The sequence below is a fragment of the Helianthus annuus genome, chromosome 2 (genome assembly GCF_002127325.2).
Source record: "Helianthus annuus cultivar XRQ/B chromosome 2, HanXRQr2.0-SUNRISE, whole genome shotgun sequence".
Taxonomy (NCBI): Eukaryota; Viridiplantae; Streptophyta; class Magnoliopsida; order Asterales; family Asteraceae; genus Helianthus; species Helianthus annuus.
In genome coordinates, this window is record NC_035434.2 from 25080028 (window position 1) to 25152116 (window position 72089).

The window sequence follows — 72089 nt, forward strand, 5'->3', positions numbered from 1 at the left end:
TTTCCCGACCTTCTTCATTGCCACCTTGGAAACCAACCTTCGCCAGATACCCCCCACAACAATAGGTCGAATTCTTTTATCGGGTTTCAATAAAGGGGTAAGGGGGACTAGGCAACAAACTTAGCCAGCACCTTAGGGCAGGATCCTCCAAGCCATAAGTTGACAACTTAAGTAATGGTCGTTAGCAAACCCGAGGAAGTCGTTGAGCTCTCGCCCGCGATAGCATCTAACAAGTGTTGGGCCCGCATCCCGTCCCTACCACAAGATGTCCCTTTGGGAAATGATCGGATATATTTACGCACACACTCCTCATCAACAACAAGAGTGGGTTGGGCGTGAGGGTTGGGAGGCAAGGAAGGGGGCGGCACCACTGGGTGTTTAACAATAAGAGCTTTCAAGGTCGAATCACTTATAGGGGCGACTCCACTAGAGCTTAGGACCGTAACCGCAGCCTTAAAATGTCCATCCCTGACTTTCCGAAGACATTGCTTAATATTAGGGTCCCTATCTTTGTCTCCCTCCCTCCTATTTAAATTTCGGTTTTGCTTCAGTGTTATGAAATCGTATATCCAACCTATATGAGCGGGTTAAGTATGCATGTCACGCGTTGATTGAATAAACTATTGTTTTAAAAAATCACACATAGCCTTCGATTAGTCGTCGAGTAATCGCTAGTCGGAAGTTCACTGAGTAGTTTTCATCTAATTGGCCATTTAGTCGCTACACAGTCAATGGTGGTCAAATTCGATTCTAATCGGTCAAATATCGGTGGCAATCTAGCTATTACAGCCAAATATAGACCAGATTCCGGTCAAAATATGTCAATTCCGAAAATTAATGCTATTTACTCCAAAATATTGGTCGAAGTAGATGTTAAAACACGTTTACTTAATTAATTACATATAAAAATGTATGAATATACGTATAAAACTGAAAATTAAAATTTCAATCTAATAAATCCCAATTAATCCTGATTAATTGCTAGTAGGTACCCCAACGGTCGATTAACACCAAACGATTCTTACAACATTAATAAAACATGTAACACATAGTTTGAGTTCAATAAAAGTGATGATGTTAATTGTACGGAAATATAGTAACTGTTTGGTGAAAAATTCATTTATTAACAAACAAACAATAACAAACAACTTTGTTATTTTATTAAACGAATAAATATGAACACATGTTCTGTTGGTTCATTTACGTCCAGATGCGTTTGTTTACATATTCATGAAATTTATATACTAATTATTCACAATTAGTGATTGCAGGGCCGTCTCCAAGAATCGTCAAAATAATTTTGGCCCTGAGCGAGTGAAAAAAAACGGGCCCCTACAATATAAAGTCAAAACTTCTTTTAGAAAGAAAAGATAAATATATTTGAATCAATACATATGTATATACCAGAGAACACAAAAATAAATGAAAATTGGGCCGCTAAATATACATTTTTTTAAAAGTGTGCGTGTGTGTGTATATATATATATAAAGTCAGAAATATATGAAAACTAGTGGGATCAAACCCGCACGTTGCGCATGATAAAAACTTTGTCTGTTTTGTTGCATTCGCTATAAAAACAGAAATAAAAAAATCCAAAAAAATATAGTCATAATATTTTCCCGTGTTTTCTTCGTTAGTTTTAAATTATAAATTATAAAATAAAAGAAAAGAAAGGTTTTGAATAGTTGTTTAGTTGTAATTATTTTAAATAATAAAAAGATTTAAGAAAATAAATAATAATATAAGATTTCAGTTTTAAAATGAAAAACAAAATTTAGAATTGAAAGACAATGGAAAAATGATTAAAAAACAGGAAAAATTAAATGGGAAAGAAAATAAAAGATAGAAGAAATAAATTAGGCTGAAAAGCCTTGAGAGGGAAAAAAAATGAAAAACTAAATGGAAAAAATGATAGATAATAGCAATAAATTAGGCTAAAAAGCTTTGGAGGGGGGAATCGAACTTCAGCCATCATCACGCAACTATTTTAACTTGGAAACAGAGACCACCCGAGCAAGTTTCCAACTTTTTTATTAAGTTGAAACAAAGTATAGATATACACAATTAATATATATCACTTTAAAAAAAAATCAGGCCCCAAGAGGGTTTGGGCCCTGAGCGGTGGCCCACCCCGCACCCCCTCTGGGCCGGCCCTGAGATTGTCCTATCATGCATTAACTCATCACCAGTATCGTAGAACCAAGCCTTGGGCAAGTGACTAATAAATGAAGGAGAAGACCATATTTATCCCCTTTGTTCATTTTCTTAACTAACGAACATAAACAAAATTATCATTGTTTGTGTTTATTTGTTTGTTTGGTTAAAATTAAACGAACGAACAACCATAGTTCATAATAGGGTCCTGTATACAGCCCATATATACGTGAGTAAATATTTCAAAATGGACCATTTAGGCCTTTACCAATATAAATAAGTGGTCCGTTTAAATGTATTCGCCATTATCCATTGTCGATCAGTTATAAAAATTGGGTCTTTGGGGACTGGGTCTGGTCCAATGATTCGGTATTGACCTTGCTTTAGGCCCAACGGTTGAAAAGTGGCTACATGTAGTCTACATCTCTCTTTTTTCTAAAATTTAATTAGAGAAAAAAGTTGATCATGTTATATATAACTTGAGTGTTTAACGGTATATCTTACCAGCTAAATACAATTAGTTTTGTCACAAATGTAAATTGCAGTTTTACGTACTAACTGCTAATGTAATCACGTTGTGCATCCTTAAGTGCATCCCTGTAGTAAGACCATACGGTGAGGAGAGGGTTGAAGAATGAGCGTTATTCGACATGAGTGTGTCACATCAGCGTGCGCAAAATAGAGGCGTGGTGGAAAAAAAGGGGTTGCGGGAGGGGGCGTGGAAGAGAGGCGTTATTCGACACGTGGCATGTATTTTTTATTATTGTTTTTACTTAATAACTATATATAATCTATTAATTATTATAAAAATTGCATTATTACTAATATAATAATTATCAATAATAAAAACAATTACAACATTTAAATAAAAAATATTGCATTACTAAAAAACCGATTACATAATTTAAACTTAGAAAATGAAACATAAAAACATAATCCAAAATAACCGAAACAAGGTACGATATTTATCCATGATATCCTTTTTTAGTTTCATGTATGTTTCCCGCTCTTCGCTTTCAAGGTGATCGATCTTCATATCGAGTATTTTCATATCCGATCTCTTTTGCTTTTCTTCGCAAAGGCTAAAAGCCTTTATTTTGAGTGTCTCCTAAGAAGGTTGTTGAACACGTGGATTTGTGCTTGGATGCCGGCCAAAGCGGTGGTTTTCTCATCACTCGTAGTGGATGATTTTTGGGCCGACTTTTTTTACTTATCTCTTCCAGGTGGCCGTTTGGCTTCAAAATCATTGTCGCTTAAGTTGATCTCAAAGTCGGTACGAGCACCCGAACGACTGGTGGAGGAACAACTTTTGGACCTTTTGGAGGACGAGTGTTCTGCCAAAGGTACCCGTGCCCATTTTGGCGAGTTTTTCGCAATGCGCCAACAATGAATAAATTTAAAGGTGACCCATTTTTTGCCTTCCGAATACAAGGACATCGCATGCGTCAACAAGTCGGTGTCCGTTTCGCCACTTTTTGGGTTGTTCTTTAGATTATTGTAGTGGCCGTTGAAAGCGGTCATGACAGTGTTTATTTCATGCCACTTAGACGATAGACTATCATTTTTCCGATAGAAATCTCGTCCCAAAGTTTTGTGATAAAAGTCATTAATTCGGTTCCAAAAATCGTCACTATGTTAGTTTATACCTATCACAAAAAAAAAAAACTACTAAAAATATATATTATAGTTACAAAATGTATTTTTTACAATAAATATAATAAAAATATACCCATAACCGAATTCTCCGAAATCGAAAGCCAAGCTTTCATCAATACCAACTCACCTTTGCTTGTCCACGGATGTACACGACGATCCTCTTTTGCTTTTTCCTTTTCGGCCTAGGTTTTCTTTTTATGGTTTCGTTTTTTTTTCGCGTAGAGGATTCGGGTGGTGTAGGTTGAGTTTCCGGTACGGATTCAGGTGTAAGTGGAGTTTGGGATAAAGGAGGGAGCGGTTGTTATGGAAACATAAAAGGTAGGTTCGATAGAAGTTGACCATACACTAATATGCAAGTCTAATAACAGCACACCACGTCAACGCCCATTGATCATTAACGCCGTTGGGAAAGCTCAAGCCCCGTCCACAACGCCATTAACAACGCGGGGGTCGGTGTGGTGTGTGGGTCGTGGAAGGGCATAAACGCCGCACTTCCATGCCCACACCGTGTGGTCTAAGACTGGAGGGTATGGTTGGAGCCCCTTACACGCTCCATTGTGACATCGCCAAGTCACCAATACCCCTCCCCCTCTAACTTCGAGGGTATGGGATAAAACCCCCTTCTCATTAACAGCGCCCCTCCTTCACACACATATATGTCGCTATTGCTTGCCATTGCATTCACATCCACTCAATGGGCAATGGCACCCCCTAATGGCGCCTGTGGTATGGGAGGATGGACGTTATTGTGTCTTTTTTGCTGAGGTGGCAGGGGCATAGCGCCCCATACTTCACAACCTAAAGATATATTTCACATCAATTAAATTGATGGTTATAGATGAACTAGCTTGAAGCCCTGCCGCAACTGGTAAATAGCATTAAGCATAGTCATTGTGTTTCAAATTAAATTCGGTAAACCATAAACGATAATTAAAAACGTTGATTTTTTACAACAGTAGTAGAGAATTTACAACCGTTTTAAACCATTGATATATCTAAGGCTATTCTTTTTTCTTTTTTTTTTCCCAATATCATTAGGCTTAGCATAACGCGCTATAAGTGCGTCAATCGCAAGTTACAGCTCGGCCTGTTCTTTGCAAATTTTGCTAACTCTCTTAGTTGTCAAAACTACCTATTTTACTACTGTCATAAAATGAAAAGATGAACCATGCCAATATTCTGAGCTTTAATAAGGGGCTGTTTGTTTTTTTCCAAGAAGAGCTTCCTGACCTTTTATGTCTGCGTCGCGCAGACCACGCGCAGACCTAGAGATGTCTGCAAATGTGGTCCGCAGACTGCAGACATTTTACATCTGAAAAAACAAACAACACCAAAGCCTCTATAGTGCTTTCCTGATTTTCTTATCTACATTCTACGACCTCGTTAAGACTATTATAACACCTCAAATAAAACAACAAATTAGCATTTGCATCATCTATGACCTTCAACTCACAATAAATCTTCACAATCTCATGATCCACTTGCACCTGTTGCACAATTCACCAGCATCACAAGGCTCTTGCTCGATTATACACATACGATTTCGCCGCATATATATAGATCACAAATGACCCCGCACTAATCCCAGTAAGAAGGTAGTAAAAATAATCAACACGACCGCGATTCAAGTTATCAGATATCCACCCATCATCACCATCTCCGCCTGTCGCTTTCTCAACAATCGCGATAAGAAAACTGCTCAGAAAGCTACCGATTCCCATAACACTAAGATAAAGCGCTAAACCGACACTCTTGAGGTCACTTGGCATTTGATCATAAAAGAATTCTTGCATACCCACCATTGTAAACACCTCAGAATCACCAGCCAACAAATATTGAGGCAATAACCACCATATCTTCATTGGGATCGTTGCATTCGGATTGTCCACTAACCCATACTCGCAAGCCGTTTTGAGTCTTTTTGACTCAACAACCGCTGCAACGACCATTGAAACAATCGATATGAAGATCCCGGTTCCAATTCTTTGAAGCATAGTTATGCCGGAAGGTATGTTTGTAACAGTTCGGGTAACAGGAACTAAAATGGTGCCGTAAATCGGAATGAGGATGACAACTGAGAGACTGAGGAAGGATTGTAGTGAGGCAGCGGGAAGTTCGAAGGTTGACCCGATTGACCGGTCCATGGTGGCTCCTTGTTTGGTGAATAATGTGGATGTTTGAGATAATACGGTTGCGTAAGTTAAACAGCTGAACCATATTGGAACTAGTCTAAGAACTGCCTTCGCTTCTTCCACCTCATCGATGCTGCAAACGGATTCATCTTCGTTCGATTCATTGCAGGATATCAAAGCTTTGTTGAGAAATCTGTTATTAACACATTTTCAACATGAAAGAATATGTTACAAATTATAATAAAACATCAATAATTATCTATATAAATTAATAATTTAACAAAAAAAAAAACTCAAAAGATAAATGTTAGATTAAATAATAACAATAACTAGGATAGATGATAAACTCGGTTAACATAGACGTTGTTGTTGTTGTTGTTGTTGTTGTTGTTGTTGTTAGATTAAATAATAACAATAACTAGGATAGATGATAAACTCGTTTAACATAGACGTTAATGATTTACAATCGTTTTAATAAAAGATTCACCTAAATTGATGAGGATGTTGATGTTCTTGAAGAGATACACTTGAAAAACTAGTTCGCCAATTTTGCGCTGCTTTAACAAACACATTACCGATTCGGATAAAAGCGCTTCTCTCCTGAGGTTGCTCTCGAAACCGATAACTCATGGTTCCAGACAAGAACATGATCAACGCAAAACCCATGATGATACAAGGAATCCCAAAGCCAAGACCCCAACTGAGGTTTTCTTGAATGTAACTAAGAAAAATGATCCCAACTGTAGGACCTGCACACAATCCAAAATACCACCAGTTGAAGAATGAGCTTTTGGATTTGAGTTCTTCTGGATCATCTGCATCAAACTGGTCGGCCCCGAAAGCCTGCACACAGGGCTTGTGTCCGCCTTGGGCAAATGCCACAAGATATAAAGAAATGAAAAATATGATAACTTGGAGCTGAGGTGAACATGATGAGCCGCCATCAATGGAGTTTGTACAGTCGGATGGAATCAGTGTTGAAAAAGCCAGCAATGCAAGTGCCTGTTAAATATATATATGTGATCATTTGCTTAATCTGTTGATCAGAGCGCGTTCTTTTCATAACCAATATGTTGAGAACCGCAAATATTGCGCAAACCCACAAGTAACCCCAACCTCTACCACCCGCCAGAGCTAGCCCAAAATCAGGGGCATAATTCATTTCCAGTTCCAAAGAATTCCGCGAACCAAATGGTCCTAAATGTATTAAATTCTATCTAGTCAGTTTATATAATGAATACTAACATACTTGCAATTATCAACATTCTATTGGTTATAAAAAAAAAAGCTCTAATCCAATCGATGATGATTCATTCAAATTTAAAAGTGAATATGAAAAGATGATTACATACCAGAACATAGAGCAAAGAAGCAATAATAATAGTTAGGTATCGACCGAGGAAAGCATCGGCAATGAAAGCACCGACAAGGGGAAGAAGCGACGCCGTTCCAGACCAAGTGTTGACATTCTCGGCAGCCGTAGCCGTTGACTGACCCAAAGGTCCGGTCAAGTATATGATCAAGTTTGATTCCACTCCATAGTAAGCAAATCTCTCTGCCACTTCCACACCTGAACTTACACATTAAAAACTTATACTAAAATAATTATTAGTCTGTTTTTTTTCTAACATTACCGACCGATGATGAAATATGCGGATCGCCAGCAACCGGATTTGGATCGGAGGACTGGACGACCTTTGTAGTCAACGGTACCGTTGACGATGTTGTTGAGCAGCGGAGATTGAACTCCGGCGGAGTGTGTTCTGGTGCCGGTGTCATCCATGTTAACGTCACGATGGTAGTCCGGTCACCTGTGCAGGGATGTAGACATGCATTGGTATTTGGTATGCCTCTTCATCCGTAATCTATTTCAACATTATCCTTATCTTTTAAATGTGTAACTTAAACATCTTTCGGGTTATATTGTCGTTTTTAACTGCGTTTCGGGTTATATTGTAAAAAACCTTTTTTTTTAACAGCGAAATCAATTTATTTCAACTCACAAGCAGTCGATACTAACAAGTAGCTAGCAATCGACCCATTACATACACCAAACATAAACTGACTACAATGTCCAACTATATAAAGTTGAGTTTACACCAAGATTCCCACTCTATTCCATCTATCTTTGACCTATTTTTAACCCAAATGAAAGACTAGTACCTTTTTTTTTTTTGAAAGGAGAACTTCACTAAAACACACGGCAACCCGAAGACCGGGCCCCAAAACAAGCTACATAATTACAAATTGAAGTGGCTTAATGTCCTCAATTATGGCTTCTAATTGAAGTGGCCTGGCTGAAAATATGAGTTTGTTACGAGCCTTCCAGATTCCCCAACAAGCCGTGTAAACTATTGCTTGTACCACTTTGCTTTTAACCTGATTAAGTCTTGCATGTTTATGATAATCAAGCAGGTCTCGTACTATGAAAGCCCAAATACTCGGGATGCCACACCACAACGCCACCCATTGCCAAACTCTAGTTTCTACGAAACATGAGGTAAACAGGTGTTCCATCGTCTCATCTCCATCATTACAAAACTTACAATTAATAGAGTTAACCTGTATGTTTCGTCTGGATAAGGCCGTGAGTGTCGAGAGACGATCCATTTCCGCGCGCCAGGCAAAAATGTTGATTTTTGATGGCACCCATTTGTTCCAATCCAAGACAAAGCTGCTTGGAATACTTGGGGAATTTAACAACCTTTTTGCTGCCCTGACCGAGTATTCTCCGTTTTTGTCATCACTCCATATCCATCTATCCTTGGCCTCCTCTATATGTGCTTGCTTCAACAGGTTCAAACATCCACCAGTTCAGTTGGTTCATCCCCATCCTCTGGATCATGCATCCATCTCAAATGCCATGTTACTTCCCCGTTATTCCTCGAATAACAGTCATAGACCGAACAGTCTTTGACCGTCTCCAACGAATACAAACCCGGAAATAAATCTCTTAGAGGCGCACATCCAATCCAACAATCTAACCAGAACCCAATGTCTTTGCCTTTTCCCAAAGTTGCTTCAATTTTGGATGCAAGAGAGATGTTAAACTCAGCAAAATCAGCATCTAGATTTGCAATTGTGGCCCAAGTCCCTGGACAGGTGGTTTTGTAGGGGATATAACTCCAGCTTCTTTTATTTAAATGAATTGAGGCAATGACCCGGTACCACAAGCTAACCTGTTCAGATTTTGATTTCCACTACCATTTCGAGAGTAGAGCCAGGATTGTATTCCTTAGGGAACCAAGCCCCAGGCCTCCCGATTCTTTAGGAGCCAATACCCGCTTCCAAGCTACCCAATTTATTTATTTTTTTTATTTTCAGCGTTCCCACCCCAAAAAAAAAATCCGTCTAATGGCCTCTAGCTGTTTGATAACCTTTTTTGGTGCCTTATAAAGTGAAAATTAGTGTGTTGGCAAACTGTCAAGAAACGATTTTATCAAAGTGACCCGCCCCCCTAAGGACAAAGTCGCTGATTTCCAAAGGGCAAGGCGGGCCTCAAAGGTGTCAATAACTGGTTTCCACCCATTTACCCTATTCATGTTTCCACCCACATTCATTCCAAGGTATTGTAATGGAAAAAAACCTGATTTGCACCCAAGTTTTGCGGCCATTCCTTCCAATTCCTCTTGATTTATGCCACACCCATATAGGCTCGATTTGTGAAAATTTATCTTTAGTCCAGAAGCAAGGTAAAAGCATCTAAATAATCTAAGGATATTCATCAAGCTAGATTGGGACCATTGACCAATAAGTAGCGCATCATCGGCGTATAACAGATGAGATAATCGAGGGTCGTTGTTAGGAAGATGTATTCCGTCAACAAGACCCACAGAATTAGCTTTATTAATCATGACCGATACCGCCTCCATTGCTATTACGAATAAGAATGGCGAGAGAGGATCACCTTGCATGATCCCCTTTGTGCATTGGAACTCCCACGTAGGTGAGTCGTTTACAAGAACCGAAGCTCTTGATGATGCTAGCATACCTTTTACCCATTTCCTCCAGGTTTGATTGAAGTTCATTTGTGTAACACCTCGAAATTTTTCCGTCAAATAAAATAACGACACATGTCACGTACGACAAAAGTATTATAAACCCGGATTTAGTTAAAGATGTATGGCAGGATTTTTGAACATGTCGACATGTTAATTTATACCTCTGAACGACTTCATTATAAATCCCAAGACCCTAACATGATTGATAAACATCTAGTATACCTTTAATCCGGTGATTACTAATAATAATGGATGTCCAAATTTGCAAGAATGGATCCTATGAAAATAATGCTCAATAAAACCTTCGTTTTTTAATACTATCATTGTTCAACCCAATAATATTGCAAGATAGGTAGACACAACTGATCAAGCATGGGTAAAAAGGCCTCATACTGACATTTTCCTGGCTCAAAATAATGCTATGCAAGTTGCCTGTTCAATGCATGAAAGGTTAATTTTTTTGCTTTCTGGCAAAGGCTTACGGACCATAAAGGACCTGCCTTACAGTCCGTAAGGGGTGTCCAGCAACAGCAGCTTGGCTGTTGGCTGTTATAAACGTTTAACCGACTTAGTAAGATATTTTCAGCAACATGGGCGACCCCTAACAGTTCCTAGGCACTAAGAAACACTTGTAAATGATCTGGGATCAATGATAGACCTAGTTGTCATGATCTCAAAGGATTAAGAACACTATATAAAGCCACATTGTTGCAACATTGTGTTCATTCCTTCCTTCTGCATTTGTGGAGCTTTCTGGATCAAAAGTGTCTTCCCTAAGCCTTCCTAATCGTGCATTAGACTTCTGTAAGTATGCTTGACCATTCTTAGTTGAGTTTTTACTTAGTTTTAGCTTAAAAGTCAAACCGTCGTAATTAACGGTTGACTTAACGATTAATCGTTAATGGTCCAGTGATTAATCGAATCAAAGGTAGTTATAAGTTAGTAATTATGTGGGCATTAAACCCTAAAAAGGGCACCCTCTGATTCCCACTCTATCTAGATCAAATGTCGGGTCAAAGATGTTTAGAAAAAGTCAACAAAAGTTTAATTTTCGAATTAGCATATAATTAACAATGTAGAAGGCTTGTAACCTATTTTATCACTCATATAACTTGATAATAAGTATAATAACTGGTCTAAGCTTGTTTGATCCGACAATTTCCTATTTAGACCCGGTTCAGAACAGAAAGTCGCAAAACTTTGACTTTTGCTTTGACTTCAGTTCTGACCCGTTTTAGTAGAGTTTAGAAATGCCTTAGGACTTCCTTAGGACCAGGTTACATGATGGTATGACCCTCTATGACTGGTTCGTTGTTTGTCCGAGTCATTTGCACATTTCCGTTATATGCTTAAAAGTTGACCATAATGCCCTTTTATCCATAAAACGAGAATTTTGGGAATGTGTGAGAGAGCAAAAACCTTTGTTACTGATTTATAAGCATGTCCCTAAAGTTTCATAACAGTTAGAGGTCTAGAATAGGAGTTATGCTAAATAGCGCACTTAAGAAACTTTTGTTAATTAAACGGCGCACTTAGCATAAAGCCTATCTAAACCCAAATTTCGACACCAAACCTTTTACACACTGATGTAATATAATATTTTGAGATTTTTAATTATTTTTAACCTGCTCATAACCTAAGGTTATGACCTTGATTCGGTAAATACCAGTTATACCCTTTTCGGACATAAAATGAGTTCTACATAGTATTTTGACGCCAATCCAATTGCTACTGTATTTAAATAATAAATAAAGTATTTTGAACTTTATAACCTGATCAGAAAACTCAGATTTCCTGTTTCACCCGGAAATCGCTTTATAATCTTTAAAATGACTAAAATACCCCTACGGGGCGTATATTGTGATTAAACTCGTTTTGGGCATAATGGAAGGTATTCTACTGATATCACAACATATTTAGAGCATATTGACTTAGGAAACCTGTTTGGGACTCTTACGGTTACCCGTTACGCCATTTACGCGTTTGGTTCGGTTTATGTAACTAGTTTACATAAATTAGCCGAAACGGGTCAAACCTTGTCGTTTTTATCTCAAAATCCAGAATGTGGTTGGATTACCCATATTATACAAGTCTTCAAACTTGTCAGGTCTAAATCACATTCTATTCCGGTCTTCGTTTATTCGTGCGTTCGAACCGTATCTTTCGTTAAAACTAACCGGTCTAAGTTTAGGCTTAATTAAAGACCCGTTAGGATTCTAATAGGTTATTATAAACCTTCGTTCCAGAATAGGAGACCCGGTAAAAGCTACTTGCAATTGCTGTTTGTGAAATATACTTTGCAAAGGTAAATACTTTTAACTTATTTCCCTATACGGGCTTGGGGTACGGTATATAAAATACCGCTTGGTCCAGCATTGAATCTTTAATCGAATAGAGGTTAAATCATTGATATGCTTTGTTTTAAAATGTTTTGTTTGCTTAAAGCCTTTGGGGGTTAATGACCATGTCCAGGATATCCTTGGCATCATCTTACGAGATGGCCACGACTTGAGCACGGGGTGTAGGCGTACACCGTGTGTGCATAAATGAATAAATAAATAATGTGGTGTGTCTATTGATCTTTAACCCGGTCTACGGATCGGGCTACTGAACGCATAAGAAACATGTAATTCGTTTACAAGTATTATATTAAAATAATTATCCCAGGTTATAAAAGTTTGTGCCACGTGCATTCAAATCAATTTTATTAAACCTTTTTCAAAAAGTGTCGGTTGAATGTATTTACCAGTGTAAACTGACGTATTTTCCCAAAAAGGTTAAGTGCAGGTACTATGCGAACTAGGCTGGCTTTCTCCTAGCGTCCACAATAAGTCTCGCAAGCTTGGATGTCAACTGTTGAACAATATTTCCTATTTATTTTTGATCCCCCTGTGGATTATTTTTCAACTGTTTGTGATACTTTGTAGCAACTCTCACTAAAAGTCCTATTTATTATTTTAATTAGTCTAATTGGAAACCCAAATTAAGAAACCCAAGTGATTCTGCAGAAACCCTAAGATTTTCAGAACAATCAGAATTAGGATCAGGGCCCCTAAAACTCAGAGGGGGTATTTCCTACTTGATGATTATCCACATAACTCGTTGTAGAAATCTAATTGGTCAAAACTGTTGACTCATCAAGGCTAGTCCCGTGGAGGGCAAGCCAAAGAATTTTAGGTGTCCCTTACGGACCGTAAGGGATAAGGCATACGGTCCGTAAGCAGGAGCAAATTCGTGTATAAATAGCAGGCCTTGGGACTTGCCTGAGGAAATTACAACGACGCTCAAACTTCAAATTGACGTCGAGTTATAGCTAGAACAGTTCAATAACACACACTATCACTAAGTGCTGCTACGATTCAGGGTATTAATTCGATCGCTATTACGATACAACGTCCGATCGATTGAAACTATCCAACGTATGATTAAGTGCTGCTCAAATTGAGCTGATACTTTATTGATTCGTCGTGATTTCGACTTGAATATTTGAGTGTTGTTCGAATTCGGACTATGCTCTGTTATTCGTTGTGAATCCGCTGAATTGTTAAGTATTGCACTTTGTTAATCGTTGTGAGGGTTTAATCTCGTGAATTGTCGTAAATGTTGTATTGGTTACTTACCTAATTTCGTGTGCATTAGATTATTAGGCTTATCAGTAGGCTAAACTCTATCCCATACCCTCACAATCAAAGAAGATAGGCAAACCAAGCAAAGCAAAAGCAAAGGTGAGTTCACGAACTTTCTACAAGGCACGGCCATCCTCCAGAGGTAGGATGCCCCTCCACTAATCTTCGCACACATGCCTGTAGGGCCGTGATGTAGTATCCTTCGCACACATGTTTGGGAGACCGCGATACGGGCTAGTAAGCCAGTGAACCAACTGTGAATTCACTCAACTTTGTTGTTGACTCGTTGTTACATGCCTTGCAGGTCGTTAGGTCCCTAGCTTAAAGGAGCTTGCACTGGGAGGCGTGGTCGTTGTGGGGAAAACTTATATTAAACTTATGTTTTGCTTTCGCTGTAAACTCAAACTATGTTTTGACACCAATTATATTGTGGTTGGTTTTATTTACTTAAATACGTTGTTCAATATGATTGGTGGCAATGATCCTGGGCATGTCACGCCTCCAAGACGGGGTGGGGCTTTGGAGGGGTGTGACAGAGTGGTATCAGAGCCATTGGTTATAGTGAACTTGGTTTTAAAAAGGGAAAAGTTTTTTTTTGATAAAACCGGACTATAACCTGTACAGTAATCCGCAACGATGCTTCGCTCCAAGTGCAAGACTCAATACTTTCCTGCATTCTGTAATATTCCTTTTAAGTGTTACAGCTAAGGTTAAGTCTTCCCTAAGTATTTCATGTATCCAACTTTAAGAAATATCTATCTGACGAATAGCTGATAATACCTCTTCAAGACATATAAGTGAATGAAAAATTTAAGGATTAGTTGAAAAACCACTTTAGATAGAAGACAGAAAGGTTAAGTTTTTCAAGCATAAAAGATTAGTACTAGTATCCTTACTTACTCGAGTAAATCTCGAGGAAGAGATTTCTATAAGGAGGGGAGAATGTAGCAACTCTCACTAAAAGTCCTATTTATTATGTTAATTAGCTATTAAGGAAACCCTAACTGAGAAACCCAAGTGATTCTGCAGAAACTCTAAGATTTCCAGAACAATCAGAATTAGGATCAGGGCCCCTAAAACTCAGGGGGGGTATTTCCTACTTGATGATTATCCACATAACTCGTTGTAGAAATCTAATTGGTCAAAACTATTGACTCAGCTAGGCTAGTCCCGAGGTGTCCCTTACGGACCGTAAGGGATATGGCATACGGTCCGTAAGCAGGAGCAAATTCGTGTATAAATAGCAGGCCTTGGGACTTGCCTGAGGAAATTACAACGACGCTCAAACTTCAAATTGACGTCGAGTTATAGCTAGAACAGTTCAATAACACACACAATCACTAAGTGCTGCTACGATTCAGGGTATTAATTCGATCGCTATTACGATACAACGTCTGATCGATTGAAACTATCCAACGTATGATTAAGTGCTGCTCAAATTGAGCTGATACTTTATTGATTCGTCGTGATTCGACTTGAATATTTGAGTGCTGTTCGAATTCGGACTATGCTCTGTTATTCGTTGTGAATCCGCTGAATTGTTAAGTATTGCACTTTGTTAATCGTTGTGAGGGTTTAATCTCGTGAATTGTCGTAAATGCTATATTGGTTACTTACCTAATTTCGTGTGCATTAGATTATTAGGCTTATCAGTAGGCTAAACTCTATCCCATACCCTCACAATCAAAGAAGATAGGCAAACCAAGCAAAGCAAAAGCAAAGGTGAGTTCACGAACTTTCTACAAGGCACGGCCATCCTCCAGAGGTAGGATGCCCCTCCACTAATCTTCGCACACATGCCTGTAGGGCCGCGGTTTAGTATCCTTCGCACACATGTCTGGGAGACCGCGATACGGGCTAGTAAGCCATTGAACCAACCGTGAATACACTCAACTTTGTTGTTGACTCGTTGTTACATGCCTTGCAGGTCGTTAGGTCCCTAGCTTAAAGGAGCTTGCACTGGGAGGCGTGGTCGCTGTGGGGAAAACTTATATTAAACTTATGTTTTGCTTCCGCTGTAAACTCAAACTATGTTTTGACACCAATTGTATTGTGGTTGGTTTTATTTACTTAAATACGTTGTTCAATATGATTGGTGGCTATGATCCTGGGCATGTCACGCCTCCAAGGCGGGGTGGGGCTTTGGAGGGGTGTGACATACTTGATATTACAAATTATATTCGATTGAAATATATCTATCTTTTGCTTCTGCTGTGCATTTAAATATTGTGTTGTTTGACTGTAATGTTACCAACTACGTCACGATACTCCCCCACCGGGCCCACCGGTGAAACGTGTGAATATCGGGGTGTGACAGGTTGGTATCAGAGCCAGGTTGAGTAAATTAAACACTAGCCTTTTGTGTTTAATCTCAATGACACAATTGCACATAATCGAGTCTATACAAGAACTTAGGACGATCTCAAATTGTTGCTTTAGTTTGTCCTTTGTTGTTGTTATTTATTTAAATTGGGAAATTAGGAAATATGCTACCGATGATCAGAAAAGGAGGAAGAGGCAAAGGGCCATTCACTACCCACAACGATCACGAGGCCGGACCTTCTTACCTGCGAGCTCCTTCCACTACAATGAGTGTCGATCCTCAGAGGAACAGGAGGAACCTTTTTGAGCCCGCAAGACGGTCTACCTCTCACAGTTCAACACCCTCTTACCGTCATTCCTTTGGGCTGCACTCGGAAAACGAGCCCGATAACCCACAGCCTTCGTATATACCTCTCCAGCGATCCCTTTCGCACCATTCCTTCGGCGACCCCACTCCTGTATTTCAGGGCCGGTTCAACCCGGCAAACTTTGTCCAAGAACCAGTAGGTTTTAACCCTCTAGGACCAGAGGACCATTTCTCGGAAGACAATGCAATGGACATGGACGAGGACACGGATCCCGTCGAGCCTGCAAGAGGTACCCCAAACCATCCTATCGAGATCTCTGATGGATCATCCTTCCATGGAACACCCTATCAGGGTCCAGACAGTTACCAAGCAAGATTCAACCAGTGTGAATGGTACTTTACACCCTCTCGCCATTCGTCGCCTCATGAGCAGCAACAGCAGCAGCAGCAGGATCCCTCCGAGGATTCGCGTTTCGTGGCAGTCACGCCACCGCCTCCACCGCCACCAGTTCATCAAGCACCTCCAGATCCACCAAGGCGTAGGAGAACAGGCGCGCGGATGTCCACACGAGGAGGGGACTTTCACTTTAGCACCCCCTCGCCACTCAAGTGGAAGTCATTATCCGCCACTGCCTGAAGACCCATAAATGGGTGGACCTTCTAACCCAGCTGCAGAGGTGAATTCTGCACCAGTTGCACCACCACCGCCACCATTTGGTTATGATAACCTGATACCTACATACGCCGGTTCCACGGCATATAACCCGTTTGAGCTGCCGGCTCACACTCACTACAACTATATTGGTGCCGACCCATACATAGAAGCGGCGGCAAACTACCACGCCCTTCATCCTGAAGTACCTTATGAAACTCCTTGGGGAATGGGATACTCAACTCATGGGTATCCAGTACCTGCTAGACCTCCGGCTCAGCACCTATCGCAGCAGCCACGTTTTTCCCCACCGGAACATGAAGAAATCCTCCACTATTTAAACAGGGTAGAACGAGATTTTGAAGAAGAACGTAAGAACAACCGTGGATTCCTCAAAGGTTTGGCAAACGTGTTAAAAGGAAAGAAGAAGCGAGATCATTAATCTCTATATGTATTATTGTATTTCCTATTTCAATCAAGTCCCTGCGTGGACAATTATGTGTGTATTTAGTCCCTGCGTGGACTTGTCTTTTAGTCCCTGCGTGGACTTGCCTTTTAAGTCCCTGCGAGGACATCTATCCTAGTATTTGGTCCCTGCGAGGACTTGTTTTCTGTTTAACCTCTGCGTAGGTACTTTGTCTGTTTAAAAAGTCTCGTTTAGGGCAGTGTGTAATCCTTTTTAATATATGTATTGGAATGCTAAGTTTATAAATTTCATTTTTGTCATTATATGCATAAATATATGAAATAAATAAATCAAAAATCATTCCTTTTAAAATTGATCTGCCTATTCAAATATTAATAAAGAATCTTAACGGTGTAACCTAGCCTTCGTGTCATTATAAGACCTGGCCAAGATGGTAAGACCTAGTTAAAAGATTCAAATTCCTGTTAACCTCTGTAAACATGTTAACACTCCTGGCAGACGTGATTCGTTAAAATCACACGCGTCATTCTTATGCAAGGATCCTTCAAGAGATACCCAAACCTAACTTAATGATCTATAAATCATGGGTTAAATCATCAATTAAGATTGATCACATATCAAAGCATCCATTAGTGATGTAGTGCCTACGGGCCATATTCATTGTCATATAAGACAAAAGACAGTAGTAGTCTATGACTCCCTGTCAAGAAAAGGTAAGAGAACTATGTTCAACCTTCATGCCTTGATTCTCTGAAATCATAGCTTATAATTTAAAACGTCCCTGTGACTAGGCTTTTGTGCCACTAACAATATTGTTTATAATTAGGATAAGTTATATTAAAATCCTAAATAAATGTGAGTAACAAATTAACCAAATATGGTCTATGTTTACCATGGTTAATGAATTACCCAAAAAGGCAATTCCATAATAAACTCCCAAATAAATTATTGTCATTATCTTATGTAACAGTTCAAGATACAATGGCTGACTCGGATGAAATAAATAGTCACCCAAAGGAGAATCAGAATGACGCCCGATTTAATATAGCAGGCGCGGAACTCCAAGCATTAATTGACAATGTTGTTACAAAAGCCTTGGATAGGCAGTATAGTGAGTCGAGCGGTACTCGGAGTAGGACCCTATCCGCACCGCATTCTAAGCCCAAGACTCATTCCGAGGCACACAACAAACCTCTCTCCAAGAAAGAAGAACCAAAGAAAGATGATGACGATCGTCACTCTTCAAACCATCATAGTGTCCCGTCTCAAAGAGGCGTGCTAAATCAAGGACCCCGTGATAAGGGTTGCTCCTACAAATACTTTGTCTCATGTAAGCCCCGGGATTTTACGGGGGAGAAAGGAGCAATAGACTGCATGACATGGTTGGATGAGATAGACACAGTGGTTGATATCAGCGGGTGCGCTGAGAAGGATGTAGTAAAATTTGTGTCTCAATCGTTGAAGGGTGAGGCCTTAGCCTGGTGGAGATCGTTGATTCAGGCAACTGGAAAGATTCCACTGTACGGTATGTCATGAGAACAATTTGTTGCCCTCATCCGAAAGAACTACTGCCCTCAGCATGAGGTAGAGAAGATTGAGTCGGATTTTTTGTCGTCGGTTATGAAGAATCTGGACTGCCAAGCTTACTTTACGAGCTTTAACACGATGTCAAGGTTGGTTCCTTATCTGGTGACCCCGGAACCCAAAAGAATAGCTCGTTTCATAGGGGGCTTAGCTCCAGAGATTAAGGCAAGTGTGAAAGCCTCTCGGCCAGCTACATCCAGGTCAGTAGCTGATATATCCTTATCCCTCACGCTGGACGTGGTCAGGCAGAGATCGCTGAGGAACAAAGATGCCGAGAAAAGGAAGCATGATGATGATGACAACTCGCGTCGATCAAATAAGAAGCACCAAGGAAACAATGACCACAGGAAGGGGTTTAGTTCAAAGAAAGATGGGCATCAGTCTGGAGATAAGCCCAAGTGTAAGACTTGTCAGAAATACCATTTTGGGAAGTGCAGACTTGACACAAAATCCCAATCTCAGACAAGGCCTTGTGGGATTTGCAAATCCACGGAACATAAAACCCTAGAGTGCAAGAAACTGAAAGACGCAACATGCTACAGTTGCAATGAAAAAGGACACATCAAGACAAATTGCCCAAAGTATGCAAAGAAAGCTGATGAAGGAAAGAAGACTAATGTTAGGGTCTTCAGAATGGATGCAAAGGAAGCTGTGCAGGACGACAATGTGATCACAGGTACCTTCCTTGTAAATGATGTCTATGCAAGAGTACTATTTGATTCAGGAGCTGATAAATCTTTCGTAGACAATAAGTTTTGCAAATTACTAAATTTACCTGTTAAAACCTTAAGTGTGAAGTATGAGGTGGAATTAGCTGATGGCACTATAGAAACCGCCTCAACCATATTAGATGGATGTTTCATATCCATTAAGAACCACTCTTTTCCGTTATCCCTACTTCCTTTGAAGTTAGCCGGTTTCGACATAGTTTTGGGTATGGACTGGTTATCTCATAACCAGGCCCAGATTATCTGCAATAAAAAGCAAGTGGTGATCAAGACTCCGTCTGGTGAATCACTTACCATTCAGGGAAATACCCGGTACGGACTATCAGAGCATGTATCTATGCTCAAGTCCTCTAAATGTTTGGCGAAGGGATGTGTCATCTACATGGCACAAGTAACTATCGATGAGCCGAAACCCAAGATTGAAGATATCCCTGTTATTTCTAAATACCCTGAAGTATTCCTCGAAGAACTACCTGGTTTACCCCCAGATAGGCAAGTGGAGTTCAGGATTGACATTATTCCTGGGGCAGCACCTGTTGCAAGAGCACCCTACAGATTGGCACCAACAGAGATGAAGGAATTAAGAACACAACTGGATGAATTTCTAGCCAAAGGTTTTATTAGACCTAGTTCATCTCCTTGGGGAGCACCAATCTTATTTGTCAAGAAGAAGGATGGATCGATGCGTCTGTGCATCGATTACCGTGAGCTTAACAAGGTCACTATCAAGAATAGATATCCATTACCCAGGATCGACGATCTGTTCGATCAACTTCAAGGGGCAAGCTACTTCTCTAAGATCGATCTGAGGTCAGGTTATCACCAACTGAAGGTTAGAGATGAAGACGTACACAAGACTGCATTTAGGACTCGTTATGGTCATTACGAGTTCCTAGTGATGCCTTTTGGGCTCACAAATGCACCAGCGGCATTCATGGATCTCATGAACCGTGTCTGCAAGCCATACTTGGACAAATTTGTCATCGTCTTCATTGACGACATCCTCATCTACTCAAAGAACCAAGCTGATCATGAGAAGCATCTTCGCTGTATTCTTTCACTACTTCAACAGGAGAAGCTTTACGCCAAGTTTTCAAAGTGTGAATTCTGGCTTCGAGAAGTCCAATTCCTTGGACATATGGTTAGTGAGCGTGGTATCCAAGTGGATCCCGCTAAGGTGGAAGCTGTCATGAATTGGCAGGAGCCGAAGACGCCCACAGAAATTCGCAGCTTCTTGGGATTGGCAGGTTATTACAGGCGCTTTATTGAAAATTTTTCAAGGATTGTTGCACCCCTAACTTCTTTGACGAGAAAGAATGTTAAGTTTAATTGGGGTCCTAAGCAGCAAGAAGCCTTTGATATCCTTAAGCAGAAGCTAAGCAATGCACCTGTGTTGACATTGCCTGATGGAATAGAAGAGTTTGTGGTATATTGCGATGCATCACACACCGGGATGGGATGTGTGCTTATGCAGAAAGGCAAGGTTATTGCCTATGCTTCACGTCAGTTAAAGGTGCATGAAAAGAATTACACCACCCATGACTTGGAGTTGGGTGCCGTTGTATTCGCACTAAAGCTATGGAGGCACTACTTATATGGCATCAAGTGTGTGACCTATTCTGATCACAAGAGCTCCAGCATTTGTTCAACCAAAAGGATTTGAATATGAGACAGCGACAATGGATGGAAACTTTGAATGATTATGATTGTGAGATAAGATACCATCCTGGCAAGGCGAATGTAGTCGCTGATGCCTTCAGTCGAAAGGAAAGGGTGAAGCCTATTAGAATCAATGCCAAGAGCACTGAGATAAAGAATAGTTTGAATGAAAGATTGTTAGCTGCACAGAAGGAAGCTGTGCTGGAAGCTAACTACCCTAATGAAAAGCTAGGAGTAACTGAAGAAGAATTATCCTATGGCAAGGACGGAATCCTGAGATTAAATGGACGGATATGGGTTCTAGTTTACGGAGGACTTCGAGATGTTATCCTCCAGGAAGCCCACAGTTCCAAATACTCCGTTCATCCTGGAGCTGACAAGATGTACCGGGATTTGAAGGCAAACTTTTGGTGGATAGGCTTGAAGAAGTCTATAGCTACCTATGTAGCAAAATGTTTAACATGTGCGCAAGTCAAAGCTGAACATCAGAAGCCGTCAGGTTTGCTGCAACAGCCTGAACTTCCCGAGTGTAAGTGGGAAATGGTAACGATGGATTTCATCACCAAGTTGCCGAAGACTAGGAAAGGAAATGATACGATATGGGTGATAGTTGATAGGCTGACTAAGTCAGCACATTTCCTACCCATTAAGGAGACTTATAGCTCCGACATGCTAGCCCAGTTGTACGTAGATAAGATTGTATCTCTAATGGCATGCCTGTGTCTATTATCTCTGACAGAGATACTAGATACACGTCACATTTTTGGAAAAGTTTCCAACAATCTTTGGGCACGCGCTAAACTTCAGTACGGCTTACCATCCTCAGACGGACAGGCAGAGTGAGCGTACAATCCAAACCTTGGAAGACATGCTTCGTGCATGTGTGATTGACTTAGGTGGTAGTTGGGATAACCACCTACCATTAATCGAGTTCTCGTATAACAATAGCTACCATACGAGCACTAAAGTTGCTCCTTTCGAAGCCCTGTACGGTAGGAAGTGCAGGACGCCCGTGTGTTGGGCGGAAGTCGGAGATGTTTAACTGACAGGACCAGAAATAATCTTTGAAACGACGGACAAGATTGTCCAGATTCGTGACCGTCTAAAAGCTGCCAGGGATAGACAGAAAAGCTACGCAGATTTAAAGCGTAAACCTTTTAACTTCGAGGTAGGTGACAAGGTACTGCTTAAAGTATCACCCTGGAAGGGAGTGATGCGATTTGGTTAGAAAGGCAAGTTAAGCCTGAGATACATAGGACCCTTCGAGATCACCGAACGTGTCGGATCAGTTGCCTATAAGTTAAACTTACCCGAAGAGCTCAGTGGTATTCACAATGTATTCCACATCTGCAATCTGAAGAAGTGTGTCGCTGATGATTCACTAGTTATACCACACACAGATGTGCACATAGAAGAGAGCTTGAAGTTTGTTGAGAAACCTGTGTCGATCGAGGATCGACAGGTTAAGAAGCTTCGAAGGAAGCATATACCGATTGTAAAGGTTAAATGGGATGCCCGTAGAGGTCCCGAGTACACATGGGAGGTAGAATCCACAATGAAAGAAAAGTACCCTCATTTGTTTCAGTAAATCTCTCGAGGTCGAGAATTCTTTTAAGGGGGTGAGGATGTAACACCTCGAAATTTTTCCGTCAAATAAAATAACGACACGTGTCATGTACGACAAAAGTATTATAAACCCGGATTTAGTTAAAGATGTATGGCATGATTTTTGAACATGTCGACGTGTTAATTTATACCTCTGAACGATTTCATTATAAATCCCAAGACCCTAACATGATTAATAAACATCTAGTATACCTTTAATCCGGTGATTACTAATAATAATGGATGTCCAAATTTGCAAGAATGGATCCTATGAAAATAATGCTCAATAAAACCTTAGTTTGTGAATACTATCATTGTTCAACCCAATAATATTACAAGATAGGTAGACACAACTGATCAAGTATGGGTAAAAAGGCCTCATACTGACATTTTCCTGGCTCAAAATAATGCTATGCAAGTTGCCTGTTCAATGCATGAAAGGTTAATTTTTTTGCTTTCTGGCAAAGGCTTACGGACCGTAAAGGACCTGCCTTACGGTCCGTAAGGGGTGCCCAGCGACAACAGCTTGGCTGTTGGCTGTTATAAACGTTTAACCGACTTAGTAAGATATTTTCAGCAACATGGGTGACCCCTAACAGTTCCTAGGCACTAGGAAACACTTGTAAATGATCTGGGATCAATGATAGACCTAGTTGTCATGATCTCAATGGATTAAGAACACTATATAAAGCCACATTGTTGCAACATTGTGTTCATTCCTTCCTTCTGCATTTGTGGAGCTTTATGGAGCACAAGTGTCTTCCCTAAGCCTTCCTAATCGTGCATTAGACTTCTGTAAGTATGCTTGACCATTCTTAGTTGAGTTTTTACTTAGTTTTAGCTTAAAAGTCAAACCGTCGTAATTAACGGTTGACTTAACGATTAATCATTAATGGTCCAGTGATTAATTGAATAAAAGGTAGTTATAAGTTGGTAATTATGTGGGCATTAAACCCTAAAAAGGGCACCCTTTGATTCCCACTCTATCTAGATCAAATGTCGGGTCAAAGATGTTTAAAAAAAGTCAACAGAAGTTTAATTTTCGAATTAGCATATAATTAACAATGTAGAAGGCTTGTAACCTATTTTATCACTCATATAACTTGATAATAAGTATAATAACTGGTCTAAGCTTGTTTGATCCGACAATTTCCTATTTAGACCCGGTTCGGAACCGAAAGTCGCAAAACTTTGACTTTTGCTTTGACTTCAGTTCTGACCCGTTTTAGTATAGTTTAGAAATGCCTTAGGACTTCCTTAAGAACAGGTTACATGATGGTATGACCCTCTATGACTAGTTCGTTGTTTGTCCGAGTCATTTGCACATTTCCGTTATATGCTTAAAAGTTGACCATAATGCCCTTTTGTCCATAAAACGAGAATTTTGGGAATGTGAGAGAGCAAAAACCTTTGTTACTAATTTATTAGCATGTCCCTAAAGTTTCATAACAGTTAGAGGTCTAGAATAGGAGTTATGCTAAATAGCGCAATTAAGAAACTTTTGTTAATTAAACGGCGCACTTAGCATAAAGCCTATCTAAACCCAAATTTCGACACCAAACCTTTTACACACTAATGTAATATAATATTTTGAGATTTTTAAAGATTTTTAATTATTTTTAACCTGCTCATAACCTAAGGTTATGACCTTGATTCGGTAAATACCGATTATACCCTTTTCGGACATAAAATGAGTTCTACATAGTATTTTGACGCCAATCCAATTGCTACTGATTTTAAATAATAAATAAAGTATTTTGAACTTTATAACTTGATCAGAAAACTCAGATTTCCTGTTTCACCCGGAAATCGGTTTATAATCTTTAAAATGACTAAAATACCCCTACGGGGCGTATATTGTGATTAAACTCGTTTTGGGCATAATGGAAGGTATTCTACTGATATCACAACATATTTAGAGCATATTGACTTAGGAAAACCTGTTTGGGACTCTTACGGTTACCCGTTACGCCATTTACGCGTTCGGTTCGGTTTATGTAACTAGTTTACATAAATTAGCCGAAACGGGTCAAACCTTGTTGTTTTTATCTCAAAATACAGAATGTGGTTGGATTACCCATATTATACAAGTTTTCAAACTTGTCGGGTCTAAATCACATTCTATTCCGGTCTTCGTTTATTCGTGCGTTCGAACCGTATCTTTCGTTAAAACTAACCGGTCTAAGTTTAGGCTTAATTAAAGACCCGTTAGGATTCTAATAGGTTATTATAAACCTTCGTTCCAGAATAGGAGACCCGGTAAAAGCTAATTGCAATTGCTGTTTGTGAAATATACTTTGCAAATGTAAATACTTTTAACTTATTTCCCTATACGGGATTGGGGTACGGTATATAAAATACCGCTTGGTCCAGCATTGAATCTTTAATCGAATAGAGGTTAAATCATTGATATTCTTTGTTTTAAAATGTTTTGTTTGCTTAAAGCCTTTGGGGGGTTAATGACCATGTCCCAGATATCCTTGGCATCATCTTACGAGATGGCCACGACTTGAGCACGAGGTGTAGGCGTACACCCGTCTGTGCATAAATGAATAAATAAATAATGTGGTGTGTCTATTGATCTTTAACCCGGTCTACGGATCGGGCTACTGAACGCATAAGAAACATGTAATTTGTTTACAAGTATTATATTAAAATAATTATCCCAGATTATAAAAGTTTGTGCCACGTGCATTCAAATCAATTTTATTAAACCTTTTTCAAAAAGTGTCGGTTGAATGTATTTACCAGTGTAAACTGACGTATTTTCCCCAAAAGGTTAAGTGCAGGTACTATGCGAACTAGGCTGGCTTTCTCCTAGCGTCCACAATAAGTCTCGTAAGCTTGGATGTCAACTGTTGAACAATATTTCCTATTTATTTTTGATCCCCCTGTGGATTATTTTTCAACTGTTTATGATACTTGATATTACAAATTTTATTCGGTTGAAATATATTTATCTTTTGCTTCCGCTGTGCATTTAAATATTGTGTTGTTTGACTTTAATGTTACCAACTACGTCACGATATTCCCCCACGGCCACCGGTGAAACGTGTGAATATTGGGGTGTGACAATTTGCATCAGAACTGAGTCAAGAAAATCCCAGTTTAGGTTGTCGAACGCTTTTTCAATATAGATTTTCAGAAGAAAAGCTTGGGCCTTTTGTTTTTTCAACCAAGATACGACCTCATTAACTATATTGTAAAAAACCTTAAGTGGTCATTTTTGCCACTTTAGTTTAGACCTTAAATCTTTTGAATTCGTGTTCATGTGGTTTCAAATTTGTTGTCATTTTCATCCAAATTTCAAATCTATTCAGATTTTGTAGTTAACATCCAGTTTTTTTTTGTATTTTTTCTCTTTTTTAATGAATGTCAAAATGATCTTTTAACGTTTTATTATAACAAATTTAAAAAATCTGGCAATTTTGCCCTTCATTGAAAGGGAGGGAAAAAAACAAAAAAGTTGAATGTTAACTAAAAATCTGACCAGATTTTGCTTTTGGATGAAAATAACAACAAAATTGAAACCATAGAGCCCCAGATTTTAAAAGGTTTGAGTTTTGGACTAAAGTATCAAAAGTGACCAAACCTCAAGGACCAGTTTACTAAAAAAACTAAGTGCAATATTATAAAACAATTGTTCATATTAAGTTTTTAACTATTAAAAATTACATTTTACGGATTTTGTTTATTTTCATTAATTCATATTTATGTAGTATATGTATTTAACTAAATATTTTATTTTTAAATTTTACAAATTTAATTTTGATGTATTTGTTCAGTTTGATCACAACATCACTTTTCTAAAAACGCATTTTTAAAAAGTTATAAATCAGTAAACACTTAAAAATATTTTTTGAGTTAAATAAGCAATCTCAGACACCCTCTTAGGCTACTCGGTGTTGTTGTGAAGATGAAGGAGCATAAAACGCCACGCGTCTATCAGGTCAGCAGAGAGGGCTTTGTCCTCCAAACCCCAAAACCATGGGGTGGTTGTGGAGGTGGAAGGGCCGTTTCGGTTTATTATTATAATAACAAAATACCAAATAAATAATAAGTATCTAGAATAAACTCAATAAAACTCGTAGTTTATTCAGTGCTAAAATCCAAATCCAAAACACTTGGATTGAATTTGATACCAGAAGGTCTGAAAAAAATCCGACGGGTTAAAAATTTATATTCGGATTGGATCCTACCGATTGTATCTGGTTTCTAAAAGTCCGGTTTCCCCCGTCTATTGATTTTAGATTATATTTCGAATCGGTTTTGGATCCGGATTTTTTTTACACCTCCCCTTCACCACTAGACTTTAAAATAAACTTGGGCCCTAACTTAAAAGGCCTAATTTACAAAAACTTGGGCCCAAGAGTTTAGATTGCCGTAATTTACGATTATGCCATTCGTACAACAGTTGATATCATTTCAGCGGCTCGTTATTTTCATCGCGAAAACCCTCATCGATCCTGCTGAGGAGAAACGAATCAAGTCACTTTTCTTTGATTTGCAGAGAAACAAAGATCCAAAAGGGATCTAAAATCAATAAAAAAAATGGGTGAAAATAAAGAGATTGAAACTCAATATGATCTGAATGCAAAGTGGGATGCTTGTTTGGATTTGGGTGTTCGTCGGTTCGTTTACTCTTCCGCTGCTGGTGCCTTTGCGGGTCTTCTTTTGTTCCGTGAGTTCTTGTTCTATTCTCAATTAGCTTATTAATTTTTTTTATTTAATTGTTGGTTTAATATGCTATTTTTGCCTTGGATAACAGACAATCGATGTGTTTTGTTAGAATATATGTTAATGTATAAAGGAATTGCAATTGGCTTTGGGTTGATTATTGGAAGTGATTGTCTAGTAATTTTGCAATATTTGTGTAGCAAATGTATGAAATTGAAGCAAAATCAGGAATTGTTAGGATTTAGGATGTGAAATTAGGCATCTTTTATATAAGTTGAAGTTATGTTATTTATTATTATCATTATATTATTATTATTATTATTATTATTTTTATTTTGAGTTTTGATAAGGATTAAGGAATGCGCAGGGTTGTGCATGGTTCGGTTCGGTTTTTGGGCAAAACCAAAACCGATATGTTAGTTTTCGGTTTTTTGGTTTTTACGCCAGTTCGGTTCGGTTTTTTGGTTATTTCGGTTTTTGGAACAAAATTATGTAAGATCAAAAAATAAAAAAAGTATAATTTAAAATATGATAATTTTTCTTATGTGTTTACATTTAAGTTATTACAGTTAACCTTTTTAATTAATATTGTTTACATAAACCTAACCTTCTCATTTAATTTTATGTTTCTCCAAAGTTTTATTAATACATTTTCTTTTATAATAGTTTGAAGATCATTTAATTTATAAATTTCTTGTAGGTAATAAATTAATCATTTCAATTAAATAAACATGTAATGTTTTTATTATAAACACTTAACATTCAAGAAGAAAATTAATAATTTCTACTAGCATTGGGTTAAACGCTTAAACAACTTACACTTAAACATAAAAGTATATGGACTAGGCCTACTATTGTAACTTATCGGTTCGGTTCGGGTTTTTTTGGTTATTGAAAATGGTTATCCAAAACCCAAACCGCAATTTCGGTTATTAAAAATCCGTAAATCGAACCGTCGGTTTTTGTTTCGGTTTGGTTTTTTTCGGTTATGTCGGTTACGGTTCAGTTACTTCGGTTTTCTGCTCACCCCTAATAGGAACTGCGTAAAATCTGTTTTTCTTTGGGATTTGGGGATGGATTTTTGTAAATTAAGTTATATCTGAGTTGTTTTCATCTATATTAGAAAATCAATGTCAGCTTGTAACATAGTTATCAATCGCGAATAGCGTAGTGACGCGGCCATATGCCGCTACAAGGTACTATGCAACCAAATATCGACCAAATAGCGACGTCCGACGACAGATTCCGGCACTGGTGCTGCAACTAATGCCGGAAACAAGGAAGAGGGAAACCAGAGGCTCAAATTGATGGAAAGAAAGAAGCGGTACCTTGTTTTGACGGCGTTCATAGTAGTTTTCCCACTGCTTTTCTGTAATTTCATGGCGGCGGTGGATCTGGACGGCGAAGGTTACAAATGGGATGACGAATTAGATATTTAGGTTTAAATTAGTTTGTGTAGTTTTACAATTTAGCCCTCTGTCTTTCTATAGTTTACATTTATCCTCTAACTTGTATATTTTTACATAAAAAGAGTGAAATTAGTTTGTGTATTTTAACATTTAACCCCGTCTATCTTCACCAGTTTACATTTGGTTCTTAAACTTACAAATCTATACATATAAAGTATAAAATTAACATTATAATATATGCATATAATTATAAATAGCTATATTTTTATTTTTAAAATTTTCTACTACCTTATGGAGTTATCGCTAAACACGAAATAGCGGTCGCTATTTCGTCGCTATCGCTATGTAGCATATAGGTAGTCTGTCGCTATTGACCGCTATTCGCTATCATTAACTATGGCTTGTAACACTATTATCAATTCATATCCACTATTGTAATGTAAACTGGGGCGTTCATCAAGATCACATCCATGTTGAGAACTTGTTTTTCTATATTTATTACAAATGTGTTTAAGCAGCTGCAAACATGCATATGTCTACTAATCAGATCATATTTCTGATGTTAGTTAACAGGATTATCTGGCCAAGTACTAGGATGCCACCCCAAGGTTTCATGCTTGTTATATTATATTGAAAAAATTATAAGTTTTGTCCTTTATCTTTATACCACTTTTCAGGCGGTGTCCTTTTTAACGAACGTTGACAGACGGTGTCCTTTACTAGGTATTTTGTTGCAAGTTTAGTTCTTTACACCCAACCTAGTTAAAAAACCCTGTTAATTGTTGGCAGGCAGTGTCCTTTATTAGGTATTTTGTTACAAGTTTAGTCCTTTACCTAGGTATTTTGTTGCAAGTTTAGTCCTTTACACCCAACACTTAACAGGGTTTTTTTAACTGGGTTGGGTGTAAAGGACTAAACTTGCAACAAAATACCTAGTAAAGGACACCGCCTGTCAACATTCGTTAAAAAGGACACCGCCTGAAAAGTGGTATAAAGATAAAGGACAAAACTTGTAATTTTTCCTATTATATTTCATAAGTGTTTTTTCTTCATATTGTTATCCTAACACCGATTTATGCTAAATTAAATTTTGGTAAACTTATTCGTCAGTGGAGAGGTGGGATTATACTGGGTATGGTTGTTGTTGTTGTTGTATTCGTCAGTGGAGACTCTGATTATTTAAAACTGAAGAAATTACCCACTCAGCTCATCAAACTATGCAAATAAGTGTTCGGGTCAGCTTGTTAAAGCTATTTAACATTGACTAATAATGTAATGGTTTTAAATTTTGTTGCTAGGCTCTCCTGTTACACGGTGGGCATCGATTGCTTTTGGTGCTGGAGTGGGTATTGGATCTGCGTACTCAGATTGCTCTCAGAAATTTGACGGGTCAAGTCAAACTTCTTCCAGTGTTGCTGAGATACCAGTTGCTAAGGTAGGTTTTGTCACTGTCAATAATATACCATCGTACAAGATATTTTTTTTATGTTAATATGGTTTATATTTTTTTATCAATCTGGTATTAGTTTGCATTTGCGTACTTGTACTCAACATTGATTTGAGATTTTTTTTTGTTTCAAAAGATCCGATTAAAAAATAATGTTTGAAATGCTAAATTTTAAAATAGAATAATCTTAGTTGGTAACTATAAAAAAATTGTTAAATAGCTTAAAATTTAGGAAAAATTACAAGTTTTGTCCTTTATCTTTATACCACTTTTCAGGCGATGTCCTTTTTAATGAATGTTGACAGGCGGTGTCCTTTACTAGGTATTTTGTTGCAAGTTTAGTCCTTTACACCCAACCCAGTTAAAAAACCCTGTTAATTGTTGGGTGTAAAGGACTAAACTTGCAACAAAATACCTAGTAAAGGACTAAACTTGCAACAAAATACCTAGTAAAGGACACCACCTGTCAACAATTAACAGGGTTTTTTAACTGGGTTGGGTGTAAAGGACTAAACTTGCAACAAAATACCTAGTAAAGGCCACCGCCTATCAACATTCGTTAAAAAGGACACCGACTGAAAAGTGGTATAAAGATAAAGGACAAAACTTGTAATTTTTCCTAAAATTTAAACATAAACTTTGAAGTACCGTGTATTTAAAGTTCATTTTACATTATTGTTAAACTAAAACTTTAATAGAATCTTAAATACCAAGTTCATTTACAGGCTTGTCATTGTATACTCTACAATGAAATATGCAAAACTAAATAAAGTAATAAACGATTTTTCCGCATGGATGAAGTTGGTTATGATGTGTGCTAATTTAATTAGTTTTGAAGCTGATTTTTCCACTGGCTTAAAAAGCTGATTTTGAAGCAATATTAGTCGTTAGCGACATGAAAAGGTTTATCTTTAACAATGGCTTGCAAAACAATATATCAAACTCAAAGTATTGAGGCTGTATTTTTTTTTTCTGCTTCTAAAATGATCAAGTTGAGATTTTACATTAGAAGGTTGTTCTCTACTTTTAGTTACCTTCCCTAGTACACAAATTTGCAACACTGGATATTGTATTTGAATAATTTCACAACATAGAATCAACCCACATTGTTTTCTGAAATCTGAAAGTTAACACAAATGCTTTATTAATAGGGATATTGGCCTCTAATAATCCTAACTACACGTCATTGGCTATTGGCAGTCCCTCCTTTTTTTTATTCCACATGCCAGTCCCACCTTTCAACTATTTTTCCTCCACCGGTCCTTAGTTAAAAAAATTCTGTTAAGTTTATTTCCAAATTACAAACTGGCGTTTTAGGGCTTTTGATCAGAACGAGGATACGAGTCTATTGATGTAAAACTTACCTCGAAACGGTGCTCCAAACGACTTGATTTTTGATAATTGGAAGTTTAAACACCCGAATTGAAGCACCATTTTCATCGTTTGGAGCACAATTTCAAGGTAAGTTTTGCATCATTCTACTCGTATCCTCGTCCTAATCAAAAGCCCTAAAACGTCAGTTTGTAATTCGGAAAAAAAGTTAACTCCGTCAAGTTTTTTTAACTTTAGACCAGTGGAGGAAAAATAGTTGAAAGGTGGGACTGTCAGGGGGAATAAAAAAAAGGTGAAATTGCCAATGGCCAATGACGTCTAGTAGGGATAATCAGAGGCCAATATCCCTTATTAATATTGTGAACTTAAAAGTTCAAAGCATATAATAAGTTAACAACTGGGATATACAAATAAAATTCAGTCATGACTCATTCTTCATTTTGTATGTTGGATCTAAAACAACACCACCTGTTATTAATGATTGCACGACAATATTAACTGAATTCTGTTATCGTTTTTATTCCATATTGCTCAAGATACTCAATTATACCAAACAAATCAACCCTTTTTTTGAAGCGACCTGTCTCGACCCAGCATGTCACCCGACCCGTCCGTTTTGCTAGGTGTAGTTTAAAATGACATTGTACACATGTAAAATTGTAGTTTCATAAGTGACCAACAACTGATTTGGGTTTTTAAAATGACTGATCTTAAAATATAGCAGTTATCTTTGCGATAAACAATGAAATTGCTTCTACAACGAATCAAGCCATGCACAGTTTATTATCTCTTTTGTATCGGCATGTTGATATTTTCTGCCACTACTTCTAAGATTTGTATAATTTTCAGGACCATTTGACTAAAGTTTTTGCCAAATTTTCAGGACTAAAAAAGGAGTTGAGGATTCATGTAGAAGTGTTGATGTTGAATGCTCCAAGAGTCAACTGAAATGGATTTTGATTGTGTGAATTAGAAGAGTAATAATAGCGGCAATGTCGTCTTGTTACATTTATTTACATACATATGATGTACACTTAAAATGGTTTTGGCTTTTTGAAGTCAACATGTTGTGTTTAATCTGATGTTTGGTATATATGTCTGGTGTCCGAAATATGGCTCTAACCATTCAAACCAGTGAACCGGACCGAGAATGGATTTAAACTGGGTCTTTCTTTCTTGCTTGGTTCTTAGTTCTTTAATTTGAAACTGTAGAGCTTATAAGACCAACAATATGTAGCAAATTAACAGGTTCATGGTCATTTCTTACAATTGTTTTAGGCAGGGTTGTTTAAACTTAAAGAGCGAGTTCGAGACAAGGTAAGGTAGCATCAACTTAGACTTGAATTGGTAAGACTAAATTACGTTTTTGGCCCCAGTGGTTATATCACTTTTACTATATTAGCCCAAAATAAGAAATTTTAACATATCTGCCCCCATGGTCTCTATAACTAACCATTTTGGCCCCTAAGTCTACAGATCATGGGGGCCAAAATGGTTAGACTTAGGGGCCAAAATGGTTAGTAGAGACCATATGGGCATATATGTTAAAAATTCTTATTTTGGGCTAATATAGTAAAAGTGATATAACCACAGAAGCCAAAATTGTAATTCACTCAGTTGGTAATAATAAGTTGAGTTAGCTTGACTTCATATTTCTAATCGAGATAGTTTGTATTCAGCTTAGGGGTGTTCATCGAATCGAGTTTTCAAAAATGCTTTAATCGAATTTTTCGAATATTTTATTTTTTGTTTGAATTTAAATTTGATTAAGAACCAGCCAATTAAATTCCCAATTCGAATCGAATTCGAATAAATTCGTTTTGATTCAAGTGCAGTTAAAAAATGTAATAAATTCGTTTAAGTTATGGGCTTTATAATGAGTTTGATAATGAGCTATTTTAATACTTAGAATAAATTCGGAGATTAATTTATACTATAGCTCAATACAGGTTATACATGTATTGTATATAAAAAAAATAAATGAATTATTATAATTTTAATTCAAATTTCGAATCGAATTGAATTTAAAATTATAAATTTTTATTCAATTTACTGGACTCGAATTCAATCGAATTCGAATTCTTGATTATCGAAATGAATTCTTATAATCGAATTGAATTAAATCAACTATCGAATTTTTCGAATTCGAAACGAATTCTGAACACCCTAAATTCAGCTTGTGTGAGGAGTGTTTGTTATTGTGTTTTTGTAGATAACCTTGTGTTATAACAAAAGAGGTAAAAAATTATAATTTAACTAAAACTTAAAAAGTATTTTTTTACTAAACACCAACTATCATAGTAGCTTCTAACTTTGCTTATTTTGCTTATTATACCTTTTTAGTCCCTTAAGTAAGTAAAATACATTAAATAAAAAAATAACATTAACTCCACAATCCGGTGCGTTTAATTCGTTTAAAAAAAACACATTTATTAAACAAGTCAGTTTTATTGAAATTAAATGATTTGACGTGTTAACTCGTTTAAAGTTTGAAAAACAAAAATTAAAATTGTATAATTTGTAAGTTCAACCCATTTAAAAAATGTATAATGTGGTTTATTACATGTATTCATATTTACAACTTGATTAACCCGTTTACAACTTTATCAACCTGTTTGACTCATTCAAATAACAAATCATATGAGTCAGATTTGGTTTATACGGCTTCAATGTGTGCGGCTTAGAGTCGATATTCCTTAACACGAATAAACTTATGAGTCACGTCTGGATTCATAAAGTTTTACCCGCCAATTCGACACCTTATTTTTTAAGAATTATTCTGCTTGAAAAAAAATACACTAAATAAGTTTGTGGGGACTTTCATCAAGTAAAATTTTTAAATTAAGAAATAAATATAAAAAGATAATCATATCTTTATATTCATACATGATATAACAACACTACCTTTATGATACAATCATGAGGCCATAATTCTCCCAAGAGATCTTTATTTGTATTATTCCTCCTAAATATCTTCCACCATCTCCCACACTACACACACTACAGACACAGATGGGGCTAAACTCTGCCATTTTCATGGCTTCTGCAACATCAAGCTCCACCTCTCTTCTCGGACCTCCATTCACAACCTTCTCTCCAAACCTTCAACAAATCAATGTAAGTCTCAAACTCCTCATTCCTTCTTCTACATCCAGAAATAGGGCCGCCCAGAAAGCTCGTGTGCCTCGGAGCTCGCTCGAAAAAAGTTTGAAAAGTTTCGCTTGGTTTGAAAACAAGCCGAGCCTGTTAGATATTTTAGTGTAATCGAGAATCGAGATTGACTTGGTGATCAAATCGAATAATAATACACATCAAGCAAGTTAGGAGGTGCGGGAGTGCACGCTTGTTTGAGTTATTATAATTCGACGTGTAAGGGCGGAGCCGTACTCTACGGGGTTCCAAGGGGCAACGCTCCTAGGAGCAGGGTCCAAGGGACAGATCCCCTGGCTGGGGTCGCGCTTGCAGTTTAGTGGCAGTTTTAAGACAAAATTGAGATAACTGCCATTAGACGGTTAATCATCCCCAACCCCAAAATTCGTAGACAGTTTTTTTATCACATTTTACTGGTTCAGACGAATTCTCTACACACATACACTCGTTCAATTTTTCGAAAATCAGAGCTGTATCCGATTAAATTATTCGGGAGAACCACCGAAATAATTTGATCTGAGAATGATTACACGCCCCTCTGATCATCCGGTTTTCTGAAAATTCCCCAACAGAGCCTCTGGCCCAGGCCAAACATGGGTCGTCTCGGTTTTGCTCGAATTATTTTATTTTTACTTTTATTTACACACACGACCTTTGTATGTATACTTTATATATAAATATTTTAAATGAAAATGAACTTTTATTTTATTATACATATGTTTATATTGTTTCCTCATCATTGAATGGTAATTTGAACTTGAAATATGTATATTAAACTTCCTTTTAAAAAACCGAGCCGAGCCAGCTCAGTTAAAAACTAAGAGCTGGAGCTCAAATTTCCAGCTCGGTTTCAAATCTAAGCCGAGCCAAACCACCTCGGTTTGAATCTGAGCCGAGCCCGATCTTGCTCAGCTTGGCTTGATTTGGCTCCTGAACAGCCCTATCCGATATCTAATTATACACAAAATGTGAAAATTAATAGAGAATCTATGTTAATTTGAATATTGACGGTAAAACTTCAGTTACTGTACAGAAAATCTGCAACCTGAGAATAAACAGTGACCGTAGATCATCAATTCGGAGAGATAAATGTCGTCGGCTGTGCTGCAGTCAGGTCCAGATTGAAAATGAAACCGATGAGGAGGCGTGTGAGCTCGTGAGTGGCGTTGAGGTTTCAATAGGTGAGGGATCCGATAGTGTTGCTGCTTATCTGCTCACTGCTGTCAAGAACAACAATGGAACTGGTATTCTGCTGTTGTCTGATATTTTCGGATTCGAAGACTCGTGTACTAGAGATTTTGCTTACCGGATCGCCTGCAATGGTTATAAGTAAGTTGATTATCCTGTTCATTTCAGTTATTAGATAGAGTATATATAGTAGTTAGAGTTTGTTACATAGATAGGATCTATTGCATTTGCCGCCAACATATGAGTTGTGATTAGATTAAGTTAGGCTCCTGAATGAACCAAAGGAACATGAACGGGGCATGTTCGTGCTCGCTCGTTTAACTTTAACAGAACAAACGATCATGCGAACAGTTGTATATGAATGGAGTTTTCTTGTTTGTGTTCGTTCGTTAAGAAAATGAACGCGTTTATGTTCATTTATGTTTGTTTGTTTTTTAATAGTATAAACGAACGGTTCACGAACATAACTGAACATCAATCTCTTAGGCCTAAACAACTAGACTAATTTGTAATGGGTGATATATTTTTTTTCTCATATAACTAGACTAAATTGTAACAGGTCTAAATAATTTAAATGAATATATAAACGAACGAACTTAAAACAAATGCAAACTAACGAACGTTCACGAACATAAATGATCAATAAGACACAATACGATAGGAGGTTCATTATCATTTACTTATCGACTAACATCATGATGCTATATGAACTTGTGTCGCAGTGTTCTACTACCCGATCTATTCAATGGAGATCCATGGCGAAAAGGCCGCTCCATGTCCCTGTTCGAGCCATGGCTAGCCACTCACACCCAAACCGCAACAACAAACATTACAGCATCGATAAAATGGATGGTAGAATCATTCGTAGCCGCAGGAATCTCAAACAAGCTTGGGATCGTTGGCTTTTGCTTTGGTGGCGGAAAAGTAATCGAAGTTCTAGCCGAAGACAGTGATGATCGTTTTGGCGTTGGAGTATCTTTCTACGGCACTGGAATCCAACCATCTGTTGCTGCTAAAATCAAGGCACCCGTATTGTACATCACGGGTGATGAGGACCCGTTATGCTCTGTGAAGGTGTTGGAAGATATTGGAAGGGATAATGTGGGTGGATCGAAAGTGGTGGTTTTTAACGGCAGAGGCCATGCGTTTGTTCATCGGCCATCGTCGAGTGAAGAGGATAAAGATGCCGAAGAAGCTTTTACGATCATGAGAAACTGGTTGCATAATGGGTTGGTTGTAGAGAAGTAAATATTGCTTCTTTATGTATATATTTGTAAAGTAGTTTGTCTTCCTGGTCTCATTTTGGTTTTCAACACTTTCTTCAAAGAATTATGTGAAATGAATGGAAAAGTTGTATGTTTCGGTTAAGCAGGTCGAGTTTATATTGAGCCCGGTTCAAGTTTATAACAATTTGGTTCTAGCTATTGCGTATTTCCGAATCTATTTATGTAGGGCTATTTGTGGTATCTAACCTCATCTACAATTCAGTTATATTACGCATTGGGGTGAGCATGAGTTTGTTTGGTTACGGGTCAGTGTGGATTTTGGTAGATAGTTGGTTCACAAACCATTAAATTTCAGACAAAATTACACAAATCGGCCTTTACGTATACCTAAATTTGCACCTTATACCTTTTAGTTTAAAGGCAAATTGGAAATAAATAATCCCACCTAACTCAATTTGGCGATAATAATCCCAAGTCAGTTACTGGCCGATAATAATCCGAATTGGTCAATTTTTTTTTTTTTTGTAAAATAGTTCGCCGTTAAAGTTAAGTTTTTTTTTTTTTCCGAATTACAAACCGATGTTTTAGGGCTTTTGATCAGAACGAGGATACAAGTCGATTGATGTAAAACTTATCTCGAAATACTGCCTCAACCCACGAAAACGGTACTTCAATTCTGGTGTTTAAACTTCCAATTAACAAAAATCAAGTTATTTCAAGCACAATTTCAAGGTAAGTTTTACATCAATCGACTCGTATCCTCGTTCTGATAAAAAACACTAAAACATCGGTTTGTAATTCGGAAAAAAAAACTTAACTCCGTTAAGCTATTTTAATGACGGACTATTTTACAAAAAAAAAAAATTGACCAGTTCGGATTATTATCAGCCAATAACTGACTTGGGATTATTATCGGCCAAATTGAGTTAGGTGGGATTATTTATTTCCAATTCGCCTAGTTTAAAAAGCACTAGAATCAACCTTTTACTTGAGTACCTTTTAGTTTAAAAAGCACTAGAATCAACCTTTTGGCACAAACTACGTTTAATTTTTTTGTTAAGTCACCTCACATGCAACTCAGCTGAGGGTATTTTGGTCTTTTTCCATCCCCTTTTATTATTATTTATTTGTTTTTTAAATAAACCTGAAAACATCACCATCTCCACCACCGTTGAGGCGTTGACCACCAGCTAAACAACCAACACCATCCCTAACCACCATCGTACACACCCCGCACGCACTTCCAATCTGCAACAGGTAGAGGGAGAAGATATACAAATATAAATATGTAGTAGCATAACATATAAAAGCAAACTAATTTCTAAAAGCAAAGATATACAAATTATGATATATCTATTGCATGTTCAAGGATTGAATGGCAAGCTTGGCTGCAGTCATGGAGACATTGTTCTTGACAAAACTCAAAGAAGTTTCGAGCCGTCGTAATGTTTCTTTAACATCCATTGCTTTCAGTTTTTCGTTCTGTAACTTTAACATTTCCGAATGTGTTGATCCTGTCGTAAAAATATCCAACTTAAAGGTTAGTACATCCAAACGGACCGTTCTTATCCTATAAAGCTGGCATCATGTTCGCCTAGGGTAATAGGTAAAAAGGTTAAGGTCGAAACGTGCCAATTTTAGAAGCATCAAGGGCTGCAAAAAAACCGAACGAACATAAATGAACGAACGCGGCCTCTGTTCATGTTTGTTTATTTAACCAAACGAACGAGATTTCTTGTTCGTGTTTGTTCATTTATTAAACGAACGAACACAAACGAACTTCCTGCCAAACGGTTCACGAACTATTCGTTGAACATTCGGTTCATTTGCTTACCTGAAACATTTTGAAGTGCCGCGAAGGACACGCGCTCAGCAAGAGAAGGAATGAAAGCTTCTTCACAATCTAAAGACAGTTCTTTTGTAGCCCAATCTAGAGAATTTGCCGTTTGGGTCCGCAAGGGTTCGTCTTTAGCAGCCTAATCATTAGCATAAGCAAATAAGCTAACGATTTTGTAAACGATAGTATCACATGTAGTATGCATGATATAACTTTTAATGCAAGCAATACAAATCACTATAACTTGATTGACCGAAGTACCGAACCTTTAGTTTTATTTCCAAGCTATTTAATCCCTCAAGAGCTTCTTTTAGTTCAAGAACTTTGGAGCTTACTTCACTTTCGTTCTGCGGAACGTTATCCTGTAACGGTAATACTATGCCTTCTAAGAAAGGATCTGCCTGCAGAATCATTGAAATTAACGATCTTCAAAAGAAAAAAAAAGCGTAATATGCCATTTTCGTCCCTGAGGTTTGACCAGTTTTGCGACAGTGTGACTTTCGTCCAGAGGTTTGTTTTTCCGCATCTGGATCCAAAAGTTTTGAAACTCATCCATTTATTTCCCTTAAGTCAGTGGTATTTCCGTCTATTTTGTTAAATTAAAGGGCAATTCGGTCTTTTTACATAGAGTGAAAAAGACCGAATTGCCCCACCTCTGCCTTAACGGAGTAAAATGTATGGACTTAATGAGCCGGATAAAAATGGCAAGATTTCAAACCTTTTTTGATCCAGATGCGGAAAAACAAACCTTTGGACGATAGTCGCAAAACCATAGTTGTTAATAGCGAATAGCGATAAATAGCGACAAGGACCTATATGCTACATAGCGAATAGCGACTGCTATTATATATATAGCGATACACTAGAAAAAGAATTTTGAAACTTTTTATATGTATATTATATCAAAATACCTGGTATATATGCTATTTTACATGTATATTTAACAAAAACCTATAAATCCAGCTATTTTATAGCTATATCTAAGTGCTATTTACATAAAAAAAAAAAAAAAAACTAATTGTCTCTATTCACGCTATTGGTCGCTATGACCCAAATAGCGACACCTGGTCGCTTCGCTACATAGCGCGCTATAGCGGTCGCTATAGCCGCTATTGACAACTATGCGCAAAACTGGCTAAACCTCAAGGACGAAAATGACATTTTACTCGAAAAAAAGAAGAATTCTTTAGAAAGAATGTATTTATTGCAGCTAATTATCTAATCTGATTATTAAATATTAAACACGCTTTCAAAATGCATATCCAAACACTCTCAAAATAACTTACCTTTGCAAATTTCACTAATGTGACACGACCAATTCCTCTAATAGAGACTAAGGCCCCGACATCTAATTGTTCAACCTGTCAGAACACTGAGATGACAATGAGTTTAACCGGAAGAAAAAAGAATTAAAAATTATTATTTAATAACTACTTGAAGTTTACCTTTTCTATAACAACCAAACAAGCGTATCTAGCAGCAAACGACGCTTCTTTAGATGTGGAACTCACAGCGATTGGATCCAACACAAAATGCACAAATAGTTTCTTCTTTCTTAATAAACACTACAATATCACGATATTCAAATCATGTTATTTACAAGCAAGACACAATGAAGATGTTACTCAATGGGAATATTATATGTTATTAGGGGATGCAATTTATCACACGACCCGAAACTCCACACGTGAAGAATCAAGTTTTGAACATGTTTGATCGTTTAATTAAACCGTTCATGTTCGGGTTGACTTGTTTAACCGGCTTAATCACGCCAGCTGCCAACCCGTTCAACCCTGTTATTACAACCCTCCAACCCGTTTAACAAGATTACAACCTATGTTGTCCATAGTTGTCAATAGCGAGCGTAACGATAGCTATAGCGCGCTACGAATCGTATAGGTCTAGGCTCGCTATTAGGGTTGTAGCGATAGATAGCGATAGTTTATTATTATTATTATTAATTAATTAATATAGCTATAAAATAGCTGGATTTTATGTTTTTGTTAGATATACATGTAAAATGGCATATATACTAGGGTATTTTGATATAATATACATATAATTTAACTTTTTTTTCCAGTTTATCGCTATTTATAAAATAGCCGCCTGCTATTTATCGCTATTCGCTATGTAGCATATAGGTACCTTATCGCTATCTGTCGCTATTTGCCATTAACAACTATGATGTTGTCAAGACGCACCTAGGCACACTTTTCAACCCCTCATGCGCATTTTTCAGGCCAAGTTCCGGCCAAAAATCGTCTACCACAATTATACCAGCCCTATACAAACATGGAATCAACCTAAAAGAGCCTAAACTAGCCCTAAACAAGCCTAGAAGATGACTCAAAATCCCTAAAATGGTATCTTTTACACTATGCGCCTCGCTTAAAAAAGCCCTTGTTTTTAAGCGCCTTCGACAACTAAGATTACAACCTGATTAAAACTCGTCAACCCATTTAACTTGTTTAGATAAACCAGATACACTGTCTTTATTCAGGTTAAAAGATTAATGCCCCTAAATAATATTTATACAAAATTAAATACCTCATCCAATAACTTCAAGTATCTTGCTTCAAACAAATGAAGTGTCTTGGCTTCAGATGGAACAAGAACCTACAAACACATAACAAAAAAGTCAATGGCGGTCAACCCATCTCACAACAACTAGGGGTGTAAACAAGCCCAGAGGCTCGAGAACTACTTGTGATCGGCTCGGTTAAAAGCTCGAACGAGCCGAGCCTTAATGAGCCCGAGCCCAAGCTCGAGCCTGAAATAGAGCTCGTTTTGTTATCGAGCCCAAGCCCGGGCCTGAAATACAAAGCTTGTTTAGGCTCGCGAGCCTAAACGAGCCCATACAAAATTTTAGTTTTTTTATACATGATATATTAATAATGATGATAACATTGATGAGCCGAGCTCGAGCCGAGCTTTGGCTCATTTAAGCGATGTTGAAGTGAGCTCGAACCAAGCTTTTAGCTCGTTTAAGGTTGTTCTCAAAATAGTTGGAGCCGAGCTCGAGCTTTGGGTTTTACTCGCGAGCCAAGCTCGAGCTCAAAGAAGTAGGCTCGAACCGAGCCGAGCTCGAGCTCGATTTTTATAAAAACCTAACGAGCCGAGCTCGGGCTCGGCCCGGCTCGTTTACACTCCTAACAACAACATTATCAGATAAAATGGTGATGAGCACGGTACACGTTCGGCACTGAAAGAACTGGTACCGAAAAACAGAAAAAGTGGGTAATGGTACCGGTACCGGTACCGAATACACCGGTTCGGTACCAATACCGGTGTTTTACCCGTAAATACCGTACCGGTACCGGTACCGAAAAAGGGGAAGTAGGTTATATCCGGAACAGTTCGATACTGGTACCCGATACCAAATGCTGATCGCTAATTTTCGATAAGATCAAATATAAAGAAATACCTGATCAGAAGGAAAAGGAAGAAGTGGGAGTTCTAAGAAACCCGAATACACTCTAAACAACCCACGTTGTACTTTCTTATAGGAACCACCAGCCCCCCATTGGGGTTTTTTTGCATCTAAACGCCTGAAGAAATGGTTAACCAAGATAGGGTTTGTAATTGAGCATCTTGTTGTTCTTGAGAGGAGTGAATTGGGGAGACGAAGAGATGAGTGGGTGACAGTAGCAATTGAAGTGGAAGGTATGTTTGTTGTGAGTACGTTGATGGTGGTTCTGCAACTCATTTCTGATGAATGAAAGAACAGATTGTGTGGAGGGTAATTGGGGTTGTTTGAGCATGATTAATTGTTTGATTTTTACCGAACAAAAGGGTTTGTGGAAGAGTCTGTACCCACGTACCAGTGTTAACAGGTGTACAGATTCTTGATTTCGTGTTATTTTTTTTCCAAGATTCTATATCTACAGTGACAAAAATGAACTTTGTTGCGGCGGGATTTCGGATGGTGTCGGTTTGGTATCGGTACTCGGTATTGTAACGAAAAGAGAAACCTAAAAAGTTTAAGCTATGATATGTCCAAAAGGATATCGACACGTATATTATGTCGATTGAAAACCATAAAACGAATATCGTTAACTATTACGACCGTACAAGTCTTGGTATTGACTTTCGGTCAGATTCAACTCAGTTCGTCAAGACACCGGTACGTTACCGGCATTCTCTATAGTCTTAGATACAAAAAAAAAAAAAATAATAATAACCTCTAATTTGAATAAAAAGGTTCATTTTCAATGTTGTTCGGCCGGAGTAAGAAAAACAAATTTATGTTAGAAACCATATAAACAAATAGTGGTACGACTACTATTGAAGTTGTTCCAATGACATGGATTTGATTCGTTGTTCGATTTAACGACATGGATTTGATTCGTTGTTCGATTTTGAACAAAACTTTTATCGAAACATAGATAAAAATAAGCTCGTCACTATGGTATATTTGGAATATTATAAAACATTACATTATATTATTAGAATAAAAAAACTAAACGTAAAGTAGCTCTGATAACATGTATATTTATGCTTTAATTAATTATACATTAACCTAGTTTTGATAACTATTTATACGGAGACGTAGATAAAAATAGTCACATCAGAGTGACATACTTTGAATTTTATAAAACACCGTATTTTAAAACAGAGTAAAGTGTGAGATTTTAGGTTCAAGTCTTACAAGTAGTAAGAAATTCGCTGGTAAAAGAAAAATATAATGGGATAAAAAAAATTATAAGATTAACACTAAAAAATGTAACAATTATATTTTTAAAGTGAGAAGTATTTGTAGGCGTAGATATAACTTTTTAGTGGGTGACATTTACATAATTAACATGAAAATATGTTGTACCCACCGGTGAAACAAGTAAACACCTACATGGAAATCGTGAGATTTCATTTTAATGTAAGAAAATATGTTGTGTTCGTTAAATATAGTGTATTTGTCGATAAATACAAGTAAACATAAATTCGTCGATTTCTTCCGCTGAAGCAGAATATCATTCCATGGCCTCTACTGTCAGCGAGGTTCTGTGGATGCGATGGCTTCTACAAGAACTAGATGTTCCAATCGAAGGTCCAACTCCTCTATTTTGTGATAACCAAGCTGCCAGACACATCGCCAACAATCCGGTTTTCCATGAACGAACTAAACATGTAGAGATGGATTGCTATTTTGTCCGTGAAAGAGTTGAGACTCAAGAAATTCTTCCTCTCCCCATTGATTCAAAGTTGCAAATCGCTGACCTCTTTACAAAAGGTTTAGGTGCTCCCCAACTCAATTTTCTCCTTGGCAAGTTGGGTGTTGTTAACCCACACTCCAACTTGAGAGGGAGTATTATCAGGCCATTATTATTGGCTCCTATTTTTAGCTTTGTTTTCCTCTATTTAATGGCTGCATGTTTTGATCAGAACATATGAAAAAGATTGAAATCTCTTTGAAACATAAAACTTGAATATTATGGGGTGACATTTGTTGTACCCACCGGTGAAACAAGTAAACACCTACATGGAAATCGTGAGGTTTTCATTTTAATGTAAGAAAATACGTTGTGTTCGACAAATATAGTGTATTCGTCGATAAATACAAGTAAACACCAAGTCACCAATGACTACAATGTTAAAAAACTACAATGCATGCAATTACGTTTGAATGTAAAATTAGAAGCTGCAATATATTAACCGATGAATACATTATGCGAATACATTAGTAAATCAAAATCTAATGTAACGTGTTTTGAGTTAATTACAATAATACCACTGCAAAAATCTTGGGTTCATGAGAACCACATTTTAAACGAGAACCATTTTATCACTGCTAAATAATAGTAAATAAAAATCATGTAGTGGCAATAGTAAAAGAATGAACACATTTTGGTTAAAAATGTATTCAATAGATTCACAGTTGAGATGGCACAAGATGTAAAGGCTACGGTACGAAATATATAGAAAGTCAAAATGGACCTATGGGATTCACCAATGGGTGGTTACAAACTTGTTCTGGGAATGGGCTTTTTTAAGACCGTGGGGTATGGTAGGGCTTGGGTTGGGGGCATGAGTTGACATGTGGAGTTGGAGCCCCCACTGGTGAGTGACGTGTCCGTAGGGTATGGCGGGGCTTGGGTTAGGGGCGTGGCTTGACAGTTTATTAAAAAAAATTAAAAAAAAAAATAATACATACAACATTAAAAAAACCTAAAATTTTATTAAATACAAAATAAAAAAAACCTAAAAACAATTACAAAATAAAAAAAACCTAAAAATTACAAAAAAAAACCTAAAAACGATTACAAAATAAGAAAAAAACCTAGAGCGTTAAGTAAATTTCAAAAAGCGCGAGCTTGTCGAACGGCCTTCACTCCTTGTCCCGAAACTCAATGTTCGCCACCGCCACCCGGTCCTCGTGGCTTAACTCGCCTCTCGGAACGGCTTCGTAGTAGGCCTTGAAACGATCGAGCTTGGGTCGTAGCTCGCGCCATTTATGTTGGCACACGTTGAGGTTGTGCCGGTCGTGTCCGACGTTATGTCGGTAGCTTGCGAATGCTTCCGGCCAATATCGTGTTTGGCCGGGTTGTCGACCCTTCATAACGTCAACGACGCTTGTGACGAGAGCCAATTCTTCTTCGTGGGTCCAAGAGGCCATCTTCTTCGGGTTTGTGGGGTAGCGGGTTTGTGGGATCAAGTGGGTTAGCTGGTGGGGTAGCGGTGGACATCGATGGTTTGAGATGGGGTAGCCGGTGGGGTTTTGGGTTACATTTATAGGGGATGTTGGGGGTTGGGGTGACCGCTTGGCTTGGTCAAACGGTTGGAATTTAAAATTCAAACATTCAAACACCCGCTATGACATGGTGGTGGACAGCGAATAGGAGCCGCCACATCAAATCTCAAGCCCGCCCCACGCCCGACTTCAAACCCAAGCCCCAAGGGCCACACCACAACCCAAGCCCACCCGGGGTGGTGGCTTGGGTGTTTTGCCCCAACCCATGCCCCAACCCAAGCCCCATACCCCATAGTCTAACATTCTCTCTCATGGCTATCATGGCTTGTAACACCCCGTGTTTTCAAAAGTCAAAGTCAAAGTCAAGATTGAAGTGAAAGGAGGAAAAGATCGCTAATTGCGATCTGTCACTCCTTGTTCAACTACTGTTTTGACTTCTTTGACTATAGTTAGTCTATTTTATGTTTACATTAGTTGTATTATGTGGAGTAAGTGTTAAAAATCGAAGTAATCGAATGTTTATCGCTGCAAAACGCTTTACGACTGTGAATAATAGGAAGTAACAATGCGATAAAGTCAGTTAATCAATAATCGAGCTAATCAAATCATCATCGAACTCGAAACTCGAATTGTGCAAACTTTGGTGTTATAATACGTGGGTGTGTGCCTCATGTGTTACTTGTGCGTGTTTACTTTATGTTACGTGTGTGGCAATCAATCGAAACTCGAATCGAAATCGAACCCAATCGAACTCAACCGAAATCGAATCATGGTAGTGGAAAAGAGATAGCGCGAGACATAGATGCTTGTATGTTAGATATAGTAGTTGGGATTAAAAGTAATTTGAATAGGAAACTCTATCGTACTCGCATCATCCTCAATCGAAATCGAAATATCGAAAATCGTCGCCCCGAACACTCGAATCAGGCAGCTGAACGATCAGGCTCCCAGCCAGCCGATCGGACTGCTGTCCGATCGGACAGGCGGTCCGATCGAGCTGCCTGGCCGATCGGCCAGCTCTTTCCTCTTTTGGCAGCCTATAAATACCCCTGTCATTGTCATCCTTACCAATTTTGGAAACCTCTGACCGACCAGCTCGTGCTCTCTTTCTTTTCTCAAATTTCTCTCGATTCCAGTAAGATCTCATCCTAAATCTTGTACTTTCTTGATCTACAGACACTCCTACACCTTTCTATCTTTCAAATCTTAACTTTTAACCGTGAAATCATCAAGATTCAAGTGTTCTAGGATGATGTCATCATGGTGTTCTTGAAGAACTTCATGTTTTGGCCTCAGTCCACCAAGAATAACTTGGATCTAGCCGATTTCCACATAAACAAACAAAGATCTGTAAAAGATCTAAACATATACACGGTGAAAAGGATTGAAAGATGGTTTTTCCAACTTTCTTTCAACTCTTTTACACTCAATGCTTTCAAACCGATAGAAACGAAGCTTGTGCCGACTTACTAATCATCCTAGTAGTTGTGCGGTTCAAGATTCAGATTCTATCCACGAGGTTCACCGATTTCGGGTTAAATGTTAAACTCCGTTCTGAACCGTTAATCGGCCGGACTTGGGTGATTCCTGTCGGATCAGGGGAAACAAGTAAGAACGAGGATTCTATGGTTCGACTCGTTGTCAAAATACCTCGATATAACAACAAATAAATCAGAACAGCTAAGTGTTAGACGAACAGGCCGACCAGGTCAAGATGCTGACCAATCGGACTGCTTTCCGAACGGACAGCCAGCCGATCGGACAGTCAGCCGATCGACCGGCCAGCCGATCGGCTAGCATATGGCCCCACACTTGAGCAATTCAATGAAGTGGAGTATGGAACGAACTGATGTTCGATGGGTCTGCCATCCGATTGGATTACTCTTCGGATCATGAGATACTATGCTTCAACACTTAGTCGATTATCAAAATGTTCAACGCGTTTGGAGTGCCATCTGATCGAACAGTCGTCCGATCAGGTGACACCCTGCTAAGAACTTGTCTGCTGAAGTACCTAACCGATTGGTTAGCCGGCCGATCGAACGACCGTTTGATCGATCGACCTGTAAGGTAAGGACACTTCAATGTTTTCAAATACTACAACAAAAACCTCAAAAGGTCAAACCATTATACACAAACACATCTTACCCAAAGGAAGAAACAATCCACTCGAATAGCCATCCGATCGGTCTACCGACCGATCGGACAGGCTGTCTGAACGAACTGTTAACCGAACGGTCAAGCCGTCCGATTGGACTACCGTCCGATCGACCAGCTGTCCGACCTTCCAACACTTGTTTCCGTTTTACGTGTTGCTTATCGTTATGCTATCAAACCATTCAGGCTAACCCTACTCTCAAGCGCTCCCTTCAATCCATCAACCGTATACTCGAACCCTTTTTGCTTTAGCACTTTTGGGTGTTACATACGTTACTTATCCTAAATCACAATCGAACACACTACTCAATTACTTTAAACGCTAACCGTTACCGCATGTATTACGTGACTAAATGAATGCTTGTTGTTATGTTTACACGTGGAATGCTGTCTACATGCCTTAACGACGATAGTACTATAGTTTGGACTCAGCACCCGTTCACACAGGGGTTGTTAAGGACAATTACTTGCATGGATTACGGTGGTAATCATGTATTGCGAACTGCCTCGGGCAGTCAACCCGCAGTCATTGGTATCGATAGATCCATATCGATAATTAACATGCTTCGTTTTCCTCTGTGTACGTGCTGGTTATGCGTAAACTATTTCGAACTCTATATGCTATTATCAAACTTGTATGCTCACCTTTACATTTTATGTATTGACTTTATTTTAACGTATGTGACAGGTGTTTAAGATGCTTATCTGCTAGGAAGGCGAGGCTAGAATAAAAGTCTAGAGCATAGTTGTCTGTAGATCTTGCAGCATGAGTCTCTAGACATAGATAAACAATATTTATATTTAAATCTGAGTTGTCGGAACAAAATATTTGCCTGGATTTTTTTATCTGTAATAATCTGTTCGCTATTTGAGGTATGGTATGGGACGTATTATATAAATTGAATAGTAATGGTAATTGTTATGGAAACTTCTGGACAATCTGTTTCGCTCAGTGCCATGCCCCGATGATTCTGCCATCGGTTGGGGTGTGACAGATTGGTATCAGAGCCATAACTATAGGGAATTAGGCTAGACATGACCTAGTCCGGGTCGATGTCTTAGAGACCTAGACTATAGTTAGGAACCAAGAGACCAAGCTTATATGCCATGTATCTCGCCATACTCGTTCATGCTACACTATCACCGCACTCGAATTTTCAATAATGAGAAGGCGATTTAGTCGAGATTAGGTGTGAAAAACCGCAAACTCTTGACTAAATTGCTTGATCAATGCTGTTTTATCAACTTATCAATGATTTCTTCATTATTCTTTTTAATAACGAACGCTTGTTTAACGAGGAGAATTATACCAAATCGGGAGTGAAATCCACATTTTGATGAATAATCTCCTCTATTCTACAAAAAAAAAAAAAAAAAACAAGGAAGGAGTTGCTAAGCTAGGGGTGAAATCCTAACCTTGACAACTTGTTCCGACTTTTATTTATCTCACCAAAGCCTCGACGGACTCCAACGACCTGAACTCATGAGTATGACCTAGGGAATGCGTGCTGAATGCCCAAGAATCGAGGTAGAAACACGATCCCAAAAGTCGAAATGTGACGACAAGTCTTTGAGAATAGTCGAATCGCTTTGGGTAGTCAATGTCTAATAGCCGCAAGCAATCTATTTCTACACTTTTATGTGTTTCGATTCTGAGCCCGCAACTGCTGACTCTGATAATTCGTCGATTTTATGTATATTTATCTGTTTACGTGTTTAAATTTTTGGAAAATTATTCGATTTTGCTATCACATCGATCGACACACACGACTCGCATTGCTCTTCTATCTCAATACGCTAACAAGTCGCTGCAAATCTAGACGACATTATGCTATGATATACGCTTATACTATACTCGACATGCCATACGATTATACTATCGATATACTATACGCGAACTATATATACGGACGACTTGCGAGCTTTGAATGATAGGTTTCTGTATTCTGACTGCCTATGTGCTAAAATGCGTATATGCTTATGTGCTTCTGTGATTATGTGCCTTACGTGCTTATGTGTTTCTGTGATTATGTGAATCTGTGATTATGTGCTTATGTGGATATGTGATACATGCCCTATCGTGTTCCTGAGCTTTAGTTAGAGTAAGACGTGTGAGGTGAGATTCGATTATGATGTGTTGAGTCCCGTGACGATGTCTGTTGCAGACAATGTCATCTGGATCCCGATACTTACTTTCTCGCCAAAAAAAGAGGGACAAACGTCTTGTTGCTATCGCCAAACAAGTAGCGAAAGCTGTGAGCGATGTCTATGAGAACGTCAACAAATCATCTGAGGAGTCGAGAACCGAAGCTCCTAAAGATGCTACCAAGACTGTTTTCAGCTTCAAACAGTTCAAGGCATGCAGACCAAAGGAATACACCGGAGAAGATGTTCCTACTGCTATGTTTCAGTGGTTTGATTCCGTCGAAGTCACTCTGCGCCAAAGCGGCTGCCCTGAGAATCTCCGTACCCTAAACGCAACTGGCGTCTTCCAGTCCCGAGCTCTAGACTGGTGGACGGACGAACGAAACAAACGCGGGAATGATGCAGCTTATGAGCTGACTTGGGAAGAGCTGAAAACCATCATGATGGACGAATTCTGCCCTCCCCATGAACGCTAAAAGCTGGAGGACGAGTTTTGGAACATTAATTAGAAAGATGGAGACAACACTGCCCTGACTGCTCGCTTTAAGCAGCTCAGCATTATCTGTCACGATCAAGTCAAGACACCAGACATGGCCATCAAGAAGTATATTCGAGCTCTACCCGATTGTGTTGCCGACTTTGTCCACGCCGTGAAGACCTCATCGATTAAAGAGACTTACTTGCTTGTCGCCGAGATCAACGACAAGCGGGTAAAAGCTGGTTTCTGGGATAAGCCCTCCAAGTCTCTGCATCAAGCTACTACTGCACCGACCGCCGACACCACCACTGCTCAACCGTCCAAGTCATCACGCCGAAAGAAGAAGCACAACAACAGCAGCTCCAGCAACAAGAACTGTGCTGTCACTACCACTGCTGCCCCTCTACAAGCCGTACCGGCTCAGCAGCAGTCTCATCATCGACCAGCACCAGTTACTCATGCACCGCCAGCAAAGCGTGCATACACAGGTCCCCACCCGACCTACTCATATCATCACCCGGTGGGACTCGCCTGTCGTTTCTGTGCTCATTGCAATTTGTACGGTCATTTCACTACCAACTATCGCTATGGTCCCCGTAACACCACAACTCCTGCCACTGCTCATCAAGCTCTACTCCCAGCCCCGCAAGGCCAACACGCAGCTCAAGCACCCGCGATCAATGCTCGAGTCTGCTTTGCATGTGGTGATCCTAACCACCTTGCAAACATGTGCTCGAACAGGGTTGTGAAGCAAGAGCCCCAGCAGCAGCAGCAACAGCCTCAGCAACAGCAACAAGCAGCAAACGCCAGAACCTTCAACATCAACGCTCGTCAAGCCCAGGCTGACAACAATGTGGTTAATGGTACGTTCCTTGTGAATGGTATTTATGTGACAACCCGTAACTTTGAGGTAAAACCCCGTTTGTTTCACTTTTATAAATCAAATCTTGCGCCTCTATTATTTGATGAATTGATTATATTTTATTCATGTCGTACTGAACCGACCCGAACCGTCGAGCCATAAGTTGTTTAATATATATATATATATATATATATATGTATATTATATTACTGATGGTTAACTATATTATTATTGGTTGTTAAAAAAAAATACAATTGCCGTATTCTATTGTGTTCGGCCCAATCCCACATGTGCTTCCTAACTGCCCCACAAATCCTCTATATGCTAATTTACGTATTCTAGCATTGAATGGATATAAAAATTCCAAACTCCACAAACCCTAACTCTCATTAAAGAACCTGCGATCTTGTTCCTTCCCTATTGGCGATCTACGGCATCACATACCCCCCCCTCACGTCGCTACCCTCCCTCTCACACTAGCTCTATTTCACTCGCATCTCACTACCGGTTAGTTCGTACTTCGTTTATTTTGGTTATTATTCATGCACTACATGGCTGCGTTTTCTGTAGTTATTGATTCGTAGTATGATATGATGATTTTATGAGACGTCTGATTTACGTGTAGATGGTGTTGTACAATTAAATGGGAATAATTAACATCTTTTGTTATTTGTCTTCACACAATGATTTGGGCTGGATGTGTTGACTGATTTCACAGGTTGGTTTGGGGCCACAAACTTACATGAGTGCTACAAGGGGCTGTTAGTTATTGATTGTTGTATGCTCGAAATATATAGGTTCTATGTGTCTCGAATAAATATTGTGTATTATGTTTACACAAGTTCGTTATGCGCTTACGACACCTAGAAAGTTGTTAGGATGCATGAAAAAGTGACTAAATCGAGTAAATACCAGTTCAGCGATTTTCTACAGAAAATACGCTGACTTGCGTAGCCTGTTCCGGGACTTTAAACTATCGAAACCTTACGTTTTCAGAGTCTAAAACCAAGTATCCGGAAATAGCTTTCAAACAGAAGTGGTTTCGTATTTTTCGGACAGGTCTAGGTATTTTTAGCGGCATTGTTTCTAAAACTGCTATGAGCTGCCATTTTCTGCAGAAAATGCAGCGAACGTTTTGCGTTATAACTCGGTGTGTGTTTATTGTTTGAATGTGAAAATGTTACTGTAGATACTAGGGATCGGACATGCGATTTTGTTTTTGGTTTCGCGCCAATCGGATACACAGATATTTTTAAATAAATTTTTCGGCAAACCTGACCAGATTACGTCAAATCTGATCATGGTTTGGCGCAAGATTTTTCACGAAAAATCCGTAAGGAATTTGGTCACCAAATTTTAATACAATGGTCTCTGGTTCGATTGAAACGTTTCGTAATTTTTCGGGAAGTATCCGGTGCCCGAACGGTCCCGATTAACGCACCGCAAATTGTCCGAAAATGCACTTAAAAGCTGAAATTTTGTGACAAGATTTATTATGTGATTTGTGACGAATATGTGGTCGCAAATTTGATTAGCGACACTTTGCATGCATGTGTACATATATTACATTATAATATTTTACGTGTAACATGTTAGAATACGTGTAGCAACTTTGTGCTTGAAACCACTAATTGACTAAATGTTAATCATACTAGGACGTGATTGACCAACCCTGACCGTTAGCTATTTTAAGAGTCAGACCGAGCAAACCAAGGTGAGTTCACACAGCCAAGGCATGGGGTTCCCAGGGTGGGAATGGGTTTTGGATTATTTATTCGTACTTACTCAGATGATAGAATTTAATGATATGGTCCTCAGGGTGAGGAAGGGTAATGATGAGATACGACCTAGACTAGTATACCAATTGAACTGATCTTCGCACACATGCCAGGGGTTGGCCGCGATATTATGACTGATCTTCGCACACATGCCTTGGAAAGGCCGCGAACTATACACTAAACTTCACACACATGCCAGGGTGGCCGCGATACAAATATACATAGTCTAGAATAATTGGGATAACTTCCCCTAATCATCGCACACATGCCTAGAGGGCCGCGATATGAACTAATACGATACATGACTAAACGAACGAACACAAGGCCTACTCTACTATTACTATTACTGAATTGTTTACTGTGAACTCGCTCAACTAGTTGTTGACTCTCTGCTGCATGCCTTGCAGGACCCTAGGTACTCATGGAGCTTGCACGAGGAGGCGTGGACGTTGTGGGAAATGGACTGTTGAGTTCCATGTTAAACTTATGAACCTTTAATTTATGTTTTGGGTTTTGAACTTTATGCTTCCGCTGATAACTTTAACTTGGTTGAATTGTTTTGACACCAATTATATTGTTTGGATTGGACTTTTATTTACTTAATTTATATTGTTCAATATGATTGGTGGCTGGATCCTGGTCAGTCACGCCTCCATGCGGTGATACTCCGCTTGTGGATTTTGGGGGTGTGACAGATTGGTATCAGAGCCATTGGTTATAGTGAACTTGGTTTTAATAATGGGAAAAGGTTTTTATTAAAATCAGACTATAACCTGTATAGTGCTCAACGATCCACAACGACGCTTCGCTCCACGTGCAAGACTCAACACTTTAGATGGTATGGTCTATGTTTATGTTACCTACTTGTTAGTTACATTTGCATGGTGCGTTGTTTATGGTATGCTTAGTTAACGTAGTAGCATGATTGCCCTTATTAGCCCTAGTGTGCTTGCTTTGACACTCAACCGTTTACTTTAAACTTGACAAGTAGTGATCAAATTCTTTTCCTGTTTTCTCCTCACCCCAATACGACAACTGTTTTATGCGTTCTATTTATCCGTACGACTGTCTCGACATGACGTCGCCATCTGACCCTCCGTACATTCGGTTTGCATGTCAACATTCATGAAGACCAGACCTGGCTCAAACGAACTTGGGTTTAGGAGAACTACACCTACGCATCCCGGTTGACGAACCCTATCACCTTCGCCTGTCATCGTCACCAGAAACGAAGCAGCCATAGTTACACGCGTTCGTCGTTTTGCAACTCGCAACCTTACCCACCAAACGCTGTTTTGGACAAATGATACACTCACGCGACCGCGATGTAACGAACTTCCCTGTTGTGCCATGCCGCCATGCACCACTACTAGAAATTACTTCTAGACAATAGATTAGCTGGTCGAATCCTTCGGATATTAATGGACCCCTGTTTTCGCTCGATTCTTCGTACGAACCTCATTAATTCCCTGTTTCTTTGATTGGCAACTGATATAACGAAACGCTAACAACCATACCATGATTTCCACCGATCACAAGATTAGCCCCCCCCCCCCCAAGCGTTGTAAGGTATCTATAGATCGAGTTCGTCGGAACTCACTTCAAGCCATTGTTTTAGAACAATTTTCGGGACGAAAATTCTTTCAAGTAGGGGATGATGTGACACCCCGCGAAAACACTCAACAAAACTAGCTTCCTCAGTGACTGTTTGCTAAATTTCGGGACGAAATTTCTTTCAACTTGGGGATGATGTGACAACCCGTAACTTTGAGGTAAAACCCCGTTTGTTTCACTTTTATAAATCAAATCTTGCGCCTCTATTATTTGATGAATTGATTATATTTTATTCATGTCGTACTGAACCGACCCGAACCGTCGAGCCATAAGTTGTTTAATATATATATATATATATGTATATTATATTACTGATGGTTAACTATATTATTATTGGTTGTTAAAAAAAAATACAATTGCCGTATTCTATTGTGTTCGGCCCAACCCCACATGTGCTTCCTAACTGCCCCACAAATCCTCTATATGCTAATTTACGTATTCTAGCATTGAATGGATATAAAATTCCAAACTCCACAAACCCTAACTCTCATTAAAGAACCTGCGATCTTGTTCCTTCCCTATTGGCGATCTACGGCAGCACATACCCCCCCTCACGTCGCTACCCTCCCTCTCACACTAGCTCTATTTCACTCGCATCTCACTACCGGTTAGTTCGTACTTCGTTTATTTTGGTTATTATTCATGCACTACATGGCTGCGTTTTCTATAGTTATTGATTCGTAGTATGATATGATGATTTTATGAGACGTCTGATTTACGTGTAGATGGTGTTGTACAATTAAATGGGAATAATTAACATCTTTTGTTATTTGTCTTCACACAATGATTTGGGCTGGATGTGTTGACTGATTTCACAGGTTGGTTTGGGGCCACAAACTTACATGAGTGCTACAAGGGGCTGTTAGTTATTGATTGTTGTATGCTCGAAATATATAGGTTCTATGTGTCTCGAATAAATATTGTGTATTATGTTTACACAAGTTCGTTATGCGCTTACGACACCTAGAAAGTTGTTAGGATGCATGAAAAAGTGACTAAATCGAGTAAATACCAGTTCAGCGATTTTCTACAGAAAATACGCTGACTTGCGTAGCCTGTTCCGGGACTTTAAACTATCGAAACCTTACGTTTTCAGAGTCTAAAACCAAGTATCCGGAAATAGCTTTCAAACAGAAGTGGTTTCGTATTTTTCGGACAGGTCTAGGTATTTTTAGCGGCATTGTTTCTAAAACTGCTATGAGCTGCCATTTTCTGCAGAAAATGCAGCGAACGTTTTGCGTTATAACTCGGTGTGTGTTTATTGTTTGAATGTGAAAATGTTACTGTAGATACTAGGGATCGGACATGCGATTTTGTTTTTGGTTTCGCGCCAATCGGATACACAGATATTTTTAAATAAATTTTTCGGCAAACCTGACCAGATTACGTCAAATCTGATCATGGTTTGGCGCAAGATTTTTCACGAAAAATCCGTAAGGAATTTGGTCACCAAATTTTAATACAATGGTCTCTGGTTCGATTGAAACGTTCCGTAATTTTTCGGGAAGTATCCGGTGCCCGAACGGTCCCGATTAACGCACCGCAAATTGTCCGAAAATGCACTTAAAAGCTGAAATTTTGTGACAAGATTTATTATGTGATTTGTGACGAATATGTGGTCGCTAATTTGATTAGCGACACTTTGCATGCATGTGTACATATATTACATTATAATATTTTACGTGTAACATGTTAGAATACGTGTAGCAACTTTGTGCTTGAAACCACTAATTGACTAAATGTTAATCATACTAGGACGTGATTGACCAACCCTGACCGTTAGCTATTTTAAGAGTCAGACCGAGCAAACCAAGGTGAGTTCACACAGCCAAGGCATGGGGTTCCCAGGGTGGGAATGGGTTTTGGATTATTTATTCGTACTTACTCAGATGATAGAATTTAATGATATGGTCCTCAGGGTGAGGAAGGGTAATGATGAGATACGACCTAGACTAGTATACCAATTGAACTGATCTTCGCACACATGCCAGGGGTTGGCCGCGATATTATGACTGATCTTCGCACACATGCCTTGGAAAGGCCGCGAACTATACACTAAACTTCGCACACATGCCAGGGTGGCCGCGATACAAATATACATAGTCTAGAATAATTGGGATAACTTCCCCTAATCATCGCACACATGCCTAGAGGGCCGCGATATGAACTAATACGATACATGACTAAACGAACGAACACAAGGCCTACTCTACTATTACTATTACTGAATTGTTTACTGTGAACTCGCTCAACTAGTTGTTGACTCTCTGCTGCATGCCTTGCAGGACCCTAGGTACTCATGGAGCTTGCACGAGGAGGCGTGGACGTTGTGGGACATGGACTGTTGAGTTCCATGTTAAACTTATGAACCTTTAATTTATGTTTTGGGTTTTGAACTTTATGCTTCCGCTGATAACTTTAACTTGGTTGAATTGTTTTGACACCAATTATATTGTTTGGATTGGACTTTTATTTACTTAATTTATATTGTTCAATATGATTGGTGGCTGGATCCTGGTCAGTCACGCCTCCATGCGGTGATACTCCGCTTGTGGATTTTGGGGGTGTGACAATTTATGCTTCGTGTTTGTTTGATACTGGAGCCAATAACTGCTTTGTGTCGTTTGAATTCGAGAAGCTCCTTAGTCGTAAGCACTCTTATCTCCCCTCATCATTCGAAGTTGAAGTCGCTACTGGAAGAACCGTCACCGTTAACTCTGTACTCCGTGATTGTCTCTCGAACTCAACAATCACATCTTCCCAATCGACCTCATTCCGATGCAACTCGGAAGTTTCGACGTCATAGTAGGCATGGACTTTATTCACGAAAACCATGTTGAAGTTGTGTGCTTCGATAAAATGATTCGATTCTCGCTCGCGAATGGTGATCTATTATGTGCGTACCCTGAAACTGCTTCGAAAGGTCTCAAGCTCATGTCATGTGTCCAAGCTAGCAAGTATCTCCGCAAGGAATACAGAGCTTTCTTGGCTAACACTGTAGTAGCGGAGAAGGAAAAGAAAAAGAAGGCAGAAGTCAAAGACATTCCTGTAGTCCGTGAATTTCCTCAGGTGTTCCCTGATGATCTTCCGGGTTTACCGCCAAGTCGTGATATCGACTTTCGTATCGACCTCATTCCTGAAGCTAACCCTATTTCCAAACCTCCTTATCGACTCGCGCCATCCGAAATGCGGGAACTCTCGAACCAACTCCAGGAATTACTTGAAAAAGACTTTATTCGCCCGAGCACCCCTCCTTGGGGCGCGCCAGTCCTCTTCATTAAAAAGAAGGACGGGTCGTTCAGGATGTGCATCGACTATCGAGAATTGAATAAGCTAACCATCAAGAACTGTTACCCCCTGCCTCGTTGTTAGGGGAGGATTTTCCAATGATCAGTGATCCTCAATTGCTGTCGTGTTGAAGGATCCTCAATTATGTTTGAGTTTAGGATCCTCAGAGAGTATTGTAGGATCAGGATCCAGGATCATCATAGTGATCCTTATACTAACGATTGTCTGCTTTGAATATGGAATTGTTTTGCAGGAGTACGTGCTTGGACTTGGTCTTGGCGATATTCCTGGAGCATATTCTCTTTTATTCCGCACGTGCTTGACTATTATGGACGTTATGGAGGTCGTGGAAGACTTGCACGAAATGCGGAAAGTTAGTTAGCTTAGATATTTTCCAAATTTATACGGGGATAGCGAGCTTGATTAGAACACTTGGCTATTTTTGGCTACACACACACACACACTCGTAACTGCTCTCATCAGCTTACAACAGTTTGCTCGGCGATTACACACTATTTTGCACATTTCACTCTAGTGATCCTTGTAACAAGCTCGCTATCATCCAAAGTTGTAACACACTTTCTGTTTAATCTAAGTTGGTGATCGGTAGTTTCCATCACCCGAGGGTTTTTTATGCCGGAGATCAACTCTTGATCAAGGGCTTTTTCCTTGTATAAATCCTTGTGTCACTTGTTCATTACATTTGATTGTTATCCTTAACATTGTTCATTGATTCAAGCATCACACCTCACATTTAACGATTTGGTTGCATTATCTTTGCTTGATTTTTGACCAAAACAGTTTGGCACCCACCGTGGGGCAATTGGTGCTTCATTTATGAGAAATTTTGTTCATTTCGGTCACTCCGGTTCATCACATTCAACCATATGGCTTCTCAAGGAAAAACCACTTCAAGTGCAATGCCAGCAATCAATTCACCCAGGGCGTTCCACCTTTGCCTCCACCACCTTCTGGATCCCAGAAGAATGCTGAAAAGAGACCGACTGCTATTTTCTCAAAACCTCCATCTTCTTCTGCATCTTATACTCCTACTACTAGTGACCTCTTTACTTTAATTTTGCAGATGAAGGATCATATACAGCAGCAGGATAAGACTAATGAAAAGATTCTCAGAGAAATTGGAGATATCAAGAAACATAAGAGATCGGTGTTTTGGTCAAAAATCAAACAGTGATAATGCAACCAAATCTTTATGTGTGAGGTGTGATGCTTGGATTAATGAACAATTTTAAGGATAACAATCAAATGTAATGAACAAATGACACAAGGATTTATACGAGGAAAAAGCCCTTGATCAAGAGTTGATCTCCGGCATAAAAAACCCCGGGTGATGGAAACTACCGATCACCAACTCAAATTATGCAAAAAGTGTTACAACTTCGGATAGTAGCGAGCTAGTTACAAGGATCACTAGAGTGAAATGTGCAAATTTGTGTGTAATCGTCGAGCAGAGTGTTGTGAGCTGATGAGAGCAGTACGAGTGTGTGTGTTTTAGCCAAAAATAGCCAAGTGTTTTCTATCTAGCTCGCGATCTGATGTGGAAAAAGTAGTTCAACTAAATAAACTAAATTACCCTAAATTAAGACTCAAGTAATAAAAATCTAGACTCTTTAACCTGACTAAACTACTCACCGGCAAGTGTACCGGTCGACTCTAGCACAGAAAAGTAAGTCCGGATGTCGAACCCACAAGGACTCTATGAATTACGTTAACGACTAAACTTAGACTAGAAACTGACACGACTAAACAAATATTGTGTTTGGGGGGGGGGGTTTACTAAACCCTAAAATTATGATTAAATTGAAATTAACTAAAACACGAACGAAAACTAAGGTTTTGTTTCAGATGAGATTAAGGGCTACCTAGACTTGAATCCAGTTTAACTACGAATGGACTTCTAGCGGTTTTATTGTTGTATGGAGCCGGGATCGTTAAATACTAAACCTTAAGGTATTTCAATGCTAAGACTTCCCGACCCTTCTCAGGAAGAAACCTAGGAAACCCTACAAGGCTGTTATGATTACCGACTGTTAGATTTCCTCTCAGTCCTCTAACGATTCTAAAAGTGCCCTAATATGACTATCTACCTCTCAGCGCGATAATCTAAGGCAATTCTAGGTTCTGACTTGGTTTACTAGACACAACTGCAATTAGGGAACTAACTTCGACTTCTCTCAAAATCTAAATTAGCTATATACTGCACCGCGACCTAATAACTAACCCGAGCCTCTCAGCGACAAGTTAAGCAGAATATTTACTTCTAATTGTATTTTAATTACTGTTTCTAAGGCTATCGGCCGATTTACCCAAAGATCACCCGAACCCGCAAGGATGCAAATAATCAACACAGATCTATTATGTGATAAAGACCGTCACTAAAATCTATGTGAAACAGCAAACAATCCACAATCAAAAGTAAATACGCACACGCACCAAATCAGAAAATCTAGAACACTTTACTTTCAAAGTCAATCCATAATCAAACAATAAAAACCGTTAAAAGATCCAAACATAAATTAAACCTTCATCAAATCTAGGTAGTATCTAAGTTTAGCCAAGAAACATGTTGTTCAAATCAAACAAAACAAGTTCAAAACAAGAATTCATCATAAAGTATTGAAAACGCGAAAATAAGGAACACCGGGAGATAAAACCCGAAAGATCTTCACTCTCACGATCCAAGCTTCAACCGGATGATTCCCGTTAGCCAAAATACTCCGAAAAGCTCAAAATCTCCTCTGAAATTCGTCCTAGGGTTTCTTGGTTCGCAATTAGGGTTTTTCAGTTAAGTTTCTTGGTAATTTAAGTCAAACCCTAAACCAGAAGTCAAAATCAGTCAAACAGGGACCCTCGCGTGGCGCGAGGGTGGCTAGGCGTCACGCGGCGCCTCTAAACTCAATTTCTTGATTTTTTAATTCTTTTCCGAATTCCAGCTTCTCCGACGCGCGTACGAATCCCGTTTTTCTTCCGAACTGCTCGTTTTTACTCGTTTTTCAACACTTTAAGCTACGGGACCTGAAATCAAAGCTTAACGTCAGCAGTATCATAGTTCTAACCTAAAACAGACTCAAAACGACTGAAAACTGACCAAAATATACACTATAAACATATGTACTTTTCAGTACATCAAACATCCCCACACTTACTCTTTTTTCGTCCTCGAAAAAGAATTATGCAACGGAATCAGAAACGAACAATTACTCGGGTCAAAAGTATAGGTACAATTAATTAAAACCAAAGCTTGCGTTAGCTGCGATTGCGAATATACTTTATCCACTCTAAACCCGAATCCAATCCCAAACCCTTATCATGTGAATTTAATTTAAGTGCGGTCAATCCACCTAGGGTCTCACACTAGAATCAACAGTCCACCTACTCCCAACTCAAGCTTATAGGACTAAAAGAACGATCATTTGACCAATTCCTAACCGTTTTATACCAAGATAAAGAGAATTTGAAATCAAATCTATATATTTTTTTTCATTTTTTTTTCAGCTTGCTTTTTTTTTTTTTTCAAGTTCATTTTCGTGAGACTAGACGATGCTTTCCCTAACCCAGCGGTATTCCGACTGTAGAGTCGCTATCCCCAACCACAGATTACATAGGCCTGTGTTACTTTCATTTAGTTTCTAGCTCACTTTTATTTATTTTTTCTCTTTTTTTTTTTCAGCGAGATATGATAAAAAACTCTAACTATCTTAGCTTATAACGGCATCCCTTATACTATTTTTGCCAGTTTTAGTTTCCCATATTTCCCAGGCGAGAACCCACTAGCAGACCGACAATTAAGGTATATTAACTCAAAGGGACTTAGAACCAAAACCCGGGCCTATCCACATATCCCAAACTAGACGCAAACTTGGTTTATTTAGATCTCATATTATAATTATTTGAACCCGAGCAAAAATTCATTTTTTTCTATCATTTTCCGCTTTATTTTGCAAACTTCTTTTTATTTCGAAAGACATTTTCTGATTTTTCAATTTTTTTTATAATAATAAAGACTCAATATTTACATGTATCCCATCCCCACACTTAGAGATTTGCATTGTCCCTAATGCAAGAACGAAAATACGACTCAACAACTACGTAAAAAAAATAAAAACTAAATAACGAACTAACGAACTAGACTCGACGACGAAATAAAAATACAACAACAACAAAAAGAAGGAAAACGACTTAACTCAATATGTGAGACTGTCAAAGTGCCAGTCGTTTCCACATAGCCCTCCAATACCGAACGTGCTCAGCAAACAGTACCAAACTCCCTCACACACGAACGGAAAGCGGCTCCAAATCATCAACCTAAAACCAACATAGCATACCAAACCAACTACTACAAACGTTCAACGTACCAACATCCCAAGTTCAGACAGAAAATAAAAATATGTCTGCTAGTACAACCATATCGAATCTACCAAAACAGCATAAACCAAAAAAATAAAGATATCAAAGGATATATGCTGCTTCAGTCCATCCGCTCCATCACTCCTCATCATCCCCAGAATCCTCCTCCATCTGCTGACTACCTGAACCGCCGGCCTGCTGCCAACCGAACTGACCACTGTAGGCATATCCACTCTGACCTCCCCACTGGTCATACCCCGGGTACTGACCATACACATACGGGGCCTGCTGGTCGCCTCCGTAAACCGGTGGAGGTAATAGTCCGGCAAAAGGCTGTGGTACCGGTGCATTAAGTGCCATACCTGACATCATGTATCGGAGCATATCATCCTGCCTGTGGTGGCTCTGCATCACCCACTGCTGGTCCACCCGCATCCTACTGTCCATCTGATCCAACCTCTCCTGGGTGTAGTCAAAAGCAGCCTCGGGAGTGAACGGGTTGGGTCTCGGCGGTCTAACCGGCCGTGGTGGAGGGACCGCACGCCTCTCTCGAGGTACCGGCTGTCTCTGTGGGGGAGCTCCAACCTCATGGTTCCACTCTGGTGGATCAGATTGGGTAAGAATACCCGCCAACTGAAGGTCCAAAACACCCCAACGAACTGTAGGCATACCCACATTCATCTCAGTAAGTTTGTACTTTGTGAGAGCCCGAATGTTCCTTGCCAACCTAGTGATGTAAGGGCCCATATCCAAAGCAGCCCTTTTACCTCCCCGACGAGGCCTATTGAACGACCACGCGAAGAAGCTAGCCAAATTCCAGTTCCGCTTCTCCACCATACACATCAAGGCGAAGATATCTAGCCAATTTGCCTTGTTCTCCCCCGACTTTCTCGCCACCACAGTCGTCGCTAACATCTTTAAAATATACCTGTAAATCGGGTCACGAACCGATGAGATAAGGTTCGTGTGCGCGAACGACTGTGTCGAGATCGAACCCCAAAATTCACCCAACTCTGTCGGGCCCAAACTCTTCGGCCTATTATAGTTAAACACACCCCGAAGCCCATTCACGAACTCTTCCGTCGCTACCTCTTCCGACGAATACAAACCCAGTGCCACCCCAAATTGGGGTATAGTCATCTCGTACAAATTCCTCCCCAACGAAAATGATACCGCATTAGCTTCAGAAAATGCACCCTCCTTGTGACGGAAGGTACAATGGAACTCTATAGTAAGCTCGGTATATTGCGTCTCTTCACACGCATCCATAACCATCCGCAACCTTGGTCCTAGCAACTCATTTACCCGTTCACTCGCCCCCATACTCTCCAACCATTCCCAATCTATGATCCGATGTTCCAAAGTTTGGGTTACCACATACTTTTTCATCTTAACCCTTTCTTCAGTATCTTCATCAAAGTCTAACATCGGATGATCACTTAACTTGTCAATCTTGGCGTACACTCTCCTATCGTTCCCACGATACTTGATTCTTCTCTTTCTTGGGTTGGACGAGGATCCTGCACCTGACATGATCTGCAAAACAAGACATATTTGACAAGAAAACAATGCAGATTATTAGTACCACGAGCTATTTTTGGTCTTTTTAATTTTTTTTAATTTTTTTGTGTTTTTATATTTTTTAAAGAAAAACAAAAAACAATAAAGAACTAGCCGTATAGCATTTCGTTCGCGGCTAATTTCGAAGCAAAAATGGGTTACCGTTTACAAAGGCGTAAGTTACACATCCTTTCGCCCGAATGGAGATTGAGTACGGGCAAAAAGTTGTGAACTTGTACATGCATATAAGTAAAGCCGACACTAGACTCAAACTACTATCCTAAAAACACTTCTAGACTCACGACTCGAACGAACTACGACTCAATGTACACTATCTCCTCCCGGCACTTTAATTGTCCTCAATTAAGCATAAGTGCCAAAATATCCCCACACTTGAGGCGAAAACACGTGAGAGTTGGACATTTTAAACCTTAACATAACATTTGAAGCAACAAAATCTGTTAAGGAAACTAAATTCGTTTGCAAAAATCAGTTCAAAAACTTATTTTTTTTTAGCAAAAATCCATAGTTACACCCAAACAAACCCGCAAAGCTTAAACATGATGCGTAGTGGTCCAAACATACCCCAAACGTGCCAAACAACCTCAAGCAAACCAACCCGAACCATCCGCAGACCCGATTTGTATGTAACATCCAAACCTTACCACCTACATACCACTAACATGACAAAGAGGAGCAAAAATTCTAACTTTAAGACCCTACACAAACCCTAACACCAAGACAAGACTGACCCGACACTAAAACAAGGCAATAAAGCTACCTACTAGTGAGAAATTACAAGAAACATACCTTGGAATCGGATTGAACAAGAAAAATGAGGTCTTGAACTTTTTGCACACGGATTTGCCCAAAATCGTGAAAATGGGGTGAGAAATCGGGTGAAATAGATGGCTAAGATTGTAGGGAACGTGATTGTGGTGATTTTGGAAGAAAAATGGAGCGATTTGGTGAAAAAACGAGTGAGATATGGTGAAAATGGTGAAATTCGCGTTTTAGGGTTTGGAAAGGGGAAAGGAAAGGGTTTCAGCGAACAGGTTCAAGTTAAAAACGATTTCAAAAGGTCCAGGGGGCGTCGCGTGACGCGACAGGGGGTCACCCAGGCCTCGCGTAACGCGGCGGGTCTGAAAACAATTTATTTGAACCCTTAACCCCTCGCGTGACGCGAAGGTGCTAGGCGTCGCGCGAGGGTCTGTTTTTGGCAGAATGTTGCGTGAAAAATTCTTGTTCATGCCTTAGAAAAATTTTCAACTCTTTCCCAACCCAACCAAAAGCCTCAAAATTTTTCCTAAGTGTTTAAAACACTTACCTGGGATCTCTTTTCTCGTGCATTCTCCGTTCCGTAGCGATGATGAAACCTGCAAAATTCTCAACGACACAAAACACGGACCGAAAAACTACAAAAACGATGAAAAACACGAAAAATAAAGAAATTTACAAACGGTACATACTCTACACGCGAAGCTTTTCGCGCTCACTGTTCGGCAAAGGTAGGTGGGTCCTCTAGAGGAATTTCTTCCTCTTCAGTAGTATCAATAGGACCTCCCAAGTAATGTTTCAGTCTATGGCCGTTTACCTTCCACACACCTTTGTCGACCTCATCGTATAGCTCAACCGTGCCGTATGGAAACACTTCTTTCACCACATACGGGCCACTCCACCTCGATTTCAATTTTCCTGCTATCAATTTCAACCGTGAGTTGAACAAAAGTACTTTATCACCTACCTTAAAATCTTTCAAACCTCTCAACCGCCTATCATGCAATGCCTTAGTTTTCTCCTTGATACTCCATGATCTTTCATAAGCGGCCTCCCTCAATGCTTCCAACTCATGAATCTGGAAGAATCTCCTCCTTGCGGCTTCGGTAAGGTCAAGGTTTACGGTTTTTAATGCCCACAACGCCCTATGCTCTAATTCTACCGGAAGATGGCAAGCTTTGCCATACACGATCATAAAGGGTGTTGTGCCTAACGGTGTCTTATAGGCGGTACGGAATGCCCACAAAGCGTCGTCGAGCTTTTCCGACCAATCCTTTCTACTTTTTCCTACCGTTTTCTCTAAGATTCTCTTCACCCCTCGGTTAGCATTCTCTACTTGGCCACTAGTTTGCGGGTGGTACGCGGTAGAAAGACGATGAGTGACACCGTAGCGTGCAAGTGCCTTTTCCATGGCGGAATTGCAAAAATGCGTGCCACGGTCACTTATGATAGCTTTAGGGACTCCGAAACGCGTAAACAACTTCTTAAGGAATCTCACCACCACTCGGGCATCATTGGTGGGCAAAGGTTGAGCTTCGACCCACTTCGAAACGTAGTCAATGGCCACGAGGATGTACCTATTCCCACTAGAGGATGGGAAAGGTCCCATGAAGTCAATGCCCCATACGTCAAAGATTTCCAAGACTTGGATGGGATTTTTGAGGCATTTCATCCTTGGATGAGATGTTGCCGGTACGTTGGCAACGGTCACAAGTCCTAACAAACTCTACGGCATCCTTAACTACCGTTGGCCAATAAAACCCACTATCGAAAACCTTTTGTGCCGTCACATTCGCTCCGTGATGGCCCCCCGTTAAACCCTCGTGCACATGTCTAAGGATGTCTAAACCATCCTCCTTTGAAACGCATCTCCTAAGCACTCTATCTCCACCTATCCTAAAGAGGTAAGGGTCGTCCCAAATATACTTCCTAGCCTCCCTAAGAAGCTTTTTCTTTTGTTGGTAGGACATACCCCTCACAAGATCTCCGGTTGCCAAATAGTTTGCCAAATCCGAAAACCATGGCAAACCCTCTACCTCGGCACTAACAAAATCTATGGTTTCGTGGGGAAAGGTATCTCCTATGGAATCCTCACGAACCTCCTCTCTCTTTGGATCCTCTAATCGTGACAAGTGGTCGGCGGCCACATTTTCTGCTCCCTTTTTATCCTTAATTTCTATATCGAACTCGGAGAGCAAAAGAATCCATCTAATAAGACGCGGCTTTGCGTCTTTCTTTTGAAACAGAAATCGCAAAGCAGAATGGTCGGTGAACACGGTGGTTTTAGAAAGCACGAGATATGAGCGAAACTTGTCAAACGCAAACACTACGGCTAAGAGTTCCTTTTCCGTCGTGGTATAGTTCTCTTGAGCATCGTTTAGAGTTTTGCTCGCGTAGTAGATCGGATGAAAGTGTTTATCGACTCTTTGACCTAGGACCGCACCTACAACATAATCGCTTGCGTCACACATGAGCTCGAAAGGTAAACTCCAATTGGGCGAAACAAGTATCGGGGCACTAACAAGTTTTTCTTTCAAGAAGTCGAACGCCTTGATGCACTCCTCGTCGAAGACAAAAGGTACATCCTTCTCTAAAAGCCTAGTCATCGGGCGTGTGATTTTGGAAAAATCCTTTATAAAACGCCTATAAAAGCCCGCATGACCCAAAAAGCTCCTAACGGACTTAACACTAGTAGGTGGAGGCAATCTACTTATTGTATCTATCTTGGCCCTATCCACCTCTATGCCTTCTCTCGACACCTTGTGTCCTAACACTATCCCCTCCGTCACCATAAAGTGACACTTCTCCCAATTCAACATAAGATTTGTCTCTATGCACCTCTTAAGCATCCTATCAAGATTAGAAAGACATTGGTCGAAAGTGGTGCCATAAACCGAGAAGTCATCCATGAAAACCTCCATGGAAGTCTCAAGCATGTCTTGGAATATGGCTACCATGCACCTTTGGAAAGTTGCCGGAGCGTTGCATAACCCGAAAGGCATGCGGCGATACGCATAAGTGCCGTAAGGGCATGTGAATGTCGTTTTATCTTGATCCTCCGGGGCGATGGGGATCTGAAAATAACCCGAAAATCCATCGAGAAAACAATAGAATTGTTGACCCGCTAGACGCTCCAACATTTGGTCAATGAATGGTAAGGGGAAATGGTCTTTCCGGGTGGCGTCGTTTAACTTTCGATAATCTATGCATACACGCCAACCGGTAACGGTACGGGAATGGATTAACTCGTTCTTTTCATTCATGATCACCGTCATCCCACCCTTTTTTGGGACGACTTGGGTCGGGCTAACCCATGGTGAATCGGAAATGGGGTAAATTACCCCGGCATCTAACAACTTAAGAACCTCTTTCTTAACAACCTCTTGCATGTTCGGATTAAGGCGCCTTTGAGGTTGCACCACCGGCTTATAGTCATCTTCCATGAGTATTCGGTGGGTACAATAGGCGGGGCTTATGCCCTTGATATCCGAAAGACGCCATGCAATGGCTTCCCTATTCACTCTCAACACCTCTAATAACCTACCCTTCTCTCCCTCCTCTAACTTAGACGAAATAATGACGGGATTCTCGGAACCCTCACCTAAGAAAGCATACTCTAAGTGGGATGGGAGGACCTTGAGTTCTAAAGGGGCGGGTTTCTCTATAGGAGTACTTTCACTCTCACTCTTAATTTCACTTAATTCTAGCACCTCGGGGACCCACTCGTCCTCGTCTACCTCTTTACTCTCACTAACAATCTCCTCTACCTTCTCAACTACCTCCTCTATCCTACTCTCGACTAGGTCGGCTCCACTAATGTAGTCAAAGCAATGGTCAACACAAGATAAGAAAGACTCTATGAAATAGACCGAATGACAAGGACTACTAAGATCGTCGGAACCACTAGGGTGTTCCATGGAGCGTGCTATCTCGAAAGTCACCCTCTCCTCGCCGACTTGAAGTGTGATTTTCCCGTCGAAGACATCGATGATGGCCTTGGCGGTACACAAGAATGGGCGTCCTAGAATGATGGGAACCTTTTCGTCGGCTTCCATATCAAGAACGACAAAGTCTACGGGGAAGACGAACTTATCCACTTTGACTAGAAGGTTTTCAATAATGCCTCGTGGATACTTAACGGGCCTATCGGCTAGCGACAAAGACATGCGTGTAGGTGACAACTCTCCTAGACCTAACCTCTCATACAAAGAATATGGCATTAGGTTTATACTCGCTCCTAGGTCGGCTAGGGCCCTACACTCGGTATCACTCCCAAACAAGCACGGGATGGTAAAAAGGCCCGGATCCGTCAATTTTTCCGGAACCTTGTTCAACACTACGGCGGAACATCCTCCACTAAGGGGGATGTTAGAAACCTCTCCTAACCTATCCTTGCGTTTTAGAAGGTCTTTTAGGAATTTTGCATATTTCGGCATTGATTGAAGAGCTTCTATAAAAGGAAGGTTGATCCTAAGCTGATTAAAGATCTCTAAAAATTTCCCGTACTCTTTGGAATAAGTTTGATTTTTAAGGCGGGAAGGAAACGGAGCACGGGAAGTATCAACATTGGGTGAAGGAACAACCTGAACGGGTTTCTTTCCTACACTCTTCTCACTCGAAGGCGCCCCGGTGTGTGCGGTACTTTCTGGGATTAACCAAGGTTGCACTTTACCGGGCGCCTCCATTTCAATCTCCTCATCTACGGGGTCCTCATCTTCTATCTCAACACTCTCGAGTCTCACTACCTCTCCTAAGGTCCTACCACTACGGGTCGAAATTGCCTTCAAAGAGCCAGATGGGTTGGGCCTTGTGTTGCCCGAAAATTGACCGGGAGGTCGTTCTTGCAACTGGCGTGCAATATCCCCAACTTGCCTTTGAAGGTCTAAGAAGCTTGAATGATTATTCTTTAGGAGCGTAGCATGGTCCTCTAATGTACGTTGGGTAGCCTGATCCTTAACCAATAATTGGGAAAGAAGGTCCTCTATCCTAGACAAACTACCACCTGACCCCTCACTCTTAGGTTGAACCTCTTGGTTTGACCCCTCACCTCTAAACTGCCCCCCTGAACCTGAACTAGCAAATTGACCTGTTTGACCCGACCCCCCACTAGAATAAAAACCTGGCCCCCTACTTTGGTATTGACCTGACGAAAAACCAGGGGGGTTACCTGAGGAGCGATAATTATTAGCACGCCAATTAGAGTTACTATTGTTGAACGGGTTAGTTGGACCCCTATTTTGACCTGCTAAATACTCGACCTGCTCTAGGGTGATGGTTGGGCAATCTATTGTGTCATGTCCCCCTCTACAAACCTCGCATCTATCTACCTTCTTCTTAATTTCTAGCAACTCTTTGGTGATATAATCAAGCTGAGATATTACTTTTGAGTCTGAAACTACTTGATTCACTCCTCGAGAGGATGAAGAGGTAATCACAGGATTGGAATTCCTGCCGGTAGCACTATGATCTATATCAGCATGAGCGAAGCTCTCAAAGAGGTCGTTACAATCAGCCACAGTTTTCTTTCCCATTAGGTGGCCTCCTGCGGATGTGTCGAATCGGGCCTTGCACTCAGGGGTAAGACCATTATAAAATTTTTCTACTAAAGCCCAATCCGACAGTCCATGTTGGGAACAACGCGAGAGCAATGTTTGAAACCTCTCCCATGCTAAGTGATAAGGTTCGTCAGGCTCCATTCTGAAGGAATGGATCTGATCTCGAAGGCGGGAGGCCTTCGCAGGTGGGAAATACTTAGCAAGGAAGGCATCTCTAAGTCCAGCCCAAGTGGTGTAAGTACCTGCCGGCTGCGAATCAAGCCAGGTGGCTGCGCGGCCAGCAAGCGAAAAGGGGAAGACTTGGAGATAGCGGGCATCAAGATTCACACCTTCGATGCCGAAGGTGCTACACAGACGGGTGAGACGGTTGATATGTGCTGGCGCGTCTTCATCATCACGACCGTGAAACTGACAAGAGTTGTTAATGGCAGTCATGATGTATGAAGGAATTTTCCAAGACTTATCATTGGTGATTTCAGGGAGGGTGATGGGTGAGTTTGCGGTAAAACCCGCGGTGGAACGCTGGTGGACAGTTTGGTTTTCGGCCATTTGGTGAACTAGTGGTGGACTAGGGTGACGGGAGGGTGGTGGGGAATTGTGGGGTGATGACTTCGGGGTGAAGTCGTAGTTCGGTGGTTTAGATGGAAGTGTAGAGTCAGAAAGGGCTGAAGACGAAGTTGGGGGTTTTCGAACCTGAGGGATTGGTGTGGAGAAGGAAGACTTGTCAATTGGTGGCTTCACTGGTCCCTGCGAACGCGTGTGGGGCATGAACTGCAAAACCAAGAATAAAACAAGTAAGTCAACTCCAATAAAAGACTCAAAGAAATACGAAAAAGACACTAAAAGTACTTGGACTCCTACGACTCACAAACACACAAAAAGCACGTAACGATATCAGTTGAAATCCAAACAAACAGTTAACGCAATTGCCAAGAGTCCCCGGCAACGGCGCCAAAAACTTGATGTGGAAAAAGTAGTTCAACTAATTAAACTGAAATTACCCTAAATTAAGACTCAAGTAATAAAAATCTAGACTCTTTAACTTGACTAAACTACTCACCGGCAAGTGTACCGGTCGACTCTAGCACAGAAAAGTAAGTCCGGATGTCGAACCCACAAGGACTCTAATGAATTACATTAACGACTAAACACTGACACGACTAAACAGATGATGTGTTTGGGGGGGGGGGGTTTACTAAAATCCTAAAATTGTGATTAAATTGAAATTAAATTAAAATACGAACGAAAGCTAAGGTTTTGTTTCAGATGAGATTAAGGGCTACCTAGACTTGAATCCAGTTTAACTATGAATGGACTTCTAACGGTTTTATTGTTGTATGGAGCCGGGATCGTAAAGTACTAAACCTTAAGGTATTTCAATGCTAAGACTTCCCGACCCTTCTCAGGAAGAAACCTAGGAAACCCTACAAGGCTGTTATAATTACCGACTGTTAGATTTCCTCTCAGTCCTCTAACGACTCTAAAAGTGCCCTAATACGACTATCTACCTCTCAGCGCGACAATCTAAGGCAATTCTAGGTTCTGATTTGGTTTACTAGACACAACTGCAATTAGGGAACTAATGTCGACTTCTCTCAAAATCTAAATTAGCTATATACTGCACCGCGACCTAATAACTAACCCGAGCCTCTCAGCGACAAGTTAAGCAGAATATTTACTTCTAATTGTATTTTAATTACTG

The 72089-nt window shown here is 39.6% G+C and overlaps 4 protein-coding genes across 6 annotated transcripts; 2 read left to right on the top strand and 2 right to left on the bottom strand.

The window, feature by feature from the left end:
- Positions 1-4965: 4965 nt before the first annotated feature.
- Positions 4966-7838, bottom strand: LOC110912791 (protein NRT1/ PTR FAMILY 5.10). The gene is made up of 4 exons (XM_022157604.2): positions 7582-7838; positions 7296-7513; positions 6431-6945; positions 4966-6136 (listed from the first exon to the last, which is right to left on the bottom strand). The coding sequence occupies exons 1-4, from the start codon at positions 7724-7726 to the stop codon at positions 5320-5322; spliced, it is 1695 nt and encodes a 564-aa protein (XP_022013296.1). The 5' UTR covers positions 7727-7838; the 3' UTR covers positions 4966-5319.
- A 19426-nt stretch (positions 7839-27264) lies between these two features.
- On the top strand, positions 27265-32812 carry LOC110912784 (MICOS complex subunit Mic10). The gene is made up of 3 exons (XM_022157595.2): positions 27265-27535; positions 30239-30375; positions 32603-32812. Exons 1-3 carry the CDS (start codon positions 27406-27408, stop codon positions 32606-32608), a joined length of 273 nt encoding a protein of 90 aa, XP_022013287.1. The 5' UTR covers positions 27265-27405; the 3' UTR covers positions 32609-32812.
- A 1832-nt stretch (positions 32813-34644) lies between these two features.
- On the top strand, positions 34645-37477 carry LOC110912775 (carboxymethylenebutenolidase homolog). The gene is made up of 3 exons (XM_022157583.2): positions 34645-34836; positions 35903-36198; positions 36780-37477. Exons 1-3 carry the CDS (start codon positions 34732-34734, stop codon positions 37303-37305), a joined length of 927 nt encoding a protein of 308 aa, XP_022013275.1. The 5' UTR covers positions 34645-34731; the 3' UTR covers positions 37306-37477.
- Positions 37478-38354: 877 nt separating this feature from the next.
- LOC110912759 lies at positions 38355-42906 on the bottom strand. 3 transcript variants are annotated; one of them, XM_022157572.2, is made up of 8 exons: positions 42545-42906; positions 41668-41736; positions 40566-40685; positions 40407-40481; positions 39387-39521; positions 39118-39259; positions 38623-38797; positions 38355-38531 (listed from the first exon to the last, which is right to left on the bottom strand). In XM_022157572.2, the coding sequence occupies exons 1-7, from the start codon at positions 42824-42826 to the stop codon at positions 38637-38639; spliced, it is 984 nt and encodes a 327-aa protein (XP_022013264.1). In that variant the 5' UTR covers positions 42827-42906; the 3' UTR covers positions 38355-38531; positions 38623-38636. The 3 variants fall into 3 exon arrangements, 2 of the variants coding, with proteins under 2 accessions (XP_022013264.1, XP_022013256.1); XM_022157564.2 differs by lacking the exon at positions 38355-38531 and having other exon boundaries at positions 38544-38797; XR_004872541.1 differs by lacking the exon at positions 38355-38531 and having other exon boundaries at positions 38581-38797; positions 40407-40492; positions 42545-42845.
- Between the last annotated feature and the right edge of the window lie 29183 nt (positions 42907-72089).

Excerpts from the sequence above, each read along its gene's own strand:
- LOC110912784 (XM_022157595.2), top strand. The coding sequence starts at position 27,406 with ATGGGTGAAAATAAAGAGATTGAAACTCAATATGATCTGAATGCAAAG. Across the intron at positions 27,536-30,238 it reads TGCGGGTCTTCTTTTGTTCC|GCTCTCCTGTTACACGGTGG; the intron begins GTGAGTTCTTGT and ends TTTTGTTGCTAG.
- LOC110912775 (XM_022157583.2), top strand. The coding sequence starts at position 34,732 with ATGGGGCTAAACTCTGCCATTTTCATGGCTTCTGCAACATCAAGCTCC. Across the intron at positions 34,837-35,902 it reads CAAACCTTCAACAAATCAAT|AAAATCTGCAACCTGAGAAT; the intron begins GTAAGTCTCAAA and ends GTTACTGTACAG. Across the intron at positions 36,199-36,779 it reads ATCGCCTGCAATGGTTATAA|TGTTCTACTACCCGATCTAT; the intron begins GTAAGTTGATTA and ends CTTGTGTCGCAG.
- LOC110912759 (XM_022157572.2), bottom strand. The coding sequence starts at position 42,826 with ATGAGTTGCAGAACCACCATCAACGTACTCACAACAAACATACCTTCC. Across the intron at positions 41,737-42,544 it reads TTCCTTTTCCTTCTGATCAG|GTTCTTGTTCCATCTGAAGC; the intron begins GTATTTCTTTAT and ends ATGTGTTTGTAG. Across the intron at positions 40,482-40,565 it reads GTTTGGTTGTTATAGAAAAG|GTTGAACAATTAGATGTCGG; the intron begins GTAAACTTCAAG and ends GTGTTCTGACAG.
- LOC110912791 (XM_022157604.2), bottom strand. The coding sequence starts at position 7,726 with ATGGATGACACCGGCACCAGAACACACTCCGCCGGAGTTCAATCTCCG. Across the intron at positions 7,514-7,581 it reads ATCCGCATATTTCATCATCG|GTGTGGAAGTGGCAGAGAGA; the intron begins GTCGGTAATGTT and ends GTGTAAGTTCAG. Across the intron at positions 6,946-7,295 it reads CTTCTTTGCTCTATGTTCTG|GCACTTGCATTGCTGGCTTT; the intron begins GTATGTAATCAT and ends TATATTTAACAG.